The sequence below is a fragment of the Phyllostomus discolor genome, chromosome 2, assembly GCF_004126475.2.
Source record: "Phyllostomus discolor isolate MPI-MPIP mPhyDis1 chromosome 2, mPhyDis1.pri.v3, whole genome shotgun sequence".
Lineage (NCBI taxonomy): Eukaryota > Metazoa > Chordata > Mammalia > Chiroptera > Phyllostomidae > Phyllostomus > Phyllostomus discolor.
The window spans coordinates 214,260,380-214,329,985 of NC_040904.2; the positions used below are offsets into that span (position 1 = coordinate 214,260,380).

A 69,606-nucleotide genomic window follows, 5' to 3' on the forward strand; every position below is an offset into this window, starting at 1 on the left:
AGGCTGTGAATTAATTACACAAAGGCCCCACAGCCTCTGTCAAAGAACGCAGAAAAGCAATTTTAGAGAAGAAACCCCTTTTTCTCGCTTGGTGGCTTTCATTGTGGGAGAAAGGGACGGTTATGAATGACATCAGCGCTATTCTGAGGCACCAGCGGGGGGCTGGGAGGAGCCCGGCCTCGGCATGGCCCCTCCCCAGTCCCCCTACCCTGGGGAGGAGGGTTTCGCTCCTGGGAGCCGCTCGACCCGGCGTGCCCACCGATCCTGGTGTGAGTGAGCGTCCTCAGGCCACACTGACCGGGAAAGCCCTGCAGAACCTCCACCGTACCCCTGTCACAGAAGTCGGGGACCTGGGAGCCCCAAGAGAGAAGGGGCTCACTCAGTTTCACACAGCCAGACAGGGAAGGGCCTGGGGCCTGGACCCTCCTCTCCTGAGTCCCCTAGTCCAGAAGGTTCCAGGGAGGAATGGTGTCTTGGGTTAGGGTCCCTGGAAACTGGGGTGTGGGGGCTCTCCTAGATGCCAGAAGTGGGTTGAATGGGGGCCCCAGAAGATCCATCCGCATCCGCACACCTGGAGCCTATGAGGTCGGCCTTATTTGGAGGAGGGGTCTTTTCGGATGTAATCGAGTTAAAGATCTGGAGTTGAGGTCGTCCTGGATTATTTGGGCCCTAATTCCAATGACAAATGTCCTCATAAGAGAGAGAAGACACAGGCAGGAAGAGAAGGTCCTGTGGCCGCGGAGGCAGTGACTGCAGTGACGTGGCCGCAAGCCCAGGGCGGTGGGCAGCCGACAGGAGCGGGAGAGGCAGGAAGGACCCCCGCACACCCCCAGAATGCTCAGGAGGGCACCCCTGGCCTCCAGAACCGTGGGAGAATCATTTCTGCCACTTCAGCCCACGACCCCTGCGGCACTTTGTGATCACAGACCCGGGGTAGGGTCTCCCCAGGAACCCCGAGACACCCGTGCCTCTGCCAGGAAGTGAGGAGGAGGGTCGGCCGGATGGAGGGGCTGGCCCTGCCGATCCTGCCAGGAGCCGGGGGGCAGGGGCACCTTCAGAGGTGCTCCCAGCCCGAGGTCGGAGGGCTGGGCCCCTGTCCCCCCGCGTCCGCCAACCACCAAGAGAGGGGGAACCCGGGGAGAAGCTGCTGCCCGAGTGGAGGGGGCCGCCACGGCAGGCGCAGCGGGGTGACGGGGCAACGAGGTGGGGCACGGGCAGGCCAGCCCCGAGGAGCACGTGGGAGGCGCGCCGGCGTTTCCACGACGGAGGGGCCGACAAATTCATCTTCGTGAGAGCAGGAAGCTGCTCTGTGGCAAGAGGATGAACGCGGAGCGGAGCGGCAGACCCAAGGAGCAGAAGCATTTGGCACAAATATAACAAACGCTGAACGGCGTCTGCAGAGCGTGTGCTGGAAGCAATGTGAAAAACACAAACAATAGAAAAGTGGGTAAAGTATTGTATGAGAAAAAAATAAAACATGTTCGGCTCACACTAGTGAGCAGGGGGCTGAACGTCGGAGAAGCGCCGCACCCGTTCTTGCCATTGGAGCGCCGACGGGGGAGGGGCGGGCAGACATGGGGGGGCGGGCCCTGGCCCCACCCCCCAGGGCCTCGGGGGCCAGCAGGACCCACGTGGTCAATAGTGAGAGGCAGCCCGGTGGGAGCCCCGAGTCTACAGCACTCTGCGGGCCACCGGGTGAATGTGACTCCGCCACAACAGACCCCATCGCAGAGAGGGGAGGGCACCCAGCCCTCCACACCCAGGCAGTGGGACCCCTTTATTCTGCTGGGGAGACGCGCAGGAGGGTTCCGTGGAGACGAGCCGGAGTGGGTGGAACTTAGGGTGTCGGAAGGAAGGCAGCCAGCTCGGGGCGTGCAGGGGAGTACACCCCAGGGAGGGACACACGTGTCCCCACTCCCCAAAGCCCCCTAGAAGCCGCCAGGTTAGTCTGGCCCTTCCCCTGCCCCGGTGCCCGTTCTCCGTGCGTGTCCCGTGTCCCGTAGGGTGATGCACGCGGCCCCGACACACACCAGGCCGGACCCCTGGGTCCCCGCGTCACCCCCCTCCCCCTCCCCCTCCCCCCGCCGAGCCGTCTGCACCGGGCGTTCTCCGTCCACCCCTGCCAGCCGCTGGGCCCAGGACGTTCTCGCCTCCCCCCGCTGGGGGCTGGGACTCGACCGTCCGCGAGCCGCGCCTCCCCGAGCCCCGGCCACCTGCCGGCCCCCACCGCCCTGCTTTCTGACTCCGCGACTCCGCCGGAGCCCCTACGCGTGGGACCCCCCAACGCTCGTCTCCGTGTGGCCGGCCCCCTGCGCTCAGCCCAGCGTCCCGGCGTCCCGAGAGCCACAGCGGCTGTCGGGGCCCCCTCTTCTTCCCTTTTCCCGCCGGGTAACCTTTCGTCCCGCTGCGGTCTTGAGAGAGAGAGGCCGCTGGACCCCGACGAGCGCGGGAGGACTTGCCGACGCGACAGAGGCCCGTGCGGTGGCCGTGGGGGCAGCCCCGTGGGCCCTGTGCACTGGGGACGGGAGCGGACTCCGCGCCGCAGCCTTCCTGTGCGGAGGCTCTGACTCGGGCGGCGCCCGGCGGGCCGCCATGGTACGCCCTGCGCGCTCTCGCGGGGCCTCGGGCACCCGGCCTGGACCTCCGCGCAGAGTGGACGCCCACCTAGTGCCTGTGGCGGGTGGCACCCTGGGACCCCCAGTGGAGAGTCAGCCGAAGGCTTCGCTCACGTGCCTCATTTAAGCCCCGCCACCTCTGCACTCCAAGGGGAGGCCCGCCCAGCCCCACTGGACAGATGAGAACACTGAGGCACGGAGAAGCGGGCTGCGGCGGGTCTGGGGTGCAGGCCTTACCCTCTCCGTCTTGCCTCTGGCCCCCACATCCCCACAGCGAGGAGGCTGGGGCTTATGGGAGTAGGGGTAGGGCACATTGAGCAGGGGAGGAGCTGCAGGAGGGGAGGAGCTGCAGGAGGGGAGGAGCTGCAGGTAGGGAGGAGCTGCAGGAGGGGAGGAGCTGCAGATGGGGAGGAGCTGCAGGAAGGGAGGATCTGTAGGAGGGGAGGAGCTGCAGGTGGGGAGGAGCTGCAGAAAGGGAGGATCTGTAGGAGGGGAGGAGCTGCAGAAAGGGAGGAGCTGCAGGAGGGGAGGAGTTGCAGGTGGGGAGGAGCTGCAGGAGGGGAGGAGCTGAGATGGGGAGGAGCTGTAGGTGGGGAGGAGCTGCAGATGGGGAGGAGCTGCAGGAAGGGAGGATCTGTAGGAGGGGAGGAGCTGCAGAAAGGGAGGAGCTGTAGGTAGGGAGGAGCTGCAGGTAGGGGAGGAGCTGCAGGTGGACAGGAGCTGCAGGTAGGGAGGAGCTGCAGGAGGGGAGGAGCTGCAGGAGGGGAGGAGCTGCAGGTAGGGGAGGAGCTGCAGGTGGAGAGGAGCTGCAGAAAGGGAGGAGCTGCAGGTAGGGGAGGAGCTGCAGGTGGAGAGGAGCTGCAGAAAGGGAGGAGCTGCAGGAGGGGAGGAGCTGCAGGTGGGGAGGAGCTGCAGGAGGGGAGGAGCTGCAGATGGGGAGGAGCTGCAGGAGGGGAGGAGCTGCAGGAGGGGAGGAGCTGCAGGTGGGGAAGAGCTGCAGGAGGGGAGGAGCTGCAGGTGGGGAGGAGCTGCAGGAAGGAATGAGACCACCCATCCAGGTGCAGGATGGTGAGGTGTTGTCCCTCCTTCCATCAATGTTGAAAGCTAATAGTCAAGTCCCAGGGTGTGGGCCCTGGGCTCCGTGGCCCAGGCTCTACCTGGAGAAGTTCCCACTCCTTGGCCAGGCCTCTGGGTGGCCCAGGAGAGCTCCGCAGATCCTGGCCGGGGGTGAGGGAGGACGAGGGGGTGGGTGGGGGAGAGCTCAGCCTGAGCCGGGGAAGGTGGCGCCGGGAACGCCGGTGCAGGGACGGGGCCCCCTGGGGGTCAGAGTCCGAGCTCCGTAACTCAGAAGGATGCACAGGGGCCGGGGCCCCGCCGTGCAGCCCGGGAGCTGGGCCTGTGGGCCCGCGCCGCAGGGCAGGGAGGGAAGGTCCCTGCGGGGACACGCAGCCTGACGGAGACGGGACTCACGTTCCGGTGGCCTGGCTGTGGAGACGGATGGGGAAGGAGGGGAGGCTGTCACCCATGCGTGGCAGGGGGGCGGCCGTGTCACCTGGGGTCTGATTAAACTGGAAGTGACAAGCCGAGGCGCGAGGGAGCAGATGGCAATTTACTGCGCTCTTGCTGACAGGCAGTCTCTCCACCGGCCGGTGCTGGAGGCCGGCCTTCCCGCTCGCTCTCCGCGAGGCGGCGGGGGAACGAGGAACGTCTCTCTGGGGGCTGGGGGCCCGGGGCCCAAGCTGAGGACGGGTGGGGTGCAGGGGGGGCTGCGTGGGGGCGGGCAGGGAGAGCATCCCTGAGGGAGGTTGGCCGGCCTCGAACCCACAGCCGTGCGGGCTTGACCCTCGGCCTGGGGACGGCACCCCGTGCCCAGCCAGTGTCCCCCACCCACAGGCACTGCAGCGGGCCCCGCGCCGGGTGTCAGCGCCGGGAGTCGGTGACAGTGACGCTGTGGGGAACACTCGGGTGGTGTTTGCTCACCTGGGCGCAGCCGGCCTGGGCCCTGGGAGGGGGTGATGGGATCCGCCTGGGGGCGAGACGCTGGGCGGGGCCCTCGGGTGCCGCGGCCTCAGGCCTCGGGCCTCTCGTGAGGGAGGAGTTCACGCCAGGAGCTGCCCGAGCCCCGTGTCCCCGGGACAGGGGTCCCTTGCAGGGTCCCCTCAGGCCGCGCCCCCTGCTCCAACCTCCCGGCGGTTGCCCAGGACGGAGCGCGTGCAGGCTGACCCCGGCGACCCGGCCTCCAGCCTCTGGGCTCCGGCCTGCCCCGCAGGCCCCGAGCTGACTCCTGCCTCCGCCCTTCACCCTGCCCTTCCGCCCGCTGGAGCGCCCTTCCCCACAGCTCGCTCGCGCCCTCCTCCTTACAACTGTCAGCGAGGGCAGCACCTCCTCCGAGAGGCCTCAGCATGGCCCCGTGGCCAGCGCTCGTCTGCCGAGGGCCCCACGTTCGGAGGGGTAAATCTCGTGGATACGAGAACCGCCCCCCCAGCCGCTCACCGAGGCTTCACTGTGTCCCTGTCCGGCCGCTCCCAGGGGACGAGGGGCCACGGCCTGCGCTGTCCTGCCGGGGGTCGGAGCAGGAAGAGAGCCCCAGGGGCCCCGGCCCGGCCTTCCCAAGGGTTCTGCAAGCCCTGCCTCGCCTGGGGTCGGCCTCGTCCCCAAACCTTGCCTGGGGGACCACGGAGAGCAGCACACGTGCTCACCGTCCCCCGGTGGGATGTCGGCCCACAGGACGTGGACTTGGCCGTGGGGAGGATGACAGCCTCGGGGGACCGGCGGCAGGGGCTCCGATTCAGGCCGGCCTTCGGTGCCAGGTGCCAGGGCCTCGCACGCGGGAGGTGTTCGGACACCGTCACTGGACGACGCCCCGGAAGATCCGCTGCAATGCCACCGAACGGGGTGCCGGAAACACATTCCGACCAAAGCTGACGGAGCCCAGGTTCAGCTGTGGGCGGGAACACACGCGCCTTTTCCGAATTAGCCACGAACAGAGGTATCTTTGAGAATGGGGCTCAGAGCCGGAGGGTGCCCCTCAGCCCCCCCCCCCCCCGGGAAGCCCAGCCCCGCTTATGGGCCTGGGGACGACCCCTCCCTGAGTGATGGGAGCAAAGGCCGCCCCGCGGGGCCAGGCGTGTAGATGGGGCGTGTAGACCCTGTGCCCGGAGAGGTGGCGGGACGAGGGAGGAACAAGGGAGGTGGGGGACTCGGGGCAGTATGGAGGAGCATGTTCCTTAATTTGGGAACCCCTGTGTGGGGAACGGACAGACCTGCAATGTGAGTGGATGGGGGGCCTCCCATTCCTTACCCCCCATCCCTGCTGTGTGCATGCCCCACAGGCCCTGGGGTCTGGCACCGCCCAGCCTCCTGTCCTGGGGGTCCTGGGGGTCCCCTCCCAAGGTTCTCTGATTTGCTGTCGGTTCCGGTCTCTGCTGTCCAAGGTCCAGCGCTTCCTCAGCCGGGACAGCGCACACACGGGCTGGGAGAGACAGGTTGTGCGCGGGGCTGGGGCTGGGGACACGGAGCTGCTGGAGGCAGCCCTGTCTGCTCTTGGGTCACAGAGAAGGGGAATCAAAACGGAAGGCAGCCCCATGGGGGAGGTGGGCCTGCAGACCGGGCGCCCCACTCCTAGCAAATGATGGCTCAGGGACCCGACTCCAGCCAGAAAACCTCCTGCCCGGGCCAGCTTCCCCCCCTCCAGCCCCTCCCCAGCCATCAGCCCCTCGCCTGGAGCCCCCGCCCCTCTCCCCTACTCCCACCCACACAGAGGAGGGCTTTTCCTAATACCCTTCGCGTCTCTGCGTTTCATCTCCAGCAGTGGCTTCCAGGGCGTGCTGGGATCTCCCCCGACACGGCTTGCCAGTTTCTTTGAGGAATTGGATGGTTTAGCTGCAGAGCTCACTTGATCTGCAGGAGCCACCGGGCCCCTCTTCATGCCAGCTCCTGGGGACGAGCCACACGCCCGCCCGCGCTGCCGCCCACACGCTAAGTGGCTGCCCCGAGCCGGGAGCCGGCCAGGGGCGGCCCATGCCGCGCTCAGAGGCTGCTCTGAGGACGGCCGGGAAGCGCACGGCAAACAGAAGCGTGCTCAGGGACTGGGGTTTGGGGAAAAGCGATCCCCGAGCTGACTCAGAGAAATGGAGATGAACTGGGGAGAGACGCCAGCCCAGGCGGGGGTGCCCTGTGTCTGCGGAGTCTCCAGGGGAGGAGGCCCCTGCAGGGGAGGAGGTCCCGTGCAGACGGAACAAACGTGACTTTGTACGGCAGGGGTGGGCTGGGCTTCAGGGGACGAGGCTGCAGCAGCCTCGGCTCAGCCCTCGGAAGTCCCCGCTTTCCCTGCAGACACTCTCGCCCGCTCTGCCCCACTCACGAGTTACACGCTACCTAGCTTCCTGCACCCTGACACCTCCCTCCCTGGCCCGCGTGGTCTCTCCACCTGGGGCCCAGGGACCGGCCCTGCTCCCCGCTCCCTGCTCCAGGCTCACGTCCCAGGGGAAGCGGGCCCTGTGCCCTCCGAGGGGAGTTCCTCCCTCCCCTGCTGGTCCTCCCAGCCCTTGTGCAGACCCCCACCAACAGCGGGAATGCACGAACCACTATACTCAGGTGCCTGCATCTCACCCCAGGTGCGTCATCCCTGCCTGAACACTGAGAACACACTCAAGACAGGTGCGCCCTCAAAGATCCACTTCTGAGCCTCTTCAACGTGCCCGTTGCTGCTGAAAGCAGGGTCTGGCCCCTGCGAGATGGACGCGCCGGGCACGCCCGCCCAGACGCCTCTCAGACACCAGAGCGGGAGCAGGGTCTGGAGGCAGGTGACAGGCTCTGGGATGACAGTGGGGCCACGTACTGCACATGTACTGCCCCAGCTCGCTGGTTCTCGGGCTCCAGTGTCAGGCTCCGGAGCCAGGGGCCAGGGCCACCAAGAGAAGGCGGGCACGGCAAGCCCTGCAGAAGAAATGCTAAGAAAAGAGTCATCATCTAGCGCTGGGATGCGAAGGGCAAGCGGGAAGGGAAGAGGCAGGGAGGAGGGGTAGATGAGGAGGGGTGGAGGGATTGAGAGATGGAAGGGTGGAGGGGTGGAGGGATTGCCGGAGAGAGGAGAGCGAGCAGGCAGAGGGCAAGGGGAAGGGAGCTTTGGCGATTCTTGGAGGAAGTCCCCTTATCCTCGCGACGGTAGCCACGACAACCCCCTCTGGAGTCGTGCCGGGGAAACCAGACCTCCGCACCAGCCTTCCTCTATTCTCGCGGCTGTGGGTGGAGGCGCTGCCTAGCAAGGTTTCCAGGAAAGCTCTGGAATCCTCCTGGGGCCGAGCCGGAGCCTGTCGGATCACCCCCAACACCCCCTGCCCCCCGGGCCCAGGGAGATACAAGTGGGCCTGGAGGGTGCCAGAACGGGTGGCCCTGAAGCCCCACAGTTCCGTGCACAAGGGTCCCCCAGGGCCCTCCAGGTGCTGCATGTCCTTCCCTGCACGGGGAGCTTGCGGGCTCAGTGGACAACCGGCCGGCTCTGCCTGCTGGAGGCCGACCCGGGGAGGCCTCGGACAAGCGAGCTCTCTGGATTTCAGGCCCCCCGGCTGTGACACGGAAGTCACCATAAGATGGACCACTCCGTGGCGATCTTGGGAGCCCGGAGCGTACTCCTGTGGGGAAGAGGCCTCAGGAGCCTGCCCCGTGGGTTCCCTTCCCCCGGGGTGTTGGGAGGACTGACGAGGTCCGGCTGCAGCTCAAGGTTGGTCCTCAGTGGTATTATCCTCACTTCCCTGCTTCCCCTGCGCGGAACCAGGCACTGGCCCCGCAAACGGACAGGCTTCCAGATGTGGACACCGAGGGAACACTGGCTGAAGTCAGGGGGGGTGGCCCTCGGCGTGGTGTGAGCAGGGGAGACCCAGACCCAGCTGAGCTTCAGGGTCAGGGACAGGGGTTCAAATCCCAGCCCCACCTCAATTACTCGCAGCTTAAGTCATAGACAGTGAACCAGGACAGGGTTCGGACCACTCCTCTCCCTCCTCCCCAGCACCCAGGAGGGTACGCCTGGGTGAACAGGGCAGCCCCACCCTGCCCCCAGGGGGCTCGCAGACCAGGGTGGGGGACCATGAATCGGTAATAAATGTGTGACGGCAAATGCACTGATCAACCACACACATTTATCCCACACTACAGCTACACAGCTCAGTCTGAGCCCGAGTGCCCCCGGACTGAGAGCTGCCACAGGACATGACCTGGGCTGGTTCTTCTGTGTCCCCACTGTCCCCAGCCCCTGGCCCAGGAAACACAGAGGGGCCGGGGGACGGCAGGTGGTGCGGGCTGAGGCCAGGGGATGGCAAAACCGAGGTCCCATTGTCTCATGGGTGAGACACTCACAGCAGTCCGGGGGACCCAGGCTGCTCTGCTGCTCGGGGGAATTCCGGGCCCGTGATGGGCCTGCCCCTGATGGGGCCTCCATGTTGCTCTGAGTCCAGCTGAGCAGCCGGGCAGGTGACCCCATCCTCGGCCCCACGAGGGACTGGAGGAGACATCTCTCCAGGCCACGCTCGCAAAGCGGCATGCACCCAAGGAAACGGCGGGGGAGGGGAGGCGGGGGCACAACGCACAGGGCCGTGACTGGCCACTCCGGAGACGGCGCTTCCCCACTAAGTCACCTTTGTTCTTAGCTTGTCCCCAAAAGCGCAGAAGTGCGCCGTGATCACTGGCTGGAGGGCAGAGGCGGCCCGGCTGCCAACGGGAAGTGGCGTTGGCTCCGAATGCTCCCGCTCCCCCACCCCTCCCTCGCCTTTCCCTGCCTCTGATCTGCAGCACTGGCAGCCTTGGCATGACTCATCACCAGGACAAGGGACAAGATTGCTCTGAGGGGGCATCGGAGCCTCAGGCCGAAGCGGACATGCTGGGGGCAGAGGGGCCAGGCCCCTGACCCCTCCGGTGCCAGAAAAATAGTAGCAGCAAAAATAAATACAGAACCCACAAGTGCTCGGTTCGGGGTGCCGAGAGCCCAGGGGTGCCCGTGTGCTGGGGACCTCTATCCCGGTTCTTCATCCCGTTGACCTGGCGCGACTTCATGGGGTCGCTGCGGTGACAAAGTCAGATGTGCAGAGGCTGCCGAGACGTCTGGCACATGGTGATGCTCAGCACTCGGGGACCACTGCCGCTGCTATAGCTCGTCCACTCAGAATGTGTCCCTGCGTCTGCCCCCAGCTAGCCACGGGGCCTGGCACGAGCCTTGGAAACCAGGATGGCAAACTCGGGGCCTAGCCTGTGCCCGTGTGTGTCATGTACTATTGGAAATGGGGGCAAGTACCCGCTGAAACTTTGTAACCACCGCCAGCCCGGCCCTGTCTGCAAAAACCTGAGGATTTAGATCAAAATGGCTTTCTGCAGGCTTCTGCCGGTCCACCAAGGGTCCCCTTCTACCTGGAAGGCAAACGAGAAGGTGGGAGCCGAGGGGAAGCAGCGTCCCACCGAGGACATCACTGAACACGCAGGGTGTGGGGACACCGTGGGCGAGAACCGGCGGACACCGCCCGGCAGAACCCCCCGCGCCGCGCGGCTTCGGAGGGCAGGAGTGTCCGCAGGCGGACATGAAGGAAGTCTGCTCACGACGGCCAGAGAAACGAAGAAGGGGAAGATAGAAACTGCGACTTGGGAACAGAGATGCTCAAGTGACTCGAGCAGATTTCAAAAAGAACCGAGTGGAACGGCTAGAAACGAACGGAGCTGCGACTGTGGGAGCCAGCGCGAGCCCTCTGGCGGAGACGCAGCTTCTCCCAGCGGACGGGAAGGCGAGCCGGCCGCGGGGTCCACGCCAGGCCCGCCCAGAGGCCCCTGCCCTCGTGCCCAGAGGCCGTGCCAGAACGTTTCTGGGAGCGCTGTTTGTAATTGTGCAGAAACACACAAAACAGACCAATCAAAAAACCAGACAAACACAGCAAAAATATTTTTTACAGGAAAGAGCTTTTTCAGAGACAGATGTGTCCAGGTCGAAGAGGAGCTGGCCTGGGGGGTCGTGAGCTCCCCACTACGGGCGGGGTGGGGACGGAGGACTCCCGGTGTGGACGCTGTGCTCCGGGCTGTTCTTGTGCTCCGAGGTCTCGGGAGCTGTCTGGTCACAGGGCTCCTGTGCGACTCGGCCACGCCTCCTTCGGACCCCAGGGTCTCCTGCACGAAGAGGCCACTCATGTGGCGCCAAGGGACCTAGCGGCTCTGTCCTCCCACAGAACCAGGGTGTCCTCAGGGCAGGGCCGGTCCGCCCCAGCCCAGAGCCTGGTGCGGACTCAGGGCCCAGGAAGTGTCCCATCCTTCCTTCCCGCCCCGGTGGGCCGAGAGGCGCGACGAGCCCCAGCAGCCTGGGCGCGCAGAGCCCTGGGCAGCGTCCGTCCTTCTCCGTGTCCCCAGGTGCCGAGCGGTGTCCCTTCTCCCTGCGCATGAAGGCTGGGTGGTGACACAGTACAGGCACGGGCACTCCCCGCTGTCCCCGCCGTCCGGGAGAACCGCAGCCATCGTGGGAGAGACGCGGCCACCTGGGCCGTGAGGGTTTGGGGAGGCCGAGGAGGGTGTGGCTTTAGCGAATTAGGGCGATGCTCATGTCTGAAACCCAAGGCGAGCAAGGATTGGGCTCACAGCATCTGCATGGGGGCCCGCATGTCATCCTCAAAGGGGTCATCTGTGTCACCAGGAAGCAATGGCACCTCGGTGGGCGGAGGCCCTGAGCAAAAGGCCAGGCAGGGGCCACTTCTAAGGGCCCCCACCCACGGGCGGGGGAGGGGAGGAGATACAGAGAGCCCTGGAGTTCCGGGGGACCACCTGGTTCTCCCCGCCCCGCACCTGTTTATGAGAAGAAGCTGAAGGCCAAGAATAAAACCCCACGGGGGTCAGCTCAGCCAGCAGCAGACCAGACGGGACGGGGCAGGGGCCCACCTGGCTGGGGCCCATGAGCTCCCCGCAGTGGGGTCCTCCGAGGCCAGTCCCTCACTGTTGTCCTGTCTGGCCGACCTGCCCCAGACAGGGGACCGGAACACCTGAAGACGAGGATGAGGACGAGTGAGTCACAGATGCTGGCTGTGCTGCAGAAACGGCCTCTGCGTGACCTCTGCGGGCTGCAGGGACGGCAGAAGCGCTGCTCCAGGCCCCGGGCACTGCCTCAGGGTGGCAACGACTCCACGTCTGGGAGAAGCTGCGAGAATGTCGTGTGGTCCCCACCCGGGAACCTCTCTGAGCCCTCTGCCCGTGAAGGGCACGCCGGGCCCATCACCGGATCAAAGGGAGGACATCGGAGGCCGCAGCGTGAACCAAATCACAGAAACTTCTGGTGCGGCCGTAATGTGCTGGGCCCTCCGCTAGGCATGCTACACTTTATTTGTGTATGGTTCTTTAAGTTTATTTTATTTTTACATTTTTTAATCCTCACCCAAGGACATGCTTATTCATTTTAGAGAGAGGAGAAGGGAGGGACAGAGAGAGGGAGAGAAACATCAGTGTGAGTGAGAATCATCAATCCGTTGCCTCTTGACCCAGGACCAAACCCGCACCTGGGCACGCGCCCTGACTGGGAATCGAAACTTCGAAACCTTTCAGTTTATGGGATGACGCTCCAACCCACTGAGCCACACCGGCCAGGGCTGGCATGCTGCAGTTTAAAATTGCATTTTCGTGAGACGTGTATCATTACCCTCATTTTATCATTGAGGAAACTGAGTTCCAAAGAGGCGAAATAACTTGCCCAGGATCAGAGAGCGGCAAGTGAACACCGCTCCCTGAGCTATTGCGGTCTCTTAGCAACCGCCCTCCTGAGCTGGGCCCTGGGGCAGCCACAGGGTACGGGTGGGGGATCCCCAGTAGGCTGCTCAGGAGGCCTGGGACCGTGCCCCCAGCCCCCAAGCTTCCCTCCCCCACGGCAACCCGAAGCCCCACCCGGAGGTGGGGGGCTGTCAGACCTGTCAGACCAGAGGCCCCAGCAGAAAGAGCCGGGACAACGCTGTGCCCCCTTTCCCTCCGTTCCCAGGCTTGTCTCTGGGGGGCGTACTGCCTTCTGCCAGCAGCAGCCCTCATCTTCCCACGTCCACACCACACGTCCCTCTACCAAAGCCCCGAAGGCTCCACTTCTGGTTTGCTCCCGCGGGAGGAGGGCTGGTGGCCCCACCCCCTGCAGAGGCCCGGTGCTGGGGACTTGCCCCACCTGGGGCGCACAGTGGGCTCCCTACAGATGCCAGGTGTCGTTTCACGTTGTGTGAACTCTGAGCAAACAGGGCGCCCGTGGCTCCCACGGTTCAGAAGACGCTCAACGGCTCTGGCTCCACACAACAGCGACCCCGCCAGGCACCCAGCCGCCACCCGGCTTTCTCCCCTCCCCTCTCCCCCTCTCACCGAGGCTGGGCCTTGCTCCGCAGACCTTGCCTTCCACGGCCCAGAGGTGGGTCCACCCCAGGCTGCCATCTCCTGCCAGCTGTCCCACCCGAGCTCCAGACAGATGAAACGTCCCACCGTAGCAGTTGGTCCTGCCTACAACAGTGCCCTGAGCCCAGCTGAGCCCTTGAATGGCTTGTTTGGCCTCGTGGGGAGGCCCAGAGGCACAGTTCAGCTCACTCAGTCCACCCATGCAACCAGTGCCCAAGCCTCTTCCATCCTCCGGAGCTCTGTCCTCGGCCTGGGACTGAGATTCCCCATAGTCACAAAATGGCTGCTGGGATCAAGACACTTCCTCGGCATTCCAGGCAGGAAGGAGGACACAGAATTTTTTTTTTTTTTTAAGGAAATGGCAGCTAACTCTCGTATGTGACAGAGCTTTCCCAGAAGCTGACCCCACTGACTCTCACTCACACCTTTTTAGCCGGAATGGTGCCACCGGGTTCCCCGGCCCCCCACCCCCCCGACTGCACAGGTGGCTGGGGGAGCAAGTGGCCTCAATGGGCACACCGCGGCGCTGTTCAAACTCAGGGAGCGTGGCAAGTAGCCTGGCACCTGGCAGCATCTACTACTATCTCTAAGAGTGTGCTCCACCTGTGATTTCCTCAGAGATGGGGAGCTCGCCGTCCCCCAGGGCGGGCAGGCAGCAGTGGGAACACCTGGGAGAAGGCAGCAGACCCCCAGGCGGGGGCTCCGGGCCCAGTAAGTTCTGCTCCCGGGGGGGGGCGGACACCTGTCTGGCAGTTTCAGAGGCACAGGCCTCTTGGCCTCTTGTCTTGTGTGCTCGATGCCGCTCACCAAACCGGACACGTTCATTCTGCTCACGTCTGGCGACGATGCTCCCTGAGCTGCAGCCACGGAGATCGTCTCCAAGACAAATCACCGCCTGACCATGCCGCAGCTCCAGGTGTCCCCGCGCAACCGGCCTGGCAGGGTGATAAACAGCCGGGATTGAAACAGGGCTTCCGCAAATTGAGCTCTGTGCGGCTGAAGGACTGCCATCACGTTAATTATATTCCAAAATTTTCCATTTGTCTTCCGCCCGCTGCTGCAGTTCCCCAGCGGCCGTGTTTGTGTGCGTTTCCGAATGCACAGTTCTGGCTCCCGCCCGGCTTCCTCTGCGGTGCGAGGCTCCCTCCCCGCCGGGCCTGGGGCCTCTGCCGGCTCCGCGCGCGCGGGCTTATCGGAGGGAGGGCCTCGCCTGGTGCAAACGCTGCACTCTACATGCGTGTGGGTTTGACCGCTGCGGGGTCCCCGCCTACCTGGGGACGTCTGGACCCAAAGGCAAGGAAAGAACTCTGGCCTCGGAGCCAGTTAGCATATTTATGCTAACCCTGGCGCTAACACATTACCTGCATAATCGCTGGTCTATTTTTAAAGCCACTGAAAGGGATTAATTCCAGCCTGAAGAACTCCAGCCACAGCACGCTCTCTGGTTTTGTGGTGTTCCTAGAGAAGGGACCTCTTCACACGCAGCGGAGACTGGGCTGGGGAAAGGCCATCCGCCTGGGCCCCTGGGGCAGCGGGAGGACCGGATAGGGGTCAGGGCCTGGGCCAGAGAGGCAGGTCCCAGGGCCTGGCTCGGAAATTCGGAAATCCAAAAATTCAAGTTCCTTCTCTCTCCAGGCCTAGAGGCAGCCAGAAGCCCTCCAGGGTGCTCGGAGAGCTCAGACAAGGGGACACCGATCCTGCGAGTCCTGGTCCTGTGCACAGTCCCCTGCCCTCTAACAGCCAGGGCGGTAACCACGGCAACGACGCACACAGCACAGGTGCCACGTGCCCCCGGGCTCAGAGCTCCCCTCCCGGGAGCGTGTCCCAGGCACCTAGTGCAAGGGTGGGCATGTAAGCTGGGTCGATCCATGGCCCCTGCACGCTCTCGGCAGTGAAAATGGGCCCAAGGCGTAAGCCGCTGACATGAAAACCAGGGGACCCCCGCGGTCATTCCAGGGTGGAGTGTGCCCACGCAGTGCCACCTTTTCAGAGAGATTGTGGAAGAGTGGTTAGGAGCGTGCCTCGTTTTTGTTAAAACAACAACATCCACACGCAGGCGCAGCTGCAGTGGAAGAGCTGCTCCGAGAGACAGCAGTGAGGCGAGAGCTGTTCCCCTGCCCCCACCCCCTCCCAGCAGGCCCCGGGGCACCTGCACCTTTCCTCCGCTCCCAGCCTCCACGCTGCCCCCGACCCCCATTCCTCAAATTTGCTGTCCCTCTGCCTGGGGGCTCCCCTTGCACAACCTCCGGGCTTATTCCTGCTCCTCCACGAAAGGCAGCACCACCCTCAGGAAGCGGCCTGCTCCCACCAGGCAGCGCTCAGTCCCCTCGTCCCGGGGATTGCACGGCTCTCACCACCCCTGAGGGACGACCCCTCTGCTTGTTCATTGTCCCAGGACTCTGTCCCTCCCGGGAAATGAGCTCCCCGAGAGCAGGGGCTTCGGCCAGCGCCCCCAGCACCTAGAACAATGCCTGGCCAGTGGCAAGCGCTCACGAGCCAGGTTCTTGCAAGGGCGCCAGAACGTCTCAGTGCAGGGATGAGAGTCTTCCCGACCAGTGATGCCGGGGCACCTGGACACCCGCCGGCAAAACTCTCAATGGGCCCCTCCCTCACGCCCTGTAACAAACTACCTCAAAGCGATCAGTGACCTAAATGTAAGGGCAAAAAGTATAACATTGTTGAAAGAAAACACAGGGGCAAATCCTCCCAAACCACAGACTGAGCCACAGATTCTTAGCTGCCGCCAGCAACCCAAGAAAAAAGCAGATAATTTGGACTTCATGGAGATTGTGAGGAAGATACCTCTGTGCTTTAGAAGACAGCTTTTCAGAAAACAAAGACAACCCACAGAATGGGAGCAAATGTTTGCAAGTCGTGTATCTGATACGCGATTGGCATCTAGAACATATCAAGAACTCTCACAACTCGATAATAAAAAGATAGCCTAAGTTTTAAAAAAACGGGCAAAGGATCTGAAGACACGTTTCCCCAGAGGAGACACACGAACGGCCAATGAGCACGTGCAAAGATGTCCGGCCTCGGCGGTCCCGGGGAAACGAGAATCAACACACGACGAGGTGCGGCTACAGAATGGCAATCATGAAGCAGCCAGGGGACGGCCCGTGTTCGCAGGATGGACAGGGATGGGAGTACCCACATGCTGCTGGAGTGGGAAATGGGGCAGCCACGAGGGGAAACCATTTGGCTGTTCTTAAGAGGTTAAACACAGAGTTACCCCATGACTCAGCAACCCCACGTCGGGGTGCACGCGCCACGGAAATGAGGACAGGTCCCCCCAAAAGTGTGCGCCTGAACACGTGCGAATGGTCACTAGCCGCACTGCTCATAACAGCCAAAAAGCAAAAACAACCCAGACGTCCATCAGCGGGTACGGAGACCGCATGCGGCCCGCCCAGACAGTAGGACCGTGCCCAGCAATGAGGGGGACTGTCACACGCTACAGCCTGGCACACGGGGTGCCCGGGAAGAGGCTGGTGCACGCACGGGGCCTGATCCCCTGTGTGTGGAGGGCCCAGAGCAGCGAGTCTGTAGCGAGAGAATGTAGGTGCGTGGTTTCTGGGGGTGGGGGCTTCAGAAGGTAAGAGCTAAAGAATGTGCCGGATCGGGGCGATGGAAATGTTCTGAAACTGATTATGGGCGTGGTTGTGCACCTTGGGACTATAATAAATAAAGACCACTGCACTTTTAAAATAGGTACATTTTTCAGCGTGTGAGTTATATTTCAAAGGAGTTACCCAAAAATGGAGACAGCAATTTCCTTGGAAATAAAATCGATGGCGTGGGTCCTTCCTCAAAGACGCTGCATGGAGAAGTGCGGGTGCTGAGGAAGGAAAGGACAAAAATATCGGCAGAGATTAAGGAATCAGAAACAAAAAAACCAATGGACTATGTTAAATCAATAGTTGGTTCTCTTAAAATACATAAATGCAATAGTCCATCTCTGACCAATCTAATCAACAGATTAATAGATGAGAGGAAATAGATTAAATTGAGATGAAAAGGGACATGACGGAGAGGGTTTTCAAAGCCTAGGAGGAAGCCACACACAATTTTATGCTGATGGGTTTGAAAATCCCCAGTGAAGTGGACAATTTTCCATCTAAGTACCCAAAACGATTAAAGCACAAGTAGCTGATCTGGGACAAAAATGCCATGTATCGTCTCTGCTACCTAGACATTCCAGCCAATTACATTGAGTGAGAAATAAGTCAGTCCTGGCTGGTGTGGCTCAGTGGACTGAGCTCCAGCTTGTGAACCTAAGTGCCGCCGGTTCAATTCCCAGCCGGTGCCCATGCCTGGGTTGCAGGCCGGGTCCCTGGTTGGGGGCGTGCGGGAGGCAATTGATCGATGTTTCTCTCCCTCCCTTCTCCTCTCTCTGAAAATAAATGAATAAAATCCTTTAAAAAAGAAATTAGGTGGGTGCCCTCAGTGAGCAGGCACACACCCCTACCAGCTGGGGAACAGGGGAAACCACTGGACTCGTGGATCTTTGAGGCGGGAGCAGCAGAAAAACAGGGCAGACCCTGGTCATGATCAGAGATCGGAAGGCGAGCTGATGCCGTTCAGCTGGGGAACCACGAGAAAGACGCGTGAGACACAACGCAGGAGAGCCCACAGCTTGAGGGAGGAGCCGGGCGGGACTAGGGGGAGGTGCACAGTTCAGGGGCACCCCCCCAGGGGTGACTTTGCACTCAAGTGGCCCTGAGAGGGAGCGCCCCCTTACGTGGGTGTGCGCACGCACTCGGGTGTCGTGTGTGCATCTGCACAGCACGGGGTGGGAGCGGGACCCTCGGGGCACTGCGGCAGCGCACAAGCCTGACTTACAGGTCTCGCCCGCCCCCGTCTGCAGCGCTGAGTTCTCGATGAGGCCGCATTACGTTGCACTTAAACTGTTCACTGAAAACTGAGAGGAGAGGCATGGCCCCATTTTATCGTTTCCACGATACTCCATTTTCTCAATTTTCTACACTGAACGTGCCGTTCATGTACAACATGAAAGTTTTACTTTTATAAAATGGAACAAATCAAGGAACGTGACGAAGAGTCAAGCCCACGAGCAGGGGCAGGCAGGTATAAATAGCCAGGCCGAGCCGAGGGGGATCGGCCGCTCCAGCCGCTATTTAAAATCACAAACAATATGAGTCACGATACAGAGGCTATTTTTGTCCCTCTTAATGGGTCTGAAGAAGTTGACGCAGGGTTGGCAGGCAGAACGCCGCGGGGCGCACCGCTTCCACCCTAACGACGAGAAAGAGCTGCGTGATCTACAGAAGGAGGATTTTTCCTGAGCTCACCAGAGAGCCAAGTTCACGGGAAATGAAGGGAGGTGACGTTCAGATCCCGGCCAGCCCCTGTGAGGAGGGACAGGACCCAGAGCCGGGTCACCTTTAGCAGAGCGCGGAGGAAAAGGGGTGGCCAGAAAGGTGGACGAAAACACCAACATTCTAATGCTGGTGTTTTCTAATGCATTCTAATGCATTCTTAATGGAGTGTGGGACAGTGGGACCCCGAGGGTGACTGGGGGCCCAGACCCGGTGGAGGTCACGCTCACCTGTGAGCTCTTTTCCGTGGGCCCCCACTCGGGACCGCCAGGAAGAGTGGGGACAGGGCCGGAGGCCAGAGAGAGTGGCCCTTTCTTCGATATACAAACATGCAAAGCCATGCCCTGTCCCAGATCCTCCTCTTTAAAACACGCTTCAACTTGAACTTGAAAAAGAGAGCAAGTGCACTCCAAACTAAGCTGGAGGAAGGAGACAACTGAGATAAGAGCGGGAATCAACCACACAGAAAACAGAAACATGGACTACATTGGCGACCTTTGTAAATAAGGGCACTTCGCAAAGATCAATATGATCGATAAACCTCTAATCAGAACGATCAGAAAAAGTAAGAAGACACAACCCCTGCCAGGAAGCAGGGAAAGCGGGAGGCACTGGGGTTCCCCTGACTCCACGCCGCAGGTGAGGGGCCGTCCTGGCGTTCTCTGCAGACAGACTTCCTGACTTGGACGACACGGACAAGTCCCCCGAAGGACACGCCACCCAAGCTCCCCAGAGGAGAGAGGGACGGCCCATCCATCCTGGCCGCCCACCAACGAGCCGAACTCGTGTCAGGCGCCGTGTCACCGTGGAGGAACCTCCAGGCCTGGTGCCGTCATCCAACAGTCGTCTCTCCAACGACGCAGGAAGGAAAAACCCGACCTTGCAAACTCGTTTGGAAAATGGCGAGGGGCACAGCTCCCAGCCCGTGTGACGAGGTGCGTGGGAGCCGGGAGCAAAGACACGCAGACGGGAAGCTGCTGACTGGCAGCCCCGCGGACCACGAACCCGGAGGAACCGCAGGACACCGGCAGAGCCGCTGCTGCATTTGCAGACGGGGTGACACTCGGTGACCAAGTGCGTTTATCCCAGGAGCGTGGGGTCGGTTTATCGTTTGAAAATCAATCCATTTCACTCACCGTGTTCGCAGAATAAAAGAGAAAAAAAATACGAGGGTTTGAATCGACGCGGAAAAGGCAGTAACGAAATTCAGCGTCCGTACGACAGAGTTTGAAAACTCTCCCAGTCGGGGATGGACGGAAACGCGGCGACTCTGACAAAGGCCACGCAGGAGAGACCCTCCGCTGGGCGTCACACCCGGCGGTGACATGTCGCCTGCTCTCCCCAAAGCCCGGCGCCGAGGCCGGGCTGCCCACCCGCGACCCCGGCACGGCACCGAAGCGGAGCCCTGCGCAGGGTGTGCAGAAAGGCGGGCGAGCGAGAGGAAAGGCGCGGGGAACCAGCAGACGGGCGTAAGCCCCCTCTGCTCGCGGACCAACACCCTGAGGACTCTGGGAGACGAGCGCTGGAGCTGATAAACGGGTACCGCAGACGTCGCCATGCAAAAGCGGATGTAAATATTAGTTCGGGTTTTATACGCGGGAGCAACGAATGACTGCCAAATGAAAAATATCGTGATTCCATTTACAACCGCATCAGGAAGCATCGAAGTCCTGGGGGTATACTCACACGAGATGCGCAGAGCCACTAGCTGAAGACAGGGACGCTGCCGAGACAAATTAAAGGAGTCCTGGAGAGAGGGGGGGACCGCGCTCGTGCGCTGGGGGACTCGATGTTATTAAAATGCCGGCTCTCCCTCCCCGTAATCGGCACATTCCGTCCCTGCCCAGGCAGGGCCCCAGCAGGCTTTTAAAACAGAAATTGATAAAATGATTCTAAACCTTCCGCGGAATTGCGAAGGACCAAAAATGGATCTGCGGCGATACAAATGCGCCATTGAGCTTTGTAAATGTGGTTATTGCACCTGAGGAACTGAATCTTTAGTGTAACTTCATTCCGATGAATTTGAGCGGCCCCAGGCGTCTGGTGACTTGCCGCGTGCCGGGCGCAGACTGGACCTGGGGGAGGGGGAGGCTGCGGGCGGGCGGGCGGGGTCCGCTCTCTCCGAGAGCAAGGCGCCCCTGCGAGATCACGGCGGCGAGGACAGCACGGTGCCGGCGTGCGGACGGAGGAACAGACGACCGCGCCAGAACGGAGTCCAGTAGAAAACCGACCGCGTTCAGTCCCTCGAGCTGGGCAAAGCCACCCAAGCCACCCAGTGGAGACACAGGAGGTCCTTCAACAGGTGGCTCTGCAATGAGGGGCTGGCCAGGGGGCAAACACGCATTTCCACCCCGCCTCCTCCCATCCACCGAATCCTGGCGGGACGCATCAGAGAGCCTCGCACGTGGCAGAGGTGCAGCCGTGGTTTTTAGAGGTCAGAGTACCTTTGTGTCCCGGGAGTTGATCCTAGAGCCGGGGCAGGGCTCTAGGGAAATGTCTGGGTGGCGACGTTCTTTCCGTATCTCGGCAGGGCGGTGCACACAGCACACGTTTTTCACACTCACCGAATGGCATGCTTAAGGCCGAGGGTTTGGCCGTGTGGAAGTTGGTCCCCCGGCCGCAGTGAGCAGAACCGTTAGCTGGTTAGTGACACGCGCCGGTCTCCGGAGGGAAGCCCCCGCTGGCCACCGACCCGGTCTTCTTCCCTCTGGGACAGGCGCACGGGCTTGCCAGCTCTTCCCGCTCAGGGACAGAAGCCCCACGACAGTGGGCTCTGTCTCGCCACCGCAGGGTCGGGAGCTAGACCAGTGCCTGGCCCTCAGCAAGTGAGCACCTGCGACGCGAGGCCAGGGTCGTTCTGCCATCCTTCTGGTCAACCGCGGAACCGTCCCCAGCCGCTTCTCTGCCAGGCCCTGCACGGGGGGCCGGGCACATGCATGCAGCAGACATCAGCCCTCGGGGAGCGCAGGTGAAACGCAAGCTCGGTGACAAGCAAAGGGGGTGGCTTTTCCTAGAGGGGGCCTGGGGTGGGTGTGGGGATGGGGGAGCGCAGCCCGGACCCCTCCGTGGCCCCGCTGGCCCGGGAGGCTTCCTAAGAGCAGGGCTGTGTGGTCCCTGTCTCGGCGCAGCCCTAAGCGCAGGGAGGGAGGCAGGAGAGCGAAGAGGACAGAGGCTGCGGGAGCAGAGCCCCAGACTGACAGCTTGGGCACGGCATCAGCGGTGGAGAATGGAGAAGCTTGGACAATGGAGAAGCTGCTGTGAAGGACACAAGGCAAGGATGACACTCAGGTTCCTGGCCTGGGGGACGGCGTGGATGGAGCCACCACTCACTGCAGGGAGAGTCCCCCGCGAGTCTCTGGGTCCGTGGTTGGTTGTGTGGGACCCAAAGCAAGAGCGGGGGCCCTGCAGCCACTGAGGATGGCGCCCTGGTCCTGCCCAGGGTCCTGGTCTCCAGCCTCACACTGGGGCCCATGGTGGGGCTGGCTGGGGGTGGGGGGCAGGGCTCTGTACCTCCACCACCAGACATGGTGGGGGGCCAGGTCCTTGTGAACCTCTCAGGACTGGCCATCAGGGGCAGCCGGGAGGACGCTGTGTGTACAGACTGGCTGGCAGGCCAGGCGGTTGGGGCACTGGCTTTTCAGCCCCAGGGCCGAAGAACCAGTAGTGGAGAAGCATGTTGGTGGGAGCCCCAGGGGCCAGGCCTTCGAGGGCGGGAGGAGGGGGCCACCCCGCCCACGGGGCTGCACCTGCACACAGCTCGCCAGAGCCACTGCGCCCTCCAGAGCCGCCTCTTGTTGCCAAGATTTGGGGGACATCTTAGGATTTTTCAAGTCCATCTGGTACGAACAGCAAAGGCAACCTGGAGGGGGGACCCCACTAGATAATCTCTTTAAAAAGGGAGGTGCTGGGAAAAGTGAATGGGTCAACAGACAATAGGAAAGTTGGCCTTAGAAGAGCTAAGGTTTTCAAACGTGAAGAAAACCCACGCCAGGCAGCAAGAGAAAGGCATCTCTGAGCTCAGGGAATTTGCTGAAATACCTGGGACCAAGTCCATTTAGAGCCTCACCTCGTGCTACACGCCCACTTAACCCGAGGCGAGTCTGTGGATTCTGGAGGGAAGGGAAGGCCTTAACTCTGCGGCAGTGAAAGAAACCACGCAGGACGGGGCGCCGATGTCTGCGGGCTGCGTGGCCTCATCTCCTCGCAGACCAGCAGTTCCCAGAGCGCGAAAGCCCTGGTGGGTCCTGGAGCTGAAGGGTTTCCATGGTAACGCCTGAACGCCCCATGCGGCCCCGCTCTATCTCATGGTGAGCAGTGGGATTTTTCAGAGGCTCCGTGACACACGATCTTGCAAGAGGTTAAGTGCAGAAGCAGGTCTGAGACCCCAGCTGTCTTCTATTAAGCCAATTTAAAAAATGGCAAAAATGTAAAAAAATGCCACTCTTCTAAATTTTCTCTTTCGGGAAATGGTTTTCATTAAAATAGGCTATTTATGCTGATATTAATGAGTTTTTTTAAAGATTTTATTTATTTTTAGAGAGGGAAGGGAGGGAGATAGAGAAACATCAATGTGCGGTTGCTGGGGGCCATGGTCTGCAACCCAGGCATGTGCCCTGACTGGGAATCGAACCTGTGACACTTTGGTTTGCAGCCCGAGCTCAATCCACTGAGCTGCGCCAGCCAGGGCTAATGAGTTTATTTTTAATATTTTAAAATACCTTCCAGTTAATGTATGGTTTTTTTAAAAGATTTTTTTATTTTTAGAGAGAGGGGGAAAGGAGAGAGGGAGAAACATCAATGTGTGGTTGCCTTTCACACGCCCCCTACTGGGGACCTGGCCTGCGACCCAGGCATGTGCCCTGACTGGGAATCGAACCTGTGACACTTTGGTTCGCAGCCCACACTCAATCCACTGAGCCACACCAGCCAGGGCTAACGTATGATCACTGATAAAACCTACGAAAGCAAAAGCTCCTCGGGGTCCTCAGTGATAAGTGTGAGGGGACTCGGGGACCCAAAGCTTGAGGGCTGCCCTTGGCCTGTGGGCACCTGGGAAGCGACTGTTTTCCCCACCCACGGGTCCTCTGCACCCAGCACATCCACTTGCACAAGAGTCTGGCAGTTCACTGTGCACCTACTGTGTGCCAGGGGGCACTGTTACAGATGCCGTGACACGCCTGTGAACAAAAGGGACAAAACACACCGGCCCACTTCATCGCTGTCAGCGGGCAGTGCCGGGGGCCACTGCGTCGGCCAGAGAAGTCGCCGGCACTGCAGTCCAACGCCCCCGGCAGCGAAGGCTGGAAACGCGCGGCAGCAGACGCCACACGGCAGGTTAGTATCTTTAATGCACAACGAGCTCGTACAAACGCGTCAGACCCCCGGAGGCAAGGGCCAAGGACGGCCATGACGTTCAGAAGAGGACACACAACTGCTTGCCGTGGAAAGATGTCGCACCGGGTTGAAAACCAAAGAAGTGGGAACGGACACAAAGGCTATTTCTTCATGATCAAGTCCGCAAAGGCTTAGCCAGCCGATGGTACTCGGTGCCGGCGAGACGGCAGAACGGGCCCACTTGTCCGTGCCGGTGGCAGTGTGAGTGGACATATTTCAGAAAACCACTCTGTCAGCATGTAACCCGAGCCTCGGGGGTCCCCACGCCCTCTCACTCCGCAACCCCGTGTCCGGAACACGCACCCTAAGGGATCGAGGGGACGGGGAGAAGGCTCTATGCACGAGGGTGCCCACCGACCTCCAGCAGGGGGAGGGGCAGGAACAGCGCAGGGAGCAGCCCCGGCTCTGCCGGCCACCCGCCTGGTGCAGCCACACCGGCCATTTCTAAAGAAAATTAGTGGTGACAAGGGGGAGGGGGAGGCTGAAAGGAGAAATCCCAAAATGTTGAACTTGACATTTCTTTGCTCTACGTGATGTTCCAGAATCTCTACGACGTGTAGGTTTCCCGACAGGCCCGACAGCGGGCTGGGACTTGTTTACGGAAAGGGGTCAGTGAGGTTGAAGCGAGGGGCTGGGGTTCCTCGTCTCCACTGCGCCTGTGCTGTACCAGCTGCCACCACACCGGGTGCCGGGGCCCTGAGGTGACACGGGAGACGGCAGCTCCGCTCACAGTGGGCGGTGGGCCTGCCCGGCCCCCGGCCCCCTCCCTACACCGGCAGGCGTTAGCTGACGGCCCAGAGCCTGCCGTCCCCCCTCGTCATCTCGAAACTGCCATCGCTTCCCGGGCAGAGGTGGTCCCACTCCCACAGCTCTGGCTGCCGGGCGGGCGGAGGGAGGGCCCCGCAGGCGGCTCTCCCGGCCCAAAGCCCCGCTGGCGGTCAGCGGTCCCTGCCTGTCCTTTCACAGTCCACGCCCACCTCTGCCCACTGTCCCGCAGGCCCGTCAGGGTCTCGGTCACCCAGTGGGTGGTCTGTCCCCCGTGTCCAGAAGTGTGTGGGTCTCCACCTCCACGCAGTCCTCGCCCTGACTCACTCACCGCGCACTTACCTGGGACCCAGCAAACGGGTCTTGCTCTCCCCCAGAAGTCACCGAAATGCTGTAGGACATTAGTTAGCCCCCAGGTCACACTCTGTATCGGACCAGGAACCCACCCCTTACTCGGAATCCCACCTCACGGGGCGCGGCCAGGAGATGAAGCTTCCTTCCCAGACGGGGATCGCGTGGGCCGGAACGCAGTCGCGGTCCAGTCCGACGCCAGCACCGTGGAAACAGGCGTGTCCCTCGCATGCATCAGCGCTACTACGGCCTGCCCCTCCGCAAACCAGCACCAGTTCGTTCTCTTAAGGGGAGGCATAACCCCAAGGTATGCACAAAGCAGCTCCCCTCCCCAACTCCATTCTCCGGCTTGGCCCTGCCCGCCACCGTGGCCTAGCCCTGGGCCACAGGGAGCTCGGGTCCCATCCTCTTTTGCTGGGGACTGTGGGTCTTCCCCTGGAGCCGGTGGGCTCCCCATGTGGCATCTCTTCCCTGTCCAACGTGAGGCCACCCCGCTCGCTCGCTCACTCGCCTGCTCCCAGAGCTGCAGGAGGCGGGCAAGGCTGCGGATGTCCGACAGCGCCAGTCCCGAGCCCACAGACGCAAGTACCAAGTCACTAGGCTAAAGGAAACTGGAGCAGCAGCTCGGGCCGGGCACCACGGCCCACGTTCAGCGTCACGGGCATGGGCAGCTCTGGCCCTGGTGTGTGGGCAGCGTGGCCGAAACGCTGCGCCTGGTGCAGACACGGGACACTGAAGTGGGCCTGGGGGCAGCTGAGAGAGCCGAGCTCCTGCCCTGCGCTGGCACCGGGCCTCCCACCGCAGCTGCACCGGGCCACACAGGCAGCTTCCAGGCACCTGCTCCCCCTGCGGGCTGTCCTTCTCCCCGGGCACCGCTGCACCCCTCATCGGCAACAGCCTCCACCTGGCACACAGGCAGAGAGAAACGGGGCCCTAAGGGGAAGTGGTCTGAACGCCCGGACCGAGGCCCCACCCCCAGAACGGCAGCTCCACTGTGTCCTCCTCCAGTTCAAGCTTAATGAGCACCACGGGCCCACCTGAACAGCCGCGGCTGGAATCCAGGGGGCCTGCCGCCTGTATTCAGGCGGTTGTTGAGCAGGGCAATTGGGCTAACGGAGTTTACAATGAGGGTGGCAGTGACCCATGAACATCAGCAACCACTGAGTACCCTTGACCTTGCAAGGCAGCCGTTGCTTCAGCAACGTGGTCACTTCTCCCAACATCATCAAAACTCTTAGGAAGGAAGGAAGGAAGGGTGGGCCCCAGGACCCAACCTCTGGGTAACCCAAGACGTGTCTCTGGGTGTGTGCAGGAGCCGTCCCTCTGCAGCCAGCAGAGCAGGGGCGGACGCGCCCAGGGTGAGGCGCCCCAGCTCCCCGCACTGTCCAGGCGGCTGCGCAGGTGCAGCTCACTTGGCGTTCAACTGCGGCGGGAGCATGGCCGGCCAAGGGACTCGGCCAAGACGCTGGGGAAGGGGATGCCAGGCGTCCCCGTGAGGAAGCACAAGGCCCCCACCACTAAGAAGTATGGCTTTGTCCCTCAGAGTTAGGACTTGAGTGTCAGTCTGCGCTGTCGCCTAAGGATGGAGGTAGTCCGCAGCTCTTTTCCTTCACAAGTGTCACTGATGCCCTGGCCGGGGCGACCAGAGGCCCACGCTGCCTTGCCTCCGGTGCTTCCGGACGCATCCCAGAGGCGGTGGGTCTCCGGCCGTCAGAGGCCGAGTCTTCTTGAGCAAAGGCTGGGCGGCTGACGGACAACCCAAGCATGGGGGTGCAGCAGGCTACATGGGGGCTCTGGAGACCGACAGATGCTGGGGGTGGCTGAGGGGCTGAGGTGAAGGCCACTTGTCACCTGAATGGAGAAGAGAACAAGTCTCAAGCCCGATGAGGCCCACCACCAAGTGACACGGAACAGCGGAAAGGTGACCACGCACGAGCAGCCGGGGCGATCCCCACTGGAGGCCAAGCCCTCGGCGGGCAGAGGGCCTCAGGCACGGTGTGCACGGATAGGCTGCTCCGGCCGCTGCCGGGAGCCACCCAGTGGTCCAAAGCAGTCACCTTCTCTAGCAGGCAAGTTCCAGATGCCCAGAACTCCCGGCGCCATCGGAACACCGGCAGCTCAAGCCAGGCATTCTCGGAAGTGCCTCCGCCAGGTCTCCCCCTTTACCTGCGCTTCGGCCTCTCCCGGCAGCAACAATGGGCCCGCTGACCGCGTACTCTGGTGCGGACTGGAGCATGCCCCCAGACACGCGGGCACTACATTCCCGCAGCGACCGCTCGGCCACCGAGAGCAAGGACAGGGCCCCCTCACAGGTGGGAGGCCAGACTCCCTTCTCCAGGTCCCCACGTCAAGCCACCAGCCATCCAAAGTGCCTTCTGTCGTCAGCAAGCTCTTCAGTGAGAACAGGGCAGCCAGGTGGGGCGCTGCCCGGGGGGTCTGCAGAGGGCGGAAGAGGAGCATCTGCGACCCTCGCCAGGCCAGGCGGGGTCAGCCCGAGCAGTCCGCAGGGTGTCGGGGGGTCGACGTGACCGAGCAGCAGAGCTGCGGCCACCAGAGGAGCTGCAGTTGCAAGCACGAGAGGGGAAACATGCACAGGGGCGTGGGTGCAGAGCCAGCACGGAACACGAGGAAGCGAGGTGGGCGACAGGGTGCCCGAGAGTATGAAGATCTCCTTCTGGAACGGGTCTGGAGAGGCAGGAAGGGGTGTCTCAAACAAGAAGGGTGCTGTGGGAGGGGCTTTTCTTCTATGCAGCAAAGGGGGGTTGCGACCTGGTAGTTGCAGAGGCGACCAGGATGGCGGCAGGTTCTTAAAGGTTCCGTGCTCGGGCGGGCAGGGCCGGGGCGGGACCAGTCCCGGTGGAGGCGGGGTGCACAGGACAGGGGCCCGCGCCCGCGGCGGCCAGCTGGCGGCACAGGGTCTGCCGCTCCCGCACAGCTCGATTGGAGGCGGAAGTCTTCCTGATTTGGGCGCGACGCGCGTGCCGCAGCGGGGACTTGTAGGTTCTCCGCAACTCTGCCAGGAACCCCTGGTAGTTGTTTCGCAAGGGGCTGTCAGGTTGCATGTGGGGGATCGCCCACTTCTCTGCCTCCCCAGTCAGCCGGGACACGAGGAAGGCCACACGCTCAGCCTCCCCAGGGAAGCGGGAGGCCTGGAAGATCATGAACCTGTCCATCTGCATCAAGAACCCCGCTAGCTGGCCCGGGTCCCCGGAAAAAGGCTCAGGCAGAGAGGTCGGAGGCGTGGTCATTGGCCGGGTCCCGTTGGAGGTAATGGCTGAGATGGGCGGGGTGATCTGCAGCGCGCCCGGAATCCGAGCCCTGGTGCGTAACAGGGTCAGCTCTGCCATCACGCTCTCCAGCATGTTGGTGAGGTTGGCCTTCTCCGCCCTCAGCGTCGAGGCCTCCCGCCTGAGCGCAGAGTTGGTGAGGCGCAGGGAGGTCAAGGTGTCAATGACATCATCCATTTGGGCATTGGTAGAGGCTGCGGAGGCTGGGGTTTCAGCTTTTGATGTCTGGGGTTGGACCATGTTGGCAGAGGTCAGCCAAAGGATGAACTGCTGGGTGGGAGAACGGGGTTTGGATAACCGGCAACCTGAGGACCAGTGATGCTAAAATTGGGTAGACCCACGCAGGAATGAGGGAATAGGTAGGGTTCAAGACTCAGATTGAAGGCAAGGTAGACACGTCAAGGATGGGCGCAGCCGCGGCCAGGCAGCTGGTGCAGGCCTTGGGGATCCCCGATTCCGGATCGGCTCCTTTATCGCGGACCTCAGAAGGCCAAGGTGGGCAGCTCAGGAGGTTGGACTTGTTCTGGGGCCTGAAGGATGAAAACACGTTTTTAAAAGGTGTCTTTAGATTGCAGAAAACCGGGTCGAAGTAGGGGAGGCGACGTGGGAGGGGCAAAGAGCTGGGGGCGGGGCGGGAGCCGGGCCCGAAGCCCCCTCGCAGCGCGAAGCGCCCTCCTGGGGCGCGGCCGGCACCCACCTGGGGCACAACAAAGGGCGGATGCACCTGCCGCGACGGCGGAGCCGGGCCTGGGACTGGCGGCGGACTCGTACCTGGGTCTCCGCGGCTTCCTCCGCGGCTCCGGGTGCCACGCCGGCCGCAGCCAAGATGGCACGATCTGGGGATGCAGGCGGGCGGATGAGTCACGGCGGCCGTCCGCCGGAACTGCTTCCCGGTAGGGTCAGGCCAGGGAGGCCGCGGCGGCGGGAGGAGGGCGGCCTCGGGCGGGAGCGCGAGCTGGACCGGGGTCGTAGTGGAGGGCGGGTCGCGGCGTGACCTCGTTGCGGGCAGGGTCGGAGCGGAGCAGACGGCAGTGGCAGCAGTGGCGGCGGCGAAGGGGCCTTGCGCAGGCCCCACTAGTTGCCATGGAGACCGCTCGCTCGCTCACGCGCGCGGTGGCGGCTCAGGCCACGCCCCGGAAGAGGTGGGCGTAGCCCCGCCCCTATACCGCGCAGCCCCGCCTCCCTGGGCTCAGCAACCAATCAGGGAAGACTATGGTTACTGTTACTTTGTTACTGTGGGTGCTTTTTTCATTTCTCTAATTCTCCCCAAACTGCGTGCAGAGCCCTTCTTGTATTTGTTGTGATTATTTTTTTTTTTAGTGAAGCTTGCTTTTTACATTGTAACCCTAATACAAATTCAATGTAGTGTCTCTTGTAGCAAGTTTTGATGTCAGAGAAGTCTAAAAGAAATTCTTCTCACCCAGAATTCCTCCTCCTGGAAAGGACACACAGTAATATTTCTGTCGTTCCGTCCAGTCGTTTGTTAATTCTATAAATTTTGTACCTTCTGAGCTGTTTTTACTCTTACTAACACACTGGCTTTTGAGCATTTCCCCATGAAAGATATTTCAAAAGCCTGATGTTCAAATATTGCCTAGCGTTCCACTGAAATTGTGTACCGCGGTGTATTTAACCGTGCCCCCTTTTGATGGGTCTCTATCTTCTTTTCCATGTAGAAGTTTTATAAACCACACTTGTCCATAAAGCCCAGCCTCTTTCTCCGCCACTTTCTCCAGGGTGAACCCCAACGGGTAAAATGACTGGGCCAGGATATGAACTGTCTGACTCAGGACCCAGATGCCTTCATGCTTGACCTTGCTGAGCTGCTTCTCAACGGCCAGGTCCGGGCCTCGGCTTGGCGGGGGAGAGAGGCCCCCACCTTGACGGTCCTCTGTGCACACAGCCCTCAGGGAGGTGCTGACCACGGCCCCACCTGCACTCACTCCTCAGACAGGCCTCGGACAGCGGCAGCTTCCCTTGGGCCTTTACCACGTTTGCTTCTATAAAATGGAAATTGGGACATGAGGGTGTGAGTGCTTGGGGAAGACGGTTTAGCTAGCCCCCCAACTGTGTGCACCCCAATGTGCCCAAGGAGGCATTTTTTTGTGACCAGCTGAAAACTCCTGGAGCGTAAGGCAAGAGGGGAAAGAAAGGAGACAGTGTTTCTTTAAACCACCTCCAGGAAATCTCCCAAGTCAGATGCCAGCAGGACCTTCTTTCATGTTGGCTGAGGTCAATGGCTACGGAAGTTGACTGGGACCCCCCTGCGCACCCACCGCTTCCAAACCCACACAGGACCCCCCGTCCGCTGCTGTGAGCCGCCCCTTGGTCTCCCTGCCCTCAGTGCCAGGGCTGCACCTCCCCAAGTCCCTGGACACTGTGCCCGTGACTAAAGTATCTGCCAGAATTCCAGGTGTCGTTGGCACTGGGTCTTGAATTCACCGGTGCATGGAGTATAAGGTGCACCGTGATTTCAGAAATGATAAAAAATGAATTTGAAAAAACATATAATTTCTTTGTATTTCATTTCAAGAAGGATACAAATAAAGCAAACTAAAAATGAACAGACTTATTTAAATTAAAAAAAAAAAAAACAGCAGACTCTGTGGCCTTTGACCGCGATCAGTGATGCTGTGAAGTTCCCCTGTCTGCTGCCAACGCGAGGCCACGATAAACGTCAAGGACAAGCCCCGGCTGGTGCGAACACCGGACAACTCCGCTGCGGCCCAGGAACACAAGCTGCTGAGTGTCGGCAAAGCCACGGGCCTGCTGGCCCACACATCCCGACACAGAACGGGGACATGAGGCTGGGAACAGGGCCAGACTGTTCTCGGAGGTGCGGCCCTGCAACAAGGGGGTGTGCGTACAGTCTCTTGAATCTCATGTCCCTTGGTTTGACAGGTGGAGCCCACAGGGCAGGAAGTGCGACCCGTCGCTGCCGATATAAAACGTGTTCTGCACCGAGGGCCAGGCGTCACCGGTACAGCCCCAAACCACCAGGGCAGGTCGGGAGGGAATACACAGAGAGACAGAGAATGTGAAAGACAGTCTTTTACCCAAAAATGAGCCTAAAAAGAAAAACTCTGGAGCCAAGGAAGACACCTAATGCTAAGAATAATGGCCACCAAAATAATTATAATATCAGTGAACCCCAGAGGAGTTAAAATCATAAAACAGTCTGCGAATGAAAAGACTTTAAAGGCAGCATGTTTAGGGTCTTCCATGAGAATAACGAAATACATAACATCTGTGAAAAGAGTAGCCATGAATGAGAGCGGGGGCGGGGGGGGGCAGGCAGTAACCGATGAGGTGGCCGTGAGAAAGTGCCTTTTAAGAGGAAATCTAGCGACCTTCCATTTCCAGGAAGATGGAGTAGGTGCGTCCTTCCCTGTTCTTTCAGCAAAGCACAACGGAGAACGACCTTTTCAAAAAGACTCCGAAAGGCTGAGAGAGAAAAGCAGGCTGGGTGGGTTGCTGGGGACGCAAAGGACGGCACGGCGGTGAGCAGCTTGAGTGTTCTTCTGCCTCACACATCTCAGACTTAAAGCCAAAGAAGCGGGCAGCCCGGTGCAGACAAACATGACCTCGGCCTCCCCGGAAGCCCGCTCTCTCGAGCCAAAGGACCAGGAGAGGAGCAGCCTGAGAAGACAGGAAACGCGCAGACAATACTCTCTGTTCCAGCCCAACGCTGCAGAGAGGCGGCGGCCCCCCACCACTCAGGCCAGCAAAAGCCCGGAGGGAGGCCTAGACCGACACCCTCGCTGAGCCGGGTGTTGCAAATGCTCTTCAAAGGCCAAGGGCCGAGGAGGGGCTGCAGCCGGGGCCCCTGTTGGGCTGGGTATGAGAGGCGGCCAAAAACTTCCCAACGTTGATTAAACACATTTGTCTGCATATCCAAGCAGCTCCACAACCTCTGAGTAGGATACACTCAAGCACATAGATGCACCCTAAGCAAAAACCTCGAAGTCAAAGACAGAGAGTCTTGAAAGCAGCAGGGGAGACGCAAGCGATCACGTATGAAATCATGTATAAAGTGTGGTCAATACGTTTAATAGCTGGTTTCGCATCAGAAACCATGGACGTCGGAAGGCAGGGGCAGGGCAGTTTCGACACGCTGAAGGAAAAAGACTGTCGGTCGAGGGTTCCAGAGCCAGCAAAACTGCCTTGCAAAAGAGGAAAGAGAACTTAGGGCATTCCTAGGTAAAGAAAACTGCAGGGCATTCATCACCAGCAGACCAGCCTTACAAAAAAATAATAAAGAAAGCTCTTTCCAGTGAATTGAAAGGGAACTGGGCAGAAATGGATCCATAGGAAGAATAAAGAGCATCAGTGAACGCACCAACGTAGGTCAATATGAAAGACGGTATAAATGTGTTTTTGTCTGTAACTCTGTTTTCTCCTGTCTTATTTAAAAGATAACTGCAAAGAGCAACCATTATAAATCTGTGTTGATGAGCATACAATTTGCAAAAATGTGATTTGCATGATGATAATAGTTCAAATGAGGTGGGGAGGAGATGATGGTATTTGAGATAAAAGTCTTCAAAATGGCCCTGGCCGGCGTAGCTCAGTGGATTGAGCTCAGGCTGCAAATCAAAGCATTGCAGGTTCGATTCCCAGTCAGGACACATGCCTGGGTTGCGGGCCAGGTCCCCAGTGGGGCCACATGAGAGGCAACCACACATTGATGTTTCTCTCTCTCTCTCTTTCTCCCTCCCTTTCCCTCTGTCTAAAACTAAAGAAATAAAATCTTTAAAAAAAAACCTCTTAAAAACTATTGAAATAAGTTGGTGTTAATCCAAACTAGGTTTTTATAAGTTGTCAGTTGTCATCCTCAGTATACTCTGTTAGGAGTACAACTCAAAAAGCATGTTAAAGAAATGACAAAGGAGTTAAAATGGTACACTAGAAAATATCTATTTCACATGAAAAAGGGCAGTAATAGAATAACAGAAGAACAAAAAATAGGACATACGGAAAACAGATAATAAAATGGCAGGTGCAAATTCCACTAATTAGTAACAAGTTAAGTGTAAATGGACTGAACACTCCAGTTAAAAGGCTGAGATTGGCCGAATGGATTTTTTAAATGACCCAATTCAGTGCCATGTACGAAACACACTTTTGTTTCAAAGACACGAGTGAGCTGAAAGTAAATGAATGGACAATGGCATGCTATTCACGGTAACCAGCAGAGAACTGGAGCACTATCAGACAAAACAGACTCTAAGACAAAAAATGTTACTGGAGAAAAGAAAGGACATTTTGGCACCTGGCTGGTATAGCTCAGTGGATTGAGCACGGGCTGCAAAACAAAGGGTCACTGGTTCGATTCCCCGTCAGGGCACCATTATTATATGAAATGTTAAAGGGATTTATTTAACAAAAAGATCAAAACTGTGAACAATAAATTGGCAATACATACATATCTATCAACAATGTCACGTAAACAAACTAAGCAAATAAGAAGAACAGACAGAATCATGGATATGGAGAGTGTTCTGATGGTCGCCAGATGGGAGGGGGCCTGGGAGAGAGTGGGGGCAGAGGTGAGGGCAGTAAGAAGTACAAACAGGGAGTCCCAGAACAGCCCTGGGGTGTAAAGTACAGCACAGGACAAGGAGCAGCCAAAGAACTCATACACACGCCCCATGGACGTGAACAGTGGGAGGGGCACTGCCCGAGGGAGGGGGGGGTGCCGTGTGGAGCGGGGAGTGGGGGCGGGGGGATTGGGATGGCTGTAATAGCATAATCAATAAAGTGTAGTTTAAAGAAACAGTGACGACACCAGTGAGGATGCGGAAAACCAGGTTCATCTCCGGTGGGAACGTGGAAGAGGCTCGGCCGCTCCGGAAAACAGTTCAGCGGGTTCTCGCTAAGCTAGGCCTGCCACTGCCGCTCAACCCAGCAACCGCATCTGCCCCAAAGAAGTGAAGACCTGGGGACACTGGGGCGGAGGGCCGTGTGTGGGGGTGGCTCGGGAGGGCCACGGGCCACTCCCACGCCTGGACGGTGGCCGAGTCGGCTTCCTGGCTGGGGTGCTGCACTGAGGTTTCAGAGATGCGAGCATTGCGGGGGACTGAGCACAGGGCCCAGCGGGTCCGTCTACATTATGTCCGACAACCGCCCGGGCAGTAGCTTTGCAGGGACGACGTCTCTGGGATGGAGTTCGAGAGACCTTGTCATGACGTTGAGTGGGTGCCAGGCCAGCTGCGGCTGCGATCCTGGAGTCCAGGGAGAGGCCCGTTGGTGAGTCCTGAGTAGGCGGGTGGTGGCCAACGCTGGGAAGAGAGCATGCCAGGAAGGAGAGGGTCAAGAACCGGGCGGACACCTTTAGAGGTCTAGTGCGGGGGTGGGGAACCTGCTGAGGGGCAGTCAGAAGGGCGGAAGGGGACCACGGAACCCCGGGAGCCGAGGACTGGCTCCAGGGAAGGGGGTGGCCATGCGGCAGGCCTATCATCCAAACTGGGGTGCTTCTGAGAGCAAACCAAGTTGCTAAAGATGGTTAAAGCAGCTCATTCTCTGTGGCATCATCCGTGGTCAGCAAATTAGTTTATGATACTAGTGGGCCCATAGCTGTGGCCATGGGGCTGATATTTTGCTGGAGAACACTTTTTTTTTAATTCAATATGGCCTCATTATTCTTCATTTTATCAAAAATCACTTACAGTCTTACTCCAAGTTGCATTCCATGGTTATTGACTTAAATCTGTTGACATTTTCTCTCTTTTTTAAAAAGATTTATTTATTTATTTTTAGAGAGGGAGGGGAGGGAGAAAGAGAGAGAAACATCAATGTGCGGTTGCTGGGGGCCGTGGCCTGCAACCCAGGCATGTGCCCTGGCTGGGAATCGAACCTGCGATACTTTGGTTCACAGCCCACGCTCAATCCACTGAGCTACGCCAGCCAGGGACATTTTCTCTCTGTCTTTTTTTTAAGATTTTATCTAGTTTAATTTGAGAGAGAAGGTAAATGAAGGAGAAAGAGAAACACCAATGTGTGGTTGCCTCTCACGCACCCTTTACTGGGGACCTGGCCTGCAACCCTGGCGTGTGCCCTGATGGGGTATGGAACCAGCAACCGCTTGGTTCTCAGGCCAGTGATCAGCCCACTGAGCCACACCAGCTGGGGCAAATCCGTCACATCTTCAATTAACTCTTCTTTGTAAACTACATTTTATTTGAGAGATTCTCTTCATACAGGGATGAAGGAACCGCTCAGAAAAACCTAGTAAATGGTAGATTTTCTCAATTCTACTTTTTTGTGTTGAAATATGTCACTACTCCAGCTCAAATATCTCCACAGGTTTGGTCCATTGAAAACCTACCTCCATAGGCTCAGTCCATCTGGAGTACCGCTCTTCGACAAGTATTTTTACAAACAAAAACTTATCCCCCTCAAAATTCATCATCGTTTGGAACGTTTCCTCAGACTCAGGTGCTGCAGAGTCGTGGGCCTTCCGCATCCCTTTCTGTTCCAAGACGGAACACGCATTTTGCCTCATTAAGACCAGGAGCCTCATCCAAGCGCTCTTCCCACATGTTGAGATGTTCCAGAAGCAATCACGGAATTCGAGCTCCAGGCCCCGAACACCACCGGAGCTCTCTGCATTTAATTTCCTTGGCTCCTCCCCGGCCTTTGTAGAGACGGATTTCAGCACTTCCCCGTTGGCAAGGATGGTCTCTAATAATTACAGCTCACGGAGGCTTCAAAGCTCGGGATTCTTGGCGCTCCCTTAACAAAGGCGTTGATTAAAGGTTTCCAACGGGCTTTGAACACAATGCAACAGAACGTTAGAGGACTCCTTTACCAGAGTTCAGACCGCCTCCAGGGCCCTGGGCAGATGCACACAGGGGGTCCTCCAGGGCCCCCACACTGGCCGGTGGGACGAATGGCTACGGCAAAGACCGAGAAAGGACGCACCAGGCGCCTGAGGTCTGCTTTTGCGTCCAACCCCCGCTTCGTCCCCAAAACGTCTGCAGCCTCCTTTCTCCCGACGGCATGCAAACAAAAGTGTTTTTAAACGTGGACAACCACGGCGTCTCCTTTGGGTGGTTGGATTCTGCGGATTGTGGGGGCGCCAGCCTGCAGGGCGGGCCCAAGTGGGTCTGCTCCACTGGTCTGTTCTCTGTTCGTGGAGTGGAGACACAGCCCTTTCACAAGGGCACCGTAGTGGGCCGTCCCATCCCTCCCCGAACGCTCTCCACGCACCTGGGACCCAGCACACCTTGTGTTTTCCGCCTGAGCCCGCACCCACACCCACCCTCCCAGAAAGGAATTCGGCACAGACTGAGAACGGTGGAGACGGGCGGGCCGGGTCCTCCCTCACTCTCAGGGCAGAGCCGGGACACCAGGGCAAGACCGCTCACGGAGGCTGTGTCCCCAGTAGCAAAGCCCGGGCGGCCAGGCAGCCGCCGCCGCAGGAGGCTGGGGAGCTTGAGTGGAACCACACGGGAGAGTCATTTTCAAATGCTCTCCAACTGCCAAACCAGCTGGGGAGGCTGACCTCTCCCCCCACCACAGAGTTGCTAATTCATCTCGCAGGGCTGGGCTGGACCGAAGAATGTGCATTTCTAACCAGGAGGTCTCGGGACGCCGATGGCACTGGCCTGGGGACCCCACTCTGAGAGCTACCCCTGCGGGACGGTGACAATCACGAGCCACCCCCAATGTGACACGTGAGAGCAGAATCCGTGCAGGCTGCGTCATCTCGTTACAGGAGCTCGGTCCCCGGGAGACGAACCACACGCGCACAGAGGTGCGAACTGCGCTGAGAGACACAAGTCGATCATTGCCACACCTGTCAGGCTCGGGGCCCCCTCCGGGCGGGGAGAGGGCTCGCTGCAATGAAGAGACAGCGCTAGCCCTCTAGGCCAGCGGTCCCCAACCTCTTGGGCAGCAGGGACCGGTTTCGTGGAAGACGGTTTTTCCACGGACGTGGGGTGGGAGGGGGTGGTTTGGGGATGACTCGAGTGCATTGCATTCAAGCTCACCCCCTGCTGTGCGGCCGGGTTCCCAACAGGCCCGGCCCGGTGCCGGTCTGCAGCCGGGAGGCTGGGGACCCCTGGTCTAGGCCACGGACCTGGTGGGAATCACACACATGTGTCCCTTAGCGGCTGTTGAACCGGCTACACGCTGGTGCTGTGTGCGCTGCCTGCGCCCCCACTGTGCGGGCACAGTGCCCGGAGTCTGTGCCTCTCAGCGTCTTTCCTGCTTCCCACCACCTCGTCCCCCCCCACGCTGTGTTCCGGGTCATTTCCTCGGCTGTATTTTCCCGTTCGGTGATAATCTGTTGACTTCTCTATATTGAAAGATGTAGCATCTTGATTTTTACACACGATACAAAAAAAATTATTGCCCGTGGATTAAAGATGTAAAACTGAATAGCAAAAGTCTGAAAGTCTCAGAAGAAAGTGTAGGAGAAGACCCCTTCGGCCGCAGGGTGAGGAAGGACCCTCTGCATGAGCCAGCACAACTCAGACTGCAAGGGAGAGGCGGATGGATGCGGTTCGTCCACCTGCCGCTTCTGTAGAGACGCCCACGCAACGCGAAAGGAAGGCTGGCCCGAGGGAGGAGCAGACGCGTGCCTGAGTCCCAGTCAGCTGGGACCGGTTTCCAGAGTGGACGGGGAATGCCCGCGGGTCGGTGGGAAGGAGAGACCCACCCAATAGGGAACCAAAGCGCCTGGAGCTGTGGTGGGTCCGTAGGAGGGGAGACCCACACGACCGGCAAACAGGTTTCTCAGAAGTGCGCCTGCACCAGCAATCCGGAAAGTGCGAGCTAAACCCTCGGCGGGTCGCCCGGGTCTCAGGCTGTCTGCACGTCCGTGTCGGTGGCGGTCCTCCACTCGACGCCGTGGAAGTGCCGCGTGACCAGGGCTCAGAGGACCGAGGCGCCTTGCAGCCCTTCTCCCCCCACCCCCACCCCCACCCCCCCCCCCCCCACCCCCCCCCCCGAACGCGGCAGGCCCCGCCCCCACCCCCTCGCCACGCCCCCCAGGCCGGCGGTCCTGCCTGATGCGCTTCCCCCTTTACCTTTAAGTCCGTGAGCCGCATCCTCGTGTTTCCCGGTTACTTAGATGTAGGCGTGATCTCTCCACTTCCCACCGTAGCAGCTGGTGATTTAGCTCCCTGCCACAACACGATCGCACCTCACACACACGCGAGTTCACACACGCCCACACACGCCCTCCTCCCAACGTGTTCAGGTTCTAATCGCGCTTTGATCCACGCGCTCTCGTCCCTCCCCCTTCCCGCCTCCCAAATCCCGTCCCCGTGGCCTCCTCCCCCTCCCCCTCCCCCACCCCGTCCTCTCCGTCCTCGCGATGGACACCGCTTTACAGGTCACGCCGGCTAACGCCACGCTGGTGGGCTGGAAGAGGGAGGGCGGGAAATGGTGTGTCTCCCCCGCCACCTCCGTCCTGATCTCCATCCCGATGCCGCCGTCTGTGTGCCGTCGACGCGATGTTTCAAAGTGTAAGTGTTTCCGAAACGAGTGACTTCACCTGCGGTCGGTGTCAAAGATCTGGCCCACCCCCAGGCCTAGGGTGCAGCCTATGGTGACCAGCCGTCTCTGTGTCCCTAGGTCTGAGGGGTGTCCTGGGACAGTTGTCCCTAGGTCTGAGGGGCGTCCTGGGACAGGGGACTTCCCGTGGATGAGGCAGCCATCCTGCCCGTGGGTGACCTCAGCCCATTGAGGTGTCTGTCCACCCCGTCCCCTGGGCTCACGGGTGGGCACCGCCGGCGCCTCGGGCATTTACACTGGGACCTACATGTGCGCGTCCGACTGCACTCTGTTGGGGTAACAAGTGACAGCGGGAACTGCCTGCTTCTCCTCTCAGCGCTCCGCTAGCGGGAGACTCTGCCTCCTGCTGCTCCCCCCGGGGCTCCGGCCGCCGAACGCGGGACTGTCCCCGCCCCCAGCAGTGCTGCGGTTCTCGGTGGACTCCATCCCGGCGTCCGACAGTCTAACTCGGCCTGACCCCACCCACCTGGAGGTGGCATCAGCCCACGGGGGCGGGGCTCAGGCCCACCAGACCGCCTCCGTGCCTGAGGCCAGCTACAAGCCCCAGGGTGCCGCCTGGGACTCCAATGGGCCCACTCGGACTCGGAGGGTCCCACGACGCCCTCCACAGGTTCAGCAATGTGCCGGCGTGGCTCACAGACCTCAGGAAAGCAGCTGACTTACTAGATTACTGACTCATTATAGCGGATACCACTCAGGACCAGAGAGAGGGCAGCCACGCAAAGGGTGGGGTGTGGGGGTACCATCCTCCAGGCCCCCCGTGTCCAGTAACCTGGAAGCTCTCCCAACCACCGCACGCTTGAGGGAATTTTGTGGTGGCCTCATTACAAAGGTGTGATGGATCACGTTATTATTAGCCATTGGCATTAACTCAACCTGCAGCCCCTCTCCCCTCCCCGGAGGTCGGAGGTGGTGGGGTGAGGGGGGTGGAAGCTCCAGCCCCCGAAGCACGTGGTCGGTTCCCCAGACACTGGCCCCCACCCTGAGGGGCTTTCTGAAAGTCACTCAATCAGCGCACACTCAACTTTGGTTGGAAGGGGCTCATTCTGAATAAGAAAAGACACCCCTTCCGGCTTTATCTTTCATGCTCTTATCACTTGCGAAATCCCAAGGGTTCAGGAGCTCTGCACAAGAATGTAAATGTGTTATTATAAATCCTAATATTATGACAACGAAGCATTAATCCGGATGATGGAGCATTGAAACCGAAAGTTCTCTCCTCATTCCCTCGCGGTGCCTGGCAAAGGCGTCCTCATGGGAACGGAGGCGGAGGCGGGGCTGTCTGCTGGCCAGCTGCTCCGTCGCGGGTGGGCCCTGCCCCTGGGCGTCTCCTGTGTCTTCTGAGACTTACGTTTGCAACCGTGTCCATGTCTGTCTCCATCAGCTGCAGTCATCACAATGCTGCGTGACAAACTGCTCCGAAACACAAACGCTTAAAACACCAGCCACGCTGTCCTCTCAGCCCGGGACGGGCTGGAGGTTGGCCGACAGGCCTGCGCTGGGCGGGGCTTGCCTCAGAGCTGCGGCCAAGTCCAGGCGCGCTCCACCCGTGCTCACGCAGGGGCGCGGCCTGAAGAGGCAGTGGCCACTCGGGAGGGGGATGGCAGAGGCCCACATGGGAGCCCACGTCACAAGCACATCCTGGGCGTCGCTGAGACGCATCCACTGGGCCGAGACGAGTCCAGTGACGAAGTCCGAGGTCAGGGAGCAGAGAACCGGGATCACCCACCATGGGGCCAAAGGAGGTCACCTGATCAGACCCAGCAGCAGTATGACAGCTGCCCAGGGACCGAGCGCCTCAGGTTCAGTTTCACGACCACGACAGCCTCTCTTTTTAAGGTACTCCCTCCCCGCCCTCCACAATGCGCTTTGCAATTACTTCTTTGAATGCATGTTATGTCCGACCGTCCCGAACTCAGTCTCCCGATTCCGTGAGTTTACTCCTGGGCTACGGGAACAGACAGGAAGGCTGCCTGTTAACTGTGTGTGGGTCCCGTTCTCGTCACACGCCTGCCAGTGTGTTCAAGACAGAGGACGCTGCCAAATGTCTCACAGCGGGTTCTGGAAGTCCCGAAGCTCGGAGAGGGGCCAGGAACCAAGTCACCTGTCAGGACGAATGTCACTCAGGAACCACGAGTTCCCCAGTCTGAGGCACCTGGCTGCCTTTCGGAAGATGCTGTGCACTTCCGGTGATACGTCATCCAATTTAGGGACAGAAAGGGAAGCTAGAGCCCCCCATGGCACCCCCAGGACTGCTGGGGGCAGGTTGGTACACACCCTGCCCTGAAAGCCTGGGGGTTGGGGCCAGATCAGAGGCACCGGGACTGGGGACCAGCCATGCAGTGTCCCATGGGACCACCAGGCGAAATTCTGAAGACACTGCTACTCACATCTCCATGGTGGCGACCGAAAGAAGCTGGGCTGGAATTGGGGGGTGGGTCCTCTTGTGAGAACAGGAACCCGGTGGTTCTCTGACGGCAGACACCAGCCCGGAGGCCACCCCAACTAGAGGGCGAGGCCGACACTGACACAGGTGACCCCCAGATCCCAACAGAACTGATTACAGGAAGGACAGCTGGAGCGGGCGGCGCGCCCGACAGCCTACGGAGCCGATCTCCGCCCCCAGACGCTGCGTTCTCTGCAGGCGCGGCTCTGAGCCCCTGACGAAACGAGGGGACAAAAGGCAGTGAGCACCCCGGAGCCGTACCTCCCGGTGGCCTTGTGCTGGGTGACTGCCCAGAATGGATGCTGACCCCTGAGTGACACTTATCCTGGGCTGTCACGCCACCCCGGCCATCGCTGACGTGGATGCGCATGGCTGTGTCTCCAGAGCTGAACACAGCTCATCACCGAGCGGCAGAAGGCTCCAGGGTGCTGCCTGAGAGCAGAGGGGTCCACCCAGGTTTGCAGCGTGGAAAGTGCGCAGAGAGAGGAACGCAGGGGACACGAAGATGGAGTGGGTCCGTCCCTGTCCACATCTGCACAGCGGTGTTGGTTAGGCTGCGGGGACCTGTGGCCTGACCCACGGGAGCGCCTCGGGCGTGGGGCCGCCCTCGGGACGGGAAATGGAGTCTGTCCATCACCTCGAAGTTTGGGGGGGACAGCTGAGGACGGGTGGGGGACAGACAGACAGGTGACAAGTGCGTCTGCTGTAAAGCACAAGGGCGGCTGCTGGAGGGTGGCTGCACGTTGGGGGGCAGGAGGTGGGACACAGGCAGGGATTTCACCTGGAGGAGAGGAGCAGGAGCCTCAAGGGGAGGGGCCTGGAGGCAGCCAGAGCCACACCAGGTGGGTCCCAGGTACTCTTCCACCCCCTGCCCTGGGAGACGGAACAGCACCCTCCCACCCCTACTCCTGACAGAGCAGCATCCCCAGGGAGGGGCACAGAGGGGAGACGGGAACCGTCCCCAGGGAAGGGTCCCTTCCACGCAGGGACGTGGGCCCAGCAAGCCACGCCGGTCCAGAGCTGGAGACACAGCTGCGGCAGGCAGACCGATGCTCTGCCCTCACGGAGGCTGCAGATGCCGGGGGTTACCCGTGGGGACAGTCCTCAGCCAACAGGTACAGGGGTCATCCAGGTGGACAGTTCCCAGGGACCGTCTACACGGTCAGGGGCCCCGGTGGGTGGGGCTGAGCCCCGCTGCCCACAGTGACCTCCTCCCCTGCCTCTCCCCACCCCCGGCCCTTCCTTCTTCCTGCCTCCGGGGATCCCACCTGCACCACGCCTTTGCTTCGAGGCTGCCCACGTGGAGCCTCCGTCCTTCCGGGCTGGCGGCGGATTCGGCGAGCTCGTGCAGGTGGTCCTGCTGCAAACCGTGCTCCCTGCTCAGGAGCGTGGCGCTCTCGGGAAGGCCAATCAGGCGGCGGAAGGGAAGCGGCTCTGCAGGGGTCCGGTCCCAGCCACATTCCGAGGGGCTCGCACTGGGGGCAGCCGTGGGCACGAGGGAGACAGTCAGCCGCTGGTTACCATGACGAAGTACACTCTCCACAATTCGGTGACGAACGAGAAGATGACGAGGGAGGGACACATGTCAGGTGTGACTTTCAGACTAACCAGCTGAGTGTCGTGTAGTCCGGGAGGTGACCAGATGCGGGGACCACCCTCCCCCCAGTCCTGAGTGCGGGGCCTGGCTGTGACCCCAAGGGGAGGCCTCTGAGAGGGGAGAAGGGGAGAGCAGGCCTCCGACCCCGACGTCCTAGGGTGCCGTTTCCTCTCCGGCACCGTCCCACCCTCGAACAGCGATCACAGTGACGGCGCTGCTTTCAAAACTGATAGCAATAACGACCCTTTCTGGGACGTCTGAGAGATGACATCATCCTAAATGCCTCCGGAGGTGGCCGTGGCCTTGAGAATGGAGAGGCTGAGCTGTAGATGATTCTTCCTGGCTCACTGTTTCTGCCGAGTCTGGTCATCCCGACTCATCGTGACCGGACTCTGAGAGAGTCCTCACACACACACACACATACACACGGAATAGATTGGCAGCCTGCTATGATCATTATCACAATATATCCACAAGCTAACGTAAACCTCACAGAAAATGACTTTCACCACCTTGCCACCTGGCCAGACACCCACATGCCGGGAATCAGAGCGTCATGGGGGGCGGGGGGGAGACGACAGGGAGGGACCCCAGCCCCCGTCCTCGCTGTGCTCGGTTCTGGGGGCGTGTCACGCAGGTGTGGGCGTGATCTCTTTTTTGCATCCACTCCTCGACTCCTTTCCCAACAGTCCTCAGTGATGTTGGCCTTGTTAAGGCATCTGTGACTTTTCTGTCCTCAAGGGACAGATCCGGGGTCTTCGAGACACTCCACGGATCCTAAATAGATCCTCAGGCTCCTTGAGGAAGCCACTTGAAATCCTAAAGCAGCATTTCCTCGCTTTTTCTGTGTCGAGAGAAGAGGGCTCTTCTCCCCCACCTGTGGGTTTGTTGCCTGCGGGAGGGTGGAGAGAGGCCGCCTCCGCGGCTGTCCTCGGTCATGCCCGTTACTCGCGGCTTTTCCTTCCACCGCGAGACCAGGCCGGGGCCTGGGGGGACGGCTGGCTCTCCAGCGGAGCTAAAAGGGCGGCAGGCGGGTGGCCTCTTACCCTCAGAGCGACGCCCTTTCCTGCTAATTGGAAGTGAAGTCAGCCAGGCATGAAAGACAAATACCCTAGGATCTCACCTATAGGTGGAACCTGATCAACGAAACAAGCGAGCAAAACAGAACCAGAGACAAGGAGATAACCCACCGACAGTGGCCAGAGGGGAGGGGGGAGGGGGGTTGGGGGGAAACAGGGGAAGGTCGGTCAAGGACGGTGTATGAAGGACACACGGACAACACTAGAGGGGGTAGGTGTGAGGACGGGGAGGGGCGGGGATGGGTGGGGCGGGGGGCCATGGTGGGGAAACGGAGACCACCATGCTTGAACAACAATAAAAAAAAAAAAAAACCGGCCTGACTCTCCTTCTCCAACCCGAATACCGTCAACCAGGAAACGGTGATAACGTCACGAAAAACTCCTTTCCCTGACACGCGGGCCACTCGTCGCTCCCGCTGGGTGGAGGCCTGTGGACACAGTGGGAAGGACCCACACACGGGCGGGGGTGGGGGGCCCAGCATGCTTCTCTTTGCTAACTGGCTGCCTTGCCAGGGGCCGGCCCACTCACCTCCGTGGGCCCAGGGCTGGCCAACGGCAACACGTGGGGAGTAAAAGCATCTTTTGTGAAACCAGTTCATCACAGCAGTTAAAAATAAATTTTAAAAAAGCAAGGGTGGCCTCATTCTTGCAGAGTTCCCAGAGTGCCACCTGGCCGAAGCTCGGGCTCAGGGCACGCTGCCCCGACTTTGGGGGCTCGGCCCCACGTGGGGGCTGAGTGGGCCTCCCCGCTCCCCAGGCGTGTCCCCCGGGCAGAGAGCAGTGTGTGCTGGGAGAGGCACGGACCCGAGTTGTTCCCGCTCCCTTGGGGCCTCGCCCTTCCACCCCGCCCCAAAGCATCCCCGGCTGCAGCGCTTGGCTTGGCTGGTGGCTCTCGCAGTCGTCACACCCGCCTGAGTGTGACGTCTGGCACGGACTCGGTGGTCACCTGGAAAGCAGTGACTCCGCTCTCGTGCCGTTGCTGCAGAGAGAGCACCTTCGGAGGATGTCGTTTTTGCTCCATTTCAGCCTTTAGGAGCAACAGGCCTCTCTCCCGCACGGGCGGGTCCGGTTTCGGGCTTCTTCTGAAACGCCCATCCCGTCGCCGCCCAGAGCCCTGCGTGAATTTATGACTTGGAATCTTCCTCGGCTTCGGGCTGTCACTTGATGAAGTGTCCTAACCGGTAATGTCGCAAGGCCTGGGGACAACAAGGGTTCGTTCACTGGCACGATGAGGCCCATTTTTCAGAGAGCCGAACTTGGCGCATGTTTATTTGTGCTCTGGTTTTCTGGCCGCTGGGGGGCAAAACCATCGGACGGGCAGACTCGCTTCCCCAGCGGCGGCTAATCCTTCTTGCGGGGCGCCCCCCCTCTCTTCTCGCTGTCGGTGGATGGCCGTGAGCTTCTGCTGCCTCCCCGCCAGCATTCCAGCGTGTGAAGGACACTCCCGCGTGGTCATGAACCACTTCTGGGCCACCGACTTGTCCCTCGAGTTAGGGACACAACACGGCAAACTGTAACTAGAATAAATGTAGATTGACTCAGGCAAACCATCAGAGGGAAACGATAGGAGAATACAGTGCAGGGACCAGCCTGCTCACTGGCTGGACGTGCCCTGCCATGCGCTCGGTGGGGGCAGGGCGGGGGGGTGGGGGCGGAGGGCAGCGCCGTGGCCTGGTGTCCTCCATCTCTGCCACGGCCGGCCGGCCCCAGGGCTGCGGGCCACACCGGCACACAGGCAGATGAACCAGGAAAGCAGCGCCGTGTCTGGCAGACACAGCCGCACTGGCATCGCCCCCTGAGTCCGGTGCCTCTTTTACAGGCGTGGCCTTTCGTGTGGGAGGGTCTTGCCCAGCGTGAAACCTGGAGACTCACGTCCTTGCGTCATCCCGAGCTCCTTGCTCTTTTGGCGCGGTGGCACGGCGTCGTGACAGGGCACACTTCAGGCGGACAGTCACCCACGGAGCATTGAGTGCTGAGCCCCGTGACTGCCAGGCAGTCGGCTGTCTGAATCGGTCCATTGTCCTCGACAAGCTGTGGGGGTCGCTGTGGAGGGTGTTGAATCCACTGGTGTTTCTCCGTCCCTCTCCCAGGTCCCACCTGCGGACTTTGTCGGGAAGGGTCTAGCTCGGTCCTCGCTGAGCGCCCAGGTGTGGCCTCGCGGAGTCTCAGCTGAACGCCCCGGGTGCCTGGCAAGGCGGCCCCCCTCTGCCTGGTTGGAAGGCCATCAGCCAGCACGGCGGCCCTCCGCAGTCCCCAGGCAGCAGCCGGCACCTCTGCGTCATTCTCTGTGCAGCCCCCTGCATGATGGTCACCCACGCGGGCGCGAGGGACCCCCACCGGGATCTTGGCGCTCCTTGCTCCCCGCCCCGCCCTCGTCACTGGCCTGGCAGAGCCAGCCCGAGCCCAGACTCGCCGCACACCACAGCCGGGGCGCGTTCTCCGGCCCAGCAGAACCACAGCCCCGGGACACGCCTGCCCAGCGGTGCTGAGTCACGTGCTACACTGCTTCCCTCTCGGAAGGGAAAAGGCTCCCGGCGCAGAGGCGTCCATCAGGAACCCGACTCAGGCCCCGTCCACGCGGGTGCGCAGGTGCAGGGCCGTTGCTCAGAGGTTGTCCCTTGGGGGCCACGGTGCCGTCGAGCGCCCCCTCCTGGGAGAGGTGTGACCCTGACACCTTCGCTCAACCAGGGGTGCCACCCCCCCCCCCACTCAACCTCTGCAGCCGAGAGCGGAGCTTTGGTGCTGGACTCAGACAGAACCAGTAAGGGGGGCTTCGTCCCCATGCAGGTCCCCAGCCCCGGGAGCTGGCTGCGTCTCTCTCCAGAAACTGGCTTGGCTGAAGGGAGCCGCCAACCTAAGGTCAACCCGTCCCAGGAGAAGCCTGCGTCCCATGACCACTCAGTGAGGGGGGGGGTGGCTGGGCCTGGGGTGGCTGGGCCTGTCAGTTTGGGCGGTCCCAGCAGGCCCTCCCGGGCCCGGGGCCCCCCGGTAGGTCAGTCCATCAGGGGATGTCTCTGCGGCAGCTCCGCCTCAGGGCAGCCTCTCCCGCCGCCCCGTCCACGCCCCTCAGCCCTGCAGGGGCCACCCTGGCGAGCTCTCCCCAGTCATCCTGCTGCACACAGGGGGGGCCCGGCCTAAGAAGGAAGCTGTGTATTACCGTCCAGGTCCCTCCCTTTGTCACCCTGGAGCCGTCACACCCCCAGGGAGAAGAGGATGTCTTCTTGTATCGGGCAGGCTTTGCCGCAGCAACGAACAGCCCCGGTACCTTCGTTGCTTGGGGCGAGGAACGTCACTGCTCGCCCCCGGTAATGGAACTGCGGCTCGGCCACACCAGCCCCTCGCGTCTGCTCCTTCTGGAGCCCAGGATGCAGGGGTGGGCCCCGTCCAGCACACGCTGCCCACGTGGCGGAGGGGGTGGCAGGCAGGGGAGGGCCGGGCAAACTGGGGGAGCATGGGCGTGGCCCCTCGGCCAGCACAGGCCACAGGCCAGGCCCGAGGTCAAGGGGACGGCTCGGTGCGGCGTGGGCAGGGTGAGGAGGGGACGGTGGCTGTGCCCACGCCCAACCGAGACCCTCCCGGCTCCACACGCGGCCGACCTCACCGTAAAGATCCGCACCGACAGCGTACTATGAGGCTATCGTCACTACAGTCGGCATCCTTTCCTACCTGTCAGCTTAGCAAGAACAAAAAAATACAATTTATTGCCTGCAGCTGGAGCTGCGGGTCAGGCTCACGCACTTCCAGCAGGAACACAACTCGGCCGATCTCCCCGGATGGCAGCCCGGGGACGTTCTGTGCAACGACAGGAACATGTTCCTGTCACTCGCCAGGTGTCACTGGTTCAGGAACCTGATCACACGGGGGCACCCGAGCCTCCACAGGAGGGGCCGTGAGACCAGGTTAGAGAGACTGGGTAGAAATCGTCTGATCCCCACCCCCGCCCCCGCAATCTCCCCTCTCCCAGCACCCCTGGGCCGAGGCCCCCTGTGGGCGGAGTCCGAGTCCCAGCTGCCCTGACGCCGGGCCTGGTCGGGAGATGGGCAGCAGAGAGAGGGCGGGGTGCAGGTGGCGGCTCTCAGAGGCTCCGCGTGGACCTGTTCTCCCCCCACTCCCCCCTCCCCCCATGGACGAGAACCGACCACCGCCCGGGACAGACTGGGATCCTCGCTGAAAACCGCTGAGAGGTCTGGGCCTCTCGCCGCACGGTGCTCCTACAGTAGACCTGGCCGACGCCACGGGGGAGACTCTTCAACAACCTGCCGGGAGCAGAGATACGCCCGTCGAGTGCTGCCGTGTCCCGGTGCTCGCCAAGCGCTTTGCGAACAGACTCACTTCTCACACACAGCCACCTCACGCAGTTGTTTTCCCGAGGAGGAAACAGAGGCCCCGGGAGGTTGAACAACTCGCCCGGAGCAACCACGGGCGCCGGCGGAGGCAGATCCAAAACTGTGCGGCCTGGCCCGGCGCCTGCGCGGTGAGCCCTCACCGCCGCCCTCCGGGGAGTGGCTCCGGAAGGCGCAACCTGTCGGCCAACCGACCGCCACGGCCACCAAAAAGACGCAGGCGCCGTTGAAACGACCAGATCTCACCCTTTCCTTCTGCCGGGACGCCCACTTGGACGGCATCACCGGCATCAAGTCACCGGGGCCCCCTTCCCAGGGCACCCCCACGGGGGGCCGTGGCAAGCACTTCCTGTCATGGGAGCACTGCCCCCTGCTGACCTCCATCTCCAGCCAGCCCCCAGGGCCCTGGGAGCACCTGCATCTGACTGTGACCCTGACTTACGTACGACAACGGCACCGGGGGCATCCCCAGAAGCCTCTGCACGTCCAGGGTCCCCAGGCACAAAGCGCCTGCCCGCCTTCGTGCAGCTGGGGCGTCCTGTGGAGGGCATTGCTTCCTGCTGCGGGGAAAGGCCGTGTGTGTGTGTGTGTGTGAGTGTGAGTGTGTGTGTGTGTGTGTGAGAGAGAGAGAGAGAGAGAGAGAGAAGAGAGAGAGGGAGAGAGGGAGAGAGGAAAGTAAGAGCGGACATTTGGAAGGGAGGAGGAAGGGAGGGAAGGGAGGAGGAAGGGAGGAGGAAGGGAGGGAGGGAAGGGCGGGGGAAGGGCGGGGGAAGGGAGGAGGAAGGGAGGGAAGGGAGGGAAGGGAGGAGGAAGGGAGGAGGAAGGGAGGAGGAAGGGAGGAGGAAGGGAGGAAGAAGGGAGGAGGAAGGGAGGAGGAAGGGAGGAGGAAGGGAGGAGGAAGGGAGGAGGAAGGGAGGGGGAAGGGAGGAAGGGAGGGAAGGGCGGGGGAGGGGAGAAATAAAGAACAAAAAAGGAACAAAACGAAACTCGGTCGCCGCCGGGCCCTCCTGCCTCTGCTCGTCTGGCATCCGTGCGTGTCGTCCGGGGCCGGGTTCCCTCTCCCGTCTGGCGCCCCCCGCACCCCGCTGTTTGCCAGCCTCTTCGCTGCCGCCGCCTCTGTGTGCTCTGCTTTCCTCCTGGTTGCTGTGAAGATTCCGCCGTGCGAACATCCGAGTTGATTTATTCTCCCACTGCCTTGGGCACACGGGTGGTTTCCGGGGCCCAAGGTCTGATCTCATGGTCTGATTTCACTTTCCCTGGGTCTGCAGGTGCCCAGCCTCCAGGGGAGGAACCGAGGCCCAGAGAGGTGGAGGGGCCTGCCTGAGGACACACAGCGGAGGGGACAGCAAGACTCACCCCAGGCCCGGCTGACTCCCAGAGCCCGAGGAGGCTGGTGCGGGTTTCCCTTCCCTCCTGTATCAAGGCGAACTTGCACCCACTGCCACTCAGACGCCCTCTGGGGCGTGGGCGAGAGCATCCACGCGTCCAGTAGGTGAGGAAAGGCACCAGACGGTGTACAGCCGGAGCGCCAGCCGCCTGGGACCCGCGCTTGGGCAGAGCCCAGCGGCGCTTCTGCCCCCTCCTGCCGACAGGGCTCTCCCCGTCCTCAGTGGAAGGCGCCACCAGTCAGAACCCGACTTTAGTTAACAGAGGTCTGTGGCCAGTGGCGTCTGGATCGCGCAGAGGCAACCGAGGGGCATCCGCTCGACTGCCGGAGGCCACACAAAGTCACGTGTGGCTGGGGTTCCTCCAATGCCCGGGGCCCACATCGCCTGCACCCCAAGGGGCACGTGACTTCCTGGGAGGGGAGGCCGCTGAGCTCCCGGGGTCTCCTGCCCGAGGGCGGGGTGGGGGTACTTGGTGGTGGCACAGAGGGAGGATGTGCCGGGCGGCAGACGCTGGAGGCTGTGGGGCTGACAAGGGCATGTGTGTCTCTCTGGAGGACCACAGCCAGGACCTGTGCTCCCCGCCCCGGGTCCGGTTCCGAGTGGGGAGGGTTCGTCGCCGTTCCTTCTGGAGGCTTTCTGAAGGACCCAATTATCTCAGAGCTGGCCCAGCCGGCACCGCGGCCTGGTGAGGCCCCGGGCTCATTACAAGCGTCTGACAGCGCCTTGTCCCCCGGAAGCTGCCGGGGCCTGAGGTGAAAACCATCCACGGCCAATTAGAAGGCCGTCACCGGTGGGCCAAGACCTGGGCGTGCCTGTCGGGAGTGTGCATTCTTGCTGTTGTCTCCTCCAGCCGGCCCCACCGGGAGGGCAGGGAGATGGGTGGGTGGGTGGGGGAGTGGGTGGGTGGATGGATGGGTGGGTGAATGGGTGGGTGAGTGGGTGGATGGATAGATGGGTGACTGGATGGCTGGGTGGGTAGGTGGATGGATGTGTGGGTGCATGGATGGGTGTGTGGGTGGCTAAGTGGTTGTGTGGGTGCATGGATGAGTGGGTGGGTGGCTGGGTGGATGAATACAGGAGTGGGTGGGAGAAAGGAACAGAACGGCACCCGTGCTGCACTACGCAATCACCCTTGCTCTTTCCGAGGCAGGCCGACCCCTGACCCCCACCCTGCCCTGCCCCCAACGGCATTAGGAGCCTTCTCAGGGCTCCCTCCCTGCTCCGGAGTCCCCTCTGCCGCAGCCCTGAGCGCAGCGTGCGTCACCCTCTGGTCCGCACTTGTGCCCCACCCGGCTGCCAGACCCGAGGGTGGAGCCTGTGTCCCCATGGATGTGCGTGGCCGGTGCCCTGCTTTGCCCAGTCTCCGTCCCGCGCCACCTCCGCAGGGCGGCCCCCAGACCAGGACAGATCCCGGAACCGCAGCTGGGAGGCGGCAGGAGCCCAGGCGGCTGGCGGCACGCCCTTCACTTCCACGGAGGGCTGGGGCAGCGCCCGGCGTGAGGCAGCAGCTGCTGGGGGAACAACCGGAAAGGCCGCAAACAGGAGCGAGCACCAATGGGTTTTGAGGGATGAGTAGGAGTCCGCCTACGCAGGAAGGAAGACCCCCAATCCCAGCATCGGGACGACGGGTGTTAGCAGACAGGGTGGGGAGAAAGACAACTGAGAGGTGGGGCTGGCGTGGACACGAGGGATTCAGGGGCCCAGAGGGTGTCCCTCCGTCATGTTCGAGGCTGAGGGTGTCGTTCCCCGGGAAGCACCAGATCTGAGGGACGTGCAGGGCAACCTGGATGCCCACTGAAGGCCCACCCGGGACAGTGGGTGCGCTCACAGAGGGTACACCCATGTGGCCCAGTCTTAGGAAGGAGCCAGGATGGTGGGTGGTCCTGGGCCGCAGTGTCACCAGCCAGAGCCAAGGGGCTCCAGTCCCCCCGGGATCTCGTCCCATAGTGGGCGCAGAAATGCCAGCCCCTGGACCAGCCGCCCTGGGGCTCTCCACAAAATCTAGGTCCGTCCGGACACAAAAGCACCCTGTCCATCTCGGATCCTTTGTGGCCCAAGAACACTGGCAGAAAGAGGTTCAAACGCTTCCCTGCGCAGGAGGCCTGAGCTCTCACCGCCGGTCGTGCCGAGGCTGACCCCCAGACTGGCTGCTGAGGAGTGCTCAGTGCTCAAGGGGCAGCCGGGGCGGGGGGTGACCCAGCTGGGCTCTGCTCTGGCTGCCCCTGGCCTTGGCCCGTTCACCCACCTGGCATGGAGCCAGCCACAGCCTGCAGTCCTCAAGGCCTGTGACGTGGAGGTGCTCTGTGACACGGAAGTGGCCTGAACTTGGCTGAGAGGCTGAGAAGGTCCTCAGGTGTCCTAACTCCAACCACGGCCCTCCCCATCCCCCACCCGGGGTCCCAGGCCGCAAGGAAGTCTGCCCGCTGGGGGGCAGCCAGGGCCCCTCTGCCGAGACAGCTGCGCGGCCGAGTGATGGATGAGCCTCCTCCGCGGAGCGCTGGGGAAATAGTTCGATGGCGTCAAGATTGTTCATCACCGTTGGCGTCACGCAGGGTTGCCTTTCCTCAGGCCACCACCAAGGGAGGCGGCCTTTCTTAAAAATAGAAGCATCATTACAGACGCTGCATCTTCCGGGCACCGGAGGGACCGCTCTCAAATGCCAACTGCATCGCTCCCGGCCCCCCTCCCCCGCCCCCGCTCCCCCCGCAGGCCACGGCATGCAATCGGCAGGGCCCAGCGCCATGCTGGGCCGCACTCCCCTGCCCTCCCTGAGGACATGACATTTGAACGGAGACCGCAAGCACCGAGCTGGAAGAAGAGGGTGGCGGAGAGCGTTTGGAGCAAAGGAGGCAGGCGGCCGGCACAGGCCCTGCAGCAGGGGGGTCTCGTGCTCTGCAAAGCGTCGCTTCCTCCTGAGGGGGGGCACCCCAGGAAGACCCGCCACCCTTGCACTAACCTGGGGTCGTGCTCCTGCGTCTGGCCAGGGCCATGCCCCAGGTCTCCCGCCCTCCGCCAGTTGGAGGGACCAGGCATGGAAGACAGCAGCGCCCTGAGTCCCTGAGTCCCTGCGTCGCTGTGCAGAGGAGCCCGGCCCAGGGGCGAGGAGCTGGCGTTAAGCCTGGCACCAGAGTAAGCCTGGTGGCAAAGGACTGAGGTCGAAGCCCTTCTTTGTCATTGCAACACGGCCCGTCCCGGGCTGGCGGATTTCCAGAGTTTGGCTTCGTCAGCAGCATGGAGATTGGGAGAGAGAATCCCCAGCCTTTCTCTTTAGGTGAACATCAACTGAGACCACAGTCACGGGGTCACCCCCCCCCCAGGTGACCCGGGACAGTGACCTCCAAGCAGTGCCCTAGTAGCCCGCATGTGAGAGGGCTGGGGGGGGGACCACCGGAGGGAGAAGGGGAGAGAACAGGGGTCGCTGTGGGAGGGAGAAGGTTGAACAAGACCCCGAAACAGCCGGAAGACCCTCAGTCCCTTTGTCCATCCACACGATGGGAGTCGGAACGAAGTCTCGCTTTGGTCCTGTTGCTTAAAACACAAATTAAAAGTGTGAAAGCCAGCCCAGTCCCGTGAGGTTCCACACAGCGGCCCCCAGGCCGGCGGGTTGATCTCGACTCGGGACGCGGCTGCGGCAGACGGAGGCTCCCCTCCAGCGAGAGGGGGGCGGCAGATCCCGGGGGTCCGCACGGGAAGGAACCTGCTCAGTAGCTCAGTAACAACTCACACTGGTGGCCTGTTGTAACAGTATTGAGGCCATCTCGAGTTAAATAAAACATAGTATTAAAATACGTTTACCTATTTCTTTTTGCTTTTGAAATGCGGTTACCAGAAACTATTGAATAACACGTTTGACTCCATGACATTTCTGTTTTTATTAAAGATTTTATTTATTTGTTTTTAGAGAGGACGGCAGGAGGAAGAGAGGGAGAGAGGCAGCGACGTGCGGGAGAAACACCAGCCAGCGGCTGCTCACATGCCCGCAACAGGGGCCAAACCCGCAACCCAGGCACGTGCCAGGGATCGAACCGGCGACCTCTCACATTTCGGGACGACACCCAGCCACTGAGACACCGGTCAGGGCCATATTCCATGCCTATCGGGTGGCACAGACCCAGCCCAACCACCGTGTTTCGTAGCTGGGACAAGTGAAGTGGAGAGGTTCATGAACTTGCTCAAGCTCGCACAGTGGCACATGACTTTGGAGGCTGAGCTGCCTCGTGAGTTCATGGAGATAATCCAATGTTCCCTCAGCAGGCAAAGGGAGCGGCCGGCCAGGGGGACCTTGCACCAGCAGCAAGAGCACCTGCCCCAGACTGGGGGCCCCTGCGGGGTCTCTCACCAGGGAGGGCCTTCTGGACAGAAAGGGGAGCAGCGGAGGTGGTCAAAGAGGGGAATCCCGGGTCTTGGGGCAGTGAGAGCCTGGCCCGCGCCCAACCCGTATGTCCTCGTATCTGGGGGCCCTGGGGATAGGTAGCAGCAGAAGGGAGATGGCTCGGCCGCTGGACCTCTCCCTCTGATCCTCACTGTCCAGGCCCGTGGACTGTGGGAAGGGGAAAATTCACGATGACGAGTAAAACAGAGGCCTTATAGGCTCCTAAAAGACAGAAGCCCAGGGTTGATGCAGCTTCAGGCACAGCTTGATCCAGGTGCTCTCCTGATGCTGACAGGGTCTGCCTCTCCTCCACCTCCCACTCTGCACCTCTGTGCCTGGTGGCTTCAGAGACATCACCCCCATGGAGGGACAGGTGGAAGCTGGAAGCCTCCCTCCCAGCACCCAGCCCTCCAGACCAACGTCATCTGAATGAAACATCTGTCTGCTGATCAGAAAGGTTTTGTAGAGCCGAGAGTCATTTTGAAATGCTGTGTGGATTCTTCCGGGAACCTGAAAGGGTTCAAAACTAGAAACAAGCAGCGGGGAGCGCTGGCACAATGTTGTGAATGCACTGAATGCCACGCAATTATATAATCTCAAACTGTTCATAGTGTGTTCTGTGAATTTCACCTCAATTTTTAAAGGAAAAATAACATATGAACTTTATTTTTTAAGAGTATTTATTTATTTTTAGACAGAGGGGAAGGGAGAGAGGGAGAGAAACATCCATGTGTGGTTGCCTCTCACACACCCACCACTGGGGACCTGGCCCACAACCCAAGCATATGTCCTGACTGGGAATCAAACCAGCGACCCTTTGGTTCACAGGCCGGCGCTCAGCCCACTGAGCCACGCCAGCCAGGGCTGACATGTGAACTTTGAACACCTTACTTCACATGGAGACGAGCTCATTGCACGTTTGTTGCAGGCCTTTCCTTTGATGTGGGCGGCGTTACCTCCAACGGGCATTTCTTGGAGCGTTTGTTGCAGAAACCTAACTTCCAGGGCGTTGTGCACAGTTTCCGGTTCGGCTTCTCACTGGAGGGAAAACACCGAGATCTGCCCTAAGCCGTCAGAGCTCAGAGCCTTCTGGGTTTCGATTCCCCCCCCCACCCCCAACTCTCCGGCAGCACAGTTTTAGCATCTGACTTTTATGGAGTCTTCAAATACTCAACTTCGTTTTGCACCGACTCTTCCCTCCTTCATGCCGTCATTTTCCAGTCCCAGACACAACCGGCAGGAGCAGCAGGCGTGGGAGCCAGCGCGGGAGCCGGCGTGTGGCCAGAGGAAACTCCCACTCCCTCCGCCGCCACGGCCGTCCCCGAGGCCGACAACCCTGGTGCAATCTCAACGCGGCTTCTTCCTATCAGGGCTTCCTCGGGGTCCTTGTGGGCAGCTCTTTCAGGCCCCCTGCCACTGCCATGCTGGCAGGGCCTGGGACGCAGCGGCCCTCGGCCACTGGGAGCTGAGCCGACTGGCCCGGCCTGGTTTTCCCACGGTCGGTAAAATCACGTGTTATACGGGCCGCACGTGCTCACTTTGTATGCAATCCGTCCGAGGGTGCCTACGCCAGGCGGGGCGAGAGGCCCGCTTCTGGAGCATCTTCAGGAGGGCTCCGGGTGCCACCAGCTGTCTGCCTCCTCTGCGACGAGGTTCAGGGTCACCGCTGAATCAGACACTGTCCCCTGCTGGGAAGCGGGCCTGGTCACCTTCCAGGGATGACAGGGAACTGACTTGGTACAGCGACAGCTGGAAAATAGAAAGAATCCAGGACTGACGCAGCTGTTCCCATGGGAAGGCACACCTGGCCACCAGCTGGAGCAGCAGGGTCCTCCAGGAGCGCACTCCAGATAATGAAAGGAAATGCCACGACAGGACCAGACTATCATCATTCTGCACCCCTGTCCCCATGTGTCCCTGCCCTAAACGTGACAGCTGCCAACGTCAGAATGAGGAGGACCGGATGGCACACGCCTCCTGACGTCCGGGTGGAAGCACAGGACCACCAGCCTGGTGTGCAGGAAACCGGGGACACAGGAGTGCGCGGGTGGCACCAAGTGGGCCCTATGTCAATGGGCAAGTCCACGGTCAAGCAGCCCGTTCTTCAACAGACGCATAAAGGAGAGTGGAGTGATGGAGGCACCTGTAGGGCAAGACACTTGAAGGACCTAAAAGTCTTCAAGGATGATGACTTCTCCTTGGAGGACAAAAGCATGAAGAAACACCGGAAGTGATCACTAGGGAGTCATAAGGGAGGTCAGTAAGTGGGCAGCTGGGGGCCGTGGTGGACACGGGCACAGGTATGGCCTCTCAGCCTGTCTGTGACCACTCCACACTCACACTTAGCCCCCTGGCCTCGAACACGCCCTGTGTTCCCCTCCTCTGGCACTTCACCAGAACAGCCCTTGCACACGTACCTCACCTGCCTATCACCTCCTCTGGGAAGCCCTCCCTGATGACCCGCACCTCAGTGAACTAAAATCTCCCCCAACTCTAGACTGACCCATGCGACTACCACCCACAAAGGCAGCCGCCTCTCCCACCAGTCTGCACTGTCCTCGAGGCCGGGCCTGACTCACGTCCAAGTCCCCAGTGTCCAGACCAGATATCACCAACCCCTCCAGTAGCCAATGAAAATGTCAAAGCCAAGAGGGGAAGCAACGTGCCCCTGGCCGCAAGCTAGTCAAAGGCAGAACAGGGCTTGAACCCATGCCACCTGCCTCGCGGCCCCTCCCTCACACCACAGAGCTCTTGGAGGTGGCCGTGGAAGTGGGACCCAGCAGGTTGGCAGGACCAGGCACTCCGTCCGGCTCCAGCTCCGGCTCCACCGTGCAGCCCAGTACTGCTCCCAGAATGATGAGGGCCAATCAGCTCTGAGAAGGCAAAGTCACAAATAAAAACCGGCGTAGAGCCTGGTGATCGCCATCTGCCGCAAATGCCACCGCAAGACAAGCCAAGCCCAGCCCCTTCTGCCACGTGGGAGCTCCTTCTGTGCTGAGACGGCAGCCTCGGAATCAAAGTAAGTAAGACTCGGAATCAAATTAAGACGGAGTGGCTGTGCTTTGAAGATAAGGCACCCCACAGCCCGCTCAGCACCCAGCCGGGCCAGGAACCAGGCTCGGGATTAGGGAGCAGCCACATGGTGAGCTCCTGGGCCTCCCCCGCCGTCCCCACCCCCAGCGGGAGCCTCTGAGCCCGGTGACAGGAGGACACAGGGCAGGACAAGGCCCACGGGCTCCCACGTACGACCCCAGCCCTTGAGCGCTGGAAGGTCCCAGCCCCAACTTTAAAGCAAGGATGTGAGACTGTTGCCCCACTAACGCCGCGTCAGTGACAAGCCTCCCCGGCACTTCAGACGTGAGTCTGTGCGGCTGACGGTGTGGCCCTCCAGGCTGGGCTCTGCCATGTGGTTCTTCTGGTCTCAGCTGGGCTCGCCGGTGACACCCCGTGGCCCCTCGTGTCTCTGCACTTGCCCGTCTCGGTGCCTGGGGCAGAGCCTGGACATCACAGCCCCAGGGCCCCGGGGAACTGGGGGGGCGGAGTTTTGTCGCTGTGGTTCTGGAAGCCGGGAGCAGGGAGGGCAGCAGGGAGCGGAGGGACCCACAGGATGGAGCCTCCCCAGGATGGGCCCCCAGGACAGTGACTCTGAATGCGGAGCACACAGGTCACATCCGTAGGCACTCCTGTCTCCCCCACCCCGGGGGCTCGTCGTGGGATGGCGTTGTCCTGGTGACCAGAGAGGGTGCTGGGCCAGAAGTGACTGCGGGCAGAGCTGCGGCCCAGAGCTGGGGTTAGAGCCCACCCCCCCGCCCCGGCCTCCCCGATCCGTCTGCAGCCCCAGAGCCCTGGACCGGGCCCTGGGCCGTGCAGGGCACCCGCCCGCTGTCCCCAGCTGCCCTTCCTGGCCCGGGCCCCAGGGATCTCTGAACGCCGCCCCAGCAGCTGGCAGGAGCATGGACCCAACTAATAATGAGTGACTGGGTCCATTGTTCAAAAGTTATCTTTAGACGAGAGGATTTATCAAGTTTAATTAACACGTCAGGGACTCCGCTGCAAGAGACGGCTCCAAACGCCGTCCTGATGATGCTGATCTTTCTACTTTCGTGACAACTGGGCACCGAGGGCCGGGCAGAAAATAGACTGTCGGCACACCGCCACCCAGCGCGACTTCCTCCCCAAACCAAGCGCAAGGTGTCACAGACGCCGCTGCGGTGGTGGTGGGCGAAGGAGAGTGAGCGGGCGGTGGGGGCAGGGGCCTCTGCCCCCAGCTGAGACATCGCAGCGTACCATCTGCACCTGCCGGCCGGGCGCTGCCCGCCAGGGGTGGCACCCCCCTGCCAGCGTGGAATCCTTCCCTGACTTCCCAGAAGCAGACGCTAAGGTTCCGAGAGGCGCCTGACTCCGGGCCACACGGCTTCGTCGGGTCTGATGCGGAGATCCGGCCTCACCCTGCCGTGTCCCTCCTCCAGACCCCTGCCACCGGCGGGCCAGCACGTTCTGTGCGCGGGCTGCCCGCCCAGTGCCCGGCTCCAGCAGCCAGAAGGCAGGTGAGGCCCCTTCTCATGGAGCGGACCTTCTGCCGGGAAGTACAATGGAGCTGGGGGGTGGAGGAGGTGGCAGCTGCCCAGGGCCACGTGGGGCCTGGAGTCTCGTCCTCACGAAAGGCTGGGAGAGGGGGCACTCACCTGAGCCCCAGACGTCACCACGGAGAGTGAGCTGGCGGAGCCGCCCAACCTGGGCAGGGAGCCCGCTCCCCGGGATGGGCTGTGTGACCCTGGGCACCTCACCTCACCTCTCTGGGCTTCGGTGTCCTCACCTACCGGATGGTGAGGAGATCCTAGACTCTCCGAGTAATCTTGGGGGGCTGACAACCTGAGACACGAGGGGTCCCAGGGCTGGGCTGTTACTATCATGTAAAACCACTGGGGCAGCGGGCAGGATGAAGCTTCCGGAAGGATTCACAGGGAGGCAGACTTCAGCTCAGCTGGGACAGAGGGCCCTGGAGAGGCTGCACTGCCTGTGTGGGAGTGAGCTCCCCACCATGGGAGGATGCAAGTGGAGCCGGGCAGCCTCCTGCGTGAGCCGAGTCCAGACACCGAAGGACTGGGCACACACTCCCGCCCCTCCCACCCTGGGGGAGAGGGCCCTTCCCAGGACCCTCGAACCACCTGGGACACCTTCTACACCTTCCCCTGGACAGCTGTGCGAGCCCCTCACCAGCCGCCACCGCCCCCCAGGGCCTCTGTCTCCCTCCTGCCTCCAGGTCTCCCTGGTGCGAAGGAGTCGGGCTGGCCCCAGGGAGCGGATGAGGCAGGAACTGAGGTTTCCACCCAACCGCTTGCCTGCATGGAGGAGGGGGAAAGAGGGGCTTGGGGGCCCTTCTTCAGGTTTGGGGCCCGAATCAGTGAAGAAATGAAGAAGCAAATTCTTCCTCAAGGGCCCAGCGCCCGCCCCTCCCCTGGGGGCTGGAGCCGTCCCTGAACTGTACCCCCCCCCCACACACACACACAGCTTCCAGCCTGAGGACCCCCAGGCCAGGCCTCCGGGGCTCTCTCCGCCCTTTCTGTATCCCTGTGTGGGCCTTGTCCCTGGTCCCTCGGGGAGACTGGTCACAGGAGACGGCTCCCTGCTGCCACTGCCGTTACCCGGAGGCACCACCTGATTGCTTGTGATGCTGTCAGGGTCCTCTGATACATTCCCACCACATCTCTTTTGCATCATCTCCACACCCTGTGTGAGGGGCAGCTCTGGCTCAGACAGCCTGTCCCCGCAGGCCTGGGCATCTCAGCCGCCCTCCAGCCCCTCCTCCACCTGCACAGCCCCCAGCCACCTGGCATCCTCAGGGGTCACCCCAACGCTCAGGGGAACCTCTCCCTGCTTCACCAGCCAGAATCGGCCTGGCTGCCAACAGGAAAAGCTGAGCCAGGGAAGCTTGCCAAGGCCGGGGGGCGGACATCCAGAGCCAGCGTGCCGGCCGGTCACTCCTCAGAAACACCGCGCTGACGAGTGTTTCCCGGCGCCCCACCCCCCGAGTGGAGTGTCGGCACCTAGTGTGCGGGGACGGCGCGGCTCCGGCTCCAAGAAACATGGTGCAGAAGCGGCTCCGTCTGCAGCTTCTGGCTCCAAAGGGGCGGTGCGGGAGGAATCTAGGGCACAGAGGGGCCAGCCCATGGAGAAGTCAGAGTGCCCAGGGCACATGCTGCCCCCCCAGGCTCCGACACCCCCTCAGACCCGCAGCAGGAGCAAAGGAGACCCCCCCACACACACAGGGGCCCCCGAGCCCAGGTGCAAAGGGGCCTCTGGCCTCTGGTAGAAGCTAAGCCAGGGAAGATGGCTCCAGGCCTGCGCTGGGGAGCCAGCGAGGCCGCAGTGGGGACTGGGAGGTCCTGCCAATTAATGGGACCAAGATAGAGGTGGGGAAACTGAGGCCCAGAGGACCCGGCATGTCCAGAGCCCCACCCTGGGATAGTGACAGGGAGGAAAGTGGGGTGCTGGATTCTGACTCCTCGGCCAGTTTCTAAGGGCCCTGGAAGCGGTGGGGTCCCTGGGGCCCGTCCCCCGGCCCCGTGAACATTCTGTCCCAGACACACCAGGTCCCTTGGCGAGGTGAGGGCCAGCCGTCATGGGCCGTGACCGTTCTCGGGGGGCGGCAGGGGGTACTCGGGGAGGCTCAGAGGAGGGGTAAGCACAGGTGAGAGAAGTCTAACATGGGGGGCCACACACCCGCCCCCCTGAGAGCACTTGCTATGACACAGACGGAGCACTCTCCCCCTGACCCCCACCCCGAGAATCTGATGTAGCCCATCGGGTGGGCCCTGAAATTGCAGCTCTACCCAGTTCCGGGGGGGATGCTGGCCCGGGAGCCCCACTTTGAGCTGCACCCAGGAAACAAGAAACAGCCGGGCTGGTCCCGCGGGCAGGTTGTGTGGATGGGGGCATCCCACTGGTGTTTCTAAGACACAGGTGGGCCGAGCTTCACAGTTGGGAAGAACTTTTCACGCCGTCTCACCTCTCCATGGCTACGGGGACGCGTCTCATGGTCGCCCAGGGGCACTCAGCGACCTGCCCAAGGCCCCACGGCTCGCTGGGGGAGCGTTGCCTCGAACGGACTCGGACCCAGGCCCTGGGCCCCTTCCCACTCGCCTCAGCCGCTCCCTCCGTTGAATGGACGCATCCGCCTTCCCGGGAGGGCGGGCCACCGCTTTTCCCGAGCACTTACCACGTGCCAGGCGCCCGCTCGCACACCACACGCGCTGTCCCACGTGACCCTGGCGCCTGCCCACCGGTGGGGGCGCCCAAGGCCGGGCCGGCCACGCCTCCTGCTCCACGGTGCCAGGAATCCAACCCACATTCCCTGGCTCCAGGCCCCGGGCTCCCCCCGCCACCCAGCGCCCGCCAGGCAGGCGGCCCTGGAGAGCCGGGCCTTTCTCAGAAGCTGTCAGCGCCATCGGGCGGGCGGCTGGAGGGCCCCCGGGGGTAATTGGGGTCCTGAGGCCTCGCGCGCTGACGTGGCCCCGAGCACGCCCAGGTGCACCGTCCGGGTCTAGAGGCTTTGTTCGTGGTCCCTTCCAAACAGACTCTTCGCTGACCTCCTTCGCCCTTTTCCACTTGCTTTCCTCGGGTCTTTGAGCTAATTATCCCCAGACAGAAAATTACTCCCGACCCCAGAAAGAAGTCATTTCGGGGGCAGAGCTCATTATCGGCGCTGTCCGCGCGTCTCCGGGAGCCGGGGAGGGCGTCTCCGCCACCGAAGTGTCGTTACGGGAACACGGAGCGGGGCTGCGGGCGGATCCGATGTAAGCGCGCGCTGGCGGCGGCTGAGCCCGGGAGCCGCGGCCCAGGGGCTCCGAGCCCTCTCCCGGGGCCTGCGCACTTGACCGAGGTCGCCAAGGGGTTGAATCACTCCGCCCAGAAGTCACGCCCACCCAGCCCCTCAGAACGTGCTCCATGGGAATAAGGCCTTGCAGGTGTGGTTAGTTAAAGAGGATCTAGAGGTGAGGTCATCCTGGATCCGGACTGGCCGTGGCTTCGGGCACGAGGGGCGGGAGTGGCAGGGGAAGGGACACTGGGGCAGAAGCAGCAGCAGGAGCGGAAGGGGAGGCGGGCGGGCGGCGGTGGGGGGAAGCTGGGAGTGTGTGGGGAGAGGGAAGGGCCGAACCCGGAGCTGCAGTGGGACACACGTGACAGCCATGTGAAGTGTGCCTGTCACCACTGCCCACTGACCTCCCCCAGGGGGCGGGGACCCAGGCTTGGAACGGCCGAGCGACCCCTTCCAGGTCGCAGAGGGGATGAGTGGGCCCGGCGCAGACCAGCGGAGGCCGGACTCCCACCAGCAGCCTGTTCTTCCTCTGTTCTTCGATGCAGGGCGTCGGGAGGGTGCGGGGTCCCTGAAAGTCACGGCTCCCCGGCACAGAACGTCAGGGGAAGGTGGCGGATGGAAGGGGGTCGGGCGCTGGGGGTGGGGGACGGACTACAGGAGCGCCCCCTACAGGCCGTTAACGGAGCTCATGTGGTCCTTTCCTCCTAGAGCCACGGGTCCCCACCAGGAGCAGGGAACCCCTGGTCGCCCCCCGCCACTCCCACAGGGCCCTGAGCACCCCTTTCCCGGCTGCCTCTCCCTCTGGGACTGAAGACAACCATCAGGAAGATCCCCTGGACCCTTGAATTCCAGTAGATGTCACCTCCCAACTGCAACCAAACCCAGGCCGTCGTCTCCTGAGCACCCCTCTACCCCATCGGGTCCCCTCTCAGGGGAGCTGCCCCTCGCCCCCACCCCACGGACCACCGAGGCTTCCTCATTGCTCACAGCTGGTGCCCGGCCACTCTCCCTGCTGCGTGCCCCCCACCCCATTCAGAGCGGGAATCCCCCCGCCAGCCAGGTCCTCATGCCACTGTCACCCCACGGCTCGCTCCCTGAGAGGCCTCGCTGTTGGAGGGCCCTGCAGGTGGCAGGACCCCTCTCTAAGCCAGTGGACCAGCTGCTGGGCCTGCAGCAGGCCGTCCACCCCCCACCCCACCCCCCCGTCACCACGCCCCAGTCTCTGGAGGACCGGAATAATCACGGCTTTCCCCTGGTGCTGCTGGGACCCGGGGAGCCGGCCACACCCTGGCCGGCATCATTCATCCCAAGTGAGGGTCCCCTGCCTCGAGGACGAGGACGAGGACGGGGACGGGGAGATAAAATCCACCCAACCTACCCCCGCTTCCCATCCTGTGGGGCCTGTTTACCCTGGAGCCAGCAGACCGTCCCCCACAAGCCCCCGCCCCACTGTACACGGGGCAGGCCCCACCCCAAGGGCCCTGTCCTCATGGCAGGCCCAGAGACACCAGAGCCCCGGGTCTCCCCAGGTGACATTGTTCCCGCAGCTTTTTGGAGCTACTTTCTCGCAGGGAGACTCCAGAGCTAAAAACGTGAAGAAAGGTCGGGGAGCCGGGTGTGAGGAGGAATGCTCCCCCATCCCCCCTCCCACCTCCAGCAGGTGCCCGCAGGCCCACCAGCAGCCTCCCGCCTCCCCCCACCCCCGCCCCCACCTCGGTGTGCAGGCGGGGCCAGACCACTGAGGGGGCGGGAAGGAGGTGGCCAGTGGAGGGTGGGGGTGGGGTGGGGGTGGCGCCCTCTCCCTCAGAGGCCACAGCCTGCTTCAGGGGAAGATGGCAGAGGCCTAGGCTTCATTGCGGTCCACTGCAATCTGCACTGAGCCCAGGGCACCCCAACTACTATTGCAAGGCAGCTGCTGTACCCCATTTTTCAAAGGGAAACAGAGGTGGCCTGCCCCCCACCTGTGCAGCTGCTAAGTGACAGGATTTGAGCCCAGGCAGGTTTGGGGTGGGAGCGGGGCTCCTCCCGGAGGAGTGTCCTGTAGCCGCTGAACAGATGCCCACAAACGTCCAGCTTCCAATGGCCTTAGGTACACCCTCTCAGGTCTGGGGGCGGGGCCTGAGCCCAGCTCCTGCCTCCGGCAGGCAGGTACCGGTGGGGCTCCTCCCTCTGGGGGAAGGTGTGTCCTGGCCTTTCCAGCTTCCCCACCTCATTCCACTCTGCTCCTGTCACCTCCCCGACTCTGACCCTCCTGCCTCCCTCTTACGAGGACCCTGTGATGACACCGGTCCACCGGGAAAACCCAGGATAGTCCCCGACCCCCAAGCCCTTCACCCTGCGGCGCCCCTGCCACCGAGTGACATGGCACCCGCCTGGGTTCTAGGAATTAGGGCTGGAGTGTCCTTGGGGGCCGTTTTTCAGCCGGTGGGTCACGGGGGGGGGCGGGTGGGAAGAGCTGAGGAGAGTGTGAAGGGGGGCGTGAGGGGCATTTCCACACATGAGCTCCTCCAGCCCCCACGGTGACCCTGAGGCCGGTGCTGGCCCCGGCTGTGTTGCACAGATGAGGGAACTGAGGCACGGTGACAGCCTGTGCCCGCTGTGGGGGGAGGGACCGTCTCCCCGTCTGTGTCCTTCGCCACTGGCGCTGTAGCTCTAAAGGCCCAGGAGCCCCAGGCCCCTGGAGGGCCAGCCCTGCCCCTGCATTCCTGCCCGGTGGTGGGGACGGGTGAGGGGCAGGAGGCTGCGCATTCCCGGGGGTGCTGGTGCCACCAGAACCCTGACCGCGAGGAGACGGGGAGGCCAGAAGGGGGGCCCTGGGCCCTGAAGGCGCCGTGCCCCTGCCCACTGCGGCCAGGGGCCCATCTCTAATCGGGCTGAGCTGGTACCCACGTCCTGTCCCCAAGTCCCCGGCCGGTGGGGAGCGGGAGGCAGAGGGTGGGTCCAGCCCAGCACGGGTTCCATTTCCTAACACACCGGGGAGGTCCCCGTGCAGACGAGGGTAGACCAGCAGTCCCTGTGGATGTGGGGGTGTCGGCATTAGGAGGAGACCCTTGGGCAGTGTCTGAGTGACTTCTGACTCAAATACATTCTTCTAGAAGAATGCCTTTTCATGAGGAGGTTGTAGGGGTCGCCCTGGAAGGGATCGGAATGGCCACCGGCCACCCTGCCATCCTGAGACCTGGTCCCCAGCACCCCTGCCTGGCCACCGCTCCAGAGCCAGCCTGGGCCCCTGAGGGCGAGGGTCCCTCTTGCTGGCTGGACCCTGCCCCCGTGGGACCCCCGCCAGGGCCAGCTCCATCCGGGAGGCCTCAGACCAGGTCCCCTTGCCCAGGACAGTGCAGCCCAGCCCCCAGCCTGCTCTTATCCACGGTCCCTCCAGGTTTGAAGGAGAAAAATGGTCTCCTCATAAAATATTCATGCCGGGCCAAGGCTAAAATAGACTGGAGAGAAAGGACAGTGACTTTTGTCCAGCACAAGTGAGGTGACGAGACACCACGAGGCTGGCCTCTCCGACCTGTCCCTCTGCCCCGCCCCCACCCCGCCACAGGTCCTGAGGGCCCCACAGGGCAGATTGCATGGGCCTGTGCCCCGAACAGTCACCCAGGGGCCCCCCACCCAGAAGGGTCCCCTGCTTGGTCTCACGTTCTGTGATCACCATCGTGAAAGTCTCAGTTCCAGAGCCAAGGGCCCCCACTTTCATTCTGTGCCGTGCGTAACCATCCCGGCCGGCTGGGAAGACAGTGTCAGTCCGACCCTGCGGGCGCAAACACCGGGGCCAAGGGGCGGCAGCGACCACCGCCCCCCGGGGGCCACCTCCATCACACCTATCCCCTCGCTCCGCCCCCGACGAGCCTCGTGAGTGAGACCGGCGGCGGCAGTGGAGCCAGTCCCGCTGCCCCGGGGTCCGGCACCCGCAGGCGCAGGGCCGGGGCCGGGTCACCTCAGCTGGCCCTCCAGAGCCTCGGGGTGACACCTCCTCCACCCTTTCAGGATGAGGAGCTGCGCCCTGAGGACGAGTCCCTGGTCGGCTGCTTTCGGAGACCATGAGGGGTGGATGTGGAATGTTCTGGAACTGACAGAGGCCGGGATGCTGGGACCGCAGAGGAGAGGTGCGAGCAGGAGCCGGTGAGGTGGGAGGAGGACCACGGAGGACCACGGAGGACCCGGGGCCCAGGTTAACGGTCTTGAACCCAAGGCAGGTGGAAGCTGCCACCTGCTGCCCTCCTGGGGCGATTGGTGTTCGAAGAGCCGCCCCAGGGATCGGATGTGGGGTCCAGGTCCTTATGGCCCCACCCACCGTGTGCGCAGACGCCTGGGAAGTGCCCGTCCTCCCCACAATCGACCACAGCGCCCCCTCCAGCCCCCTCAGCTGCACCTCCAGAACTCTTCCCCTCCCCCCTGGCGGCAGCCCCTGCGCCGGCCCTCCCCTCCTCACCCCTTCTCCCGATGCCCCCGGCACCCAGGCCTCTGTGACCCCAGAGCCCCATGACCCCAGACCCCCAGGGCTCCTCCCAGGATCCCAGGCCTCCTTCCCCCAGGCAGTGGTGGCAACAGTGACAATAGCTGCCCGTCCCCACTTTGGGCCAGGCACCCACGTGGGGGTTTCATGGGGTGCTGGAGTTTGCAGCCTTGGACTTTCCCAGGGACGGTGGTGTCTCCAAGGCAGAGGGGGTCTCAGACTGGGGCCTCCCACGAGATCCTGCCTGGTAGGGAGACCCCGGAACCCCAGGCCCAGCCTCTCTGCCCCCTGAGCACCTCCAAACCAACAGGTGTGGAAAAAGCTGTGATCACCCCCAAACCTGCACCCCCACGGTCTCCCTGTCTCAGTCAGTGGGACCCCCCCACCCCACCGCAACTCTGTCCAACACCTGGCGTTAGTGCCCCGCCCCCATTCTCCCTACCCCGCATCCGACCGGTGGGCGTGCTTCAGGAGGCGCCGAGAACCCAGCCCCCTGCCACCGGTCCTTGGTCCCCGCAGGGCCCAGGCCCGCACCTCAGTCCTGGATTGCTCCCCCACTCCCTGCCCCGCCCAACCTCCTCCCCCTGCCCCACCTCCCCGTGACCCGCAGGGGCTTCTCACCTCACTCCAAGTCAAAGCCAAAGTCCGAGTGAGGCCCCGGGCCCTGCAGGACTGGCCCCTCCCCCTCATGCACCCAGGCAGCTTCGCAGCTCACCCCCCTGCCCCCACCCCCTCTGTCTTTGCTCAAATGTCACCTTAGCATGGGGCTGCCCCTCGAGACTCGACTCAAACAGGAGAGGTCCAGGCTAGAGCGATGGGTTTGAGGGAAACTGGGAGGCTGGGCGGGATTCCCCGGGGAGGGGGGTGAGGAGAGAAGAGGAGACAATATCAGAAGTCAGGGAGATGGGGGCGGGGAGCAGCGAGCAGTGGGGCCAGCGAGCTGTTGGGGGGGCGCAGGGAAAAACACCCGTCTGAAAGTTGCTGCATGCTCACATGCAGGAATGAACGAATGCACACATGCATGAATGAGTGCCCACGTGTATGAATTGAATGAGTGCACACGTGCATAAATGAACAAATGCACATGTGCATGAATGAATGAGTGCATGCATCTATGAATGACAAAGAAACTACTAAGTTCGTCCAATGCCCGTAAGAGCACCCCGGCCCCCCTTGGCTGGCCCCTCGGCCCCTCGGATGGGGCCCTGGCACCTGGGCCCTGTGCTGTTACTTAGACTATGTCCTCTGTTGTCAGCGCACACTATGGATGGCAGCTCCTCCTAGGAGGCCTCCAAATTTATGCCGCAAGTGTCACACCATTTGGTCGGAGGCAGCAATCACCGGGCTGTCTGTGCTTATCTGCGGGCCTAAGTCTGCCCGCCGCCTAACGGAGCAGCCGTTTACACCAGCGGCCTGACATGTATGAGGCCGGCCTGTCGCGGCCACGGGAAGCAGCTGGCGCTGGCTCCCGACAGGAGTGGGGGCGGGGGCAGCTCACAGGGGGCCGGAGGGGCGGGTGTCTGGGAGGGCCAGGACAGCTTCCAGCCGGTGACATGACGCTGTCACACTCCCGGGCCGGGCCACCGTGTGTGGCAGGGGCCCAGCCTCGCCTGGGGCCACCGAGAGGGCTCACGGGGAGCCTGCCAGGGGCTTCGCGCAGGTGACAGGCCGGAGACTCCTGGGACACAGCTCACCAAAGGACCAAAGGACCGAGGGAAAGGCAGAGCTAATCTGGCCTGACCTGCCCGGCCTGGTTCGCTAGCTGCCCGGGCTGCCGGCCCCCAAGGCAAACAGTCCCCTTCACCCCCGAACCTGCTGGGCAAGTTCGGGGAACTATGGCCTCAGGGCCCATGTCCTGCCCGCCCCCCCCCCCCCCCCCCCCCCCCCCCCCGGTCAGGTCCCCACCACAGGTGAGGACTCCGAGCCGGAGCTCGCCAGTACCCGCTGGGAGGCACGTGGCGGGCAGGCCTGCATCCCCCTGGGCTCTGCTGCTAGCACCGGCCGGGACTCATCCAGGCCCCATCTGGCCAGAGACCTGTGTGTCGTCCCCCCATCGGACCCCACCCCATGCCCCGAGAAAGGCACAGCTGTGATCAGTCCAGTGGCAAGCTCACGCTGGGGTCAGCCAGCAGGACTCGGGCCAGCCTCAGGGAACAGTGGCAGCACCGGGGACAGCACACCCCTCAGGCCCACCGCAGAGGCACCTGCAGCTTTAGGGTGCCGATAGCTGCAGCAATGGCTGCCCCCCCCTCCCCCCAGCCTGCCCCTCTCCCCGGGACCACCCCAGCTGGTAAGGCAGCAGCAGGGGTCACGGAGGGGTTGGCCCTGGCCAGCGCTGGGGACTGGCAGGTGTGGACCGTGATCCCCAGAACCAGGAGGCCGAACCTAGAAGCACCGACTTAGGTCACAGGGAGCTCACGGGCCGGCCAGGCTGCCCTGCTGCAGGTGCCCGGACCTGGGAGGGAGGGGCCCAGCCCCCAGGGCACGAGGCCCAGCTGCTCTCATGCTCCGCAGGCTCCGATAAGCAGCTGGGGACCAGAGGGAGGCGGGGGGAGGCAGAGAGGGGGTCGGGGTGCGTGACCGAGCGGGCAGGAGGCTAACGTGCTTGGGGTGAGGGAAGCATGCACTGTTACTAATCTTCCCGAAAAGGTGAGATTCAATGGTCACGCCCATTTCACAGATGAGGAGGCTGAGACGGGAAGGTCAAGTGACTCAGTCAGAGTCACGCAGCCCTGGACCTAGGTCTGAGGGGCCACTACCCCCCGCACCAGGGCCAGCTGTCTGCCAGCCTCGGTTTCCCTGCACCCCCCCGGCATTCCCAGCGTTCGTGTTTCTTCCGACGTCATCGGGAGTGTGGCCCTGGCCACGGGGGCACCTGTGCGCCCCAGCAGCTCCATCCCAGCCCTCCCTGGGCTGCCCGGACGGACAAGTGGACACAGAGAGACGTGACGTCCGGGTGGACTGAGTCCAGGGTGCCGGGATGAGGGGGTGGCAGGCCACCATCCGGAAGCCCCTCTGCGGGGCTCATCCTCGCTGGGAGTCCGGAGCCCACTCGCTGGACCCTGGCTGGGTGCCCTCCCCCTCCCAGCCTCGGTTTCCCCAGCGGCAGGACGGGATAATTACAGAATCGACTCCGGGACATCAAGAGGATGGATGAGTCAACAGCTGAGACAGCGCGTTGAGAAATGCCAGGTGCTGGGCAGATGTGGGGGAGCAGGCCTGCGCCTGGGTGGTTGCCATGGCGACGGGCACTCTGCGCTTTGTGAGTAAATATCCACAGCCCACTGGAGCAGCTGGCCCTGTCTCATCAAACATCTCCGAGACAGGCACGGTGGAGCAGCGCGCACGGCTCCCAGGCTCTCGGCGCCCCGTCCCGGGAGGCGCTCTTCCTGCCCCGAGTCCCCACTGCCCCGGGTCCCCACTCTCCCGTGTCCCCACTGCCCCGGGT

General features: G+C 61.8%; 1 protein-coding gene across 1 annotated transcript; it reads right to left on the reverse strand.

Annotated features, from left to right (window-relative positions):
* Positions 1-23,658: 23,658 nt before the first annotated feature.
* Positions 23,659-29,244, reverse strand: RTL6 (retrotransposon Gag like 6). Its single transcript, XM_028532310.2, has 2 exons — positions 28,903-29,244; positions 23,659-28,661 (listed from the first exon to the last, which is right to left on the reverse strand). Exon 2 carries the CDS (start codon positions 28,369-28,371, stop codon positions 27,652-27,654), a length of 720 nt encoding a protein of 239 aa, XP_028388111.1. The 5' UTR covers positions 28,372-28,661; positions 28,903-29,244; the 3' UTR covers positions 23,659-27,651.
* Positions 29,245-69,606: the final 40,362 nt, after the last annotated feature.

Bases quoted from the DNA above. Each gene is read 5' to 3' on its own strand.
- RTL6 (XM_028532310.2), bottom strand. From the start codon at position 28,371: ATGGTCCAACCCCAGACATCAAAAGCTGAAACCCCAGCCTCCGCAGCC.